Source organism: Helianthus annuus, chromosome 12, assembly GCF_002127325.2.
Source record: "Helianthus annuus cultivar XRQ/B chromosome 12, HanXRQr2.0-SUNRISE, whole genome shotgun sequence".
In the NCBI taxonomy this organism is placed as follows: domain Eukaryota; kingdom Viridiplantae; phylum Streptophyta; class Magnoliopsida; order Asterales; family Asteraceae; genus Helianthus; species Helianthus annuus.
In genome coordinates this window covers 159,078,922-159,151,010 of record NC_035444.2, presented here as the reverse complement: position 1 = coordinate 159,151,010, position 72,089 = coordinate 159,078,922, and the positions used below count along the sequence as shown (strand labels likewise).

Below are 72,089 nucleotides of genomic sequence, written 5' to 3'. Positions count from 1 at the left end.
AAAAGAATCAGGTGGCAAAATAAGTTTTAAGAAAACTTTCCTACAACGTGGGTTCGAGCGGAACTCGACTGCCGAACCCTCGTTCTCGGGAAGATTCCTGTCGGTCATTGCAAAGGTTTTTAAGAAAAGAATTGGACTTATGAAATTTTCATTGGGCACGGAGCCAAACTGATTCAATGTTTTCTCCATGTTGTAAGGAATTTCATTTGTCCAACGGTTTTAGTAAAAATTTTATAAAAATAGGTTTTCCTTAATACTATGGAAAAATAACTTACATCGGGCCCCACGTGGCACCTTCCCACAAAAGTTCGTTAATATGGTTAAAACACTTATATATAGGAAGTACCAGCGGCGTATCCACCATGCTTTACCCATATTAACTCTGTTTCATGAGGCAGTGTCATGCATGCCGATAAGACACAGATAGAATTTCGATTCCCTTGATCCTAGCGATGAGGTGCTAGACCGAGTTTTGAATAGAAATAAGTTGGATGCAAACCAAGCGTAGGCAGCGGGTGCGAGTAGTCCGGTCGCACAACGCTGATATGGTATGCTTGGTTGGGCAACGAATGACACGATTTTGATTCGGGTAAATGAGATTTCGATTTGATTCCACACGAAGTTCGCATGGCACGTTTCCACAAGACTTGCTAATATGACAAACACCATGTTTTCATATTAGTTTTATCTTGTGAAGCAATGTCATGCACCCTACATTACACCACCTGCGATGACTTCCAAGTAACATTCGAACATCGATAGACAATAGATTTCAACAGATTGATAAGCGACGATTGTTGCGTTGCGAGTGATAGACGATTGATTGAACTGATTACACCACGAATAGTACTAAGGCTAGCCCACACGGCCTTTTTCCACAAAGTCAACTAATATGGTCAAAACATCACCATGTTTCAACCTTGTTAGTTTCGTCTCGTGAAGCGAGGTCTTGTGCGCTAACATGACACGTAGAATGCGTGCATTGATAAGTAATAGCGAACCATGATAAGAGTATCGAGTTGGTGGATTAGGTGCGAGGCGCGTTAATAGTGGAAGGCGGCGAGTGATTGTCGATACTCGTCTAGCGAATCCACAATAGACGATCCACACCAGCTGATAGAAGTTCACACAATTGACAACAACTAGCGTTAGAGATTTCTAGACAAACACATGATGCGATTGCGATTTCGAGCCACTTATCGAATGATTTGATTGCGAGATTGATCCGGCAAAACTGCGATTAAGTTGCGTTCTAGACTTTACGACCAGTCTCGCGTTGCTCCAATTGCTCTTCGGGGTGAACTTACCTAAGTTCATCGATGTGGCAATTTGTGTACGCGGACTTACGAGAAGCCTCGCAGTGATGCGGTTTAGTTTTGTTACGCCTTGTGATTGATGGTAGAGTGTCAAATTAACCATAATAGTATAATAGGTCTAATAACGTCCAACTCCACATGGCACTTTCTTCACGAAGTTTCGGTAGTATGGTAAAGCGTACCCCCGCGTCACCCCTACTACTTATGCCCCGTGCTTTGGTGTCACACTTTGTTGACACGGCCTTGACCGTGCTTTTAAACGTTATGGCACCATTAGAACTTCACTACGATCTCCGTGCACTGACCAAGATAATCCCGTGTGCACCCGTGATTAGTTGTCCCTTGCACGTATACCGTACCTCGTTCTAAGAGTGTTATAGGGATAAAATACATGATATAGTACATAGTGCTAGCGTCTAGATAGTGCTCGATTGTAAGAGAAATAGAATCCACACACGATGATATATGAAATAAGTTCCAGAAATGATAGCGATAAGTCGGATTATTACAACAACATTAGGATCAAAATAACGTTGTTGTGGATACTTGCGGAGACGGCGGTTGCTGATGACTTCCTTCCAGGTCACGGTCCTGTACGACACTGCGACGTATAATGCCCATACCAGTTGCAATTTGCGCAGTAGCGACATTTTGCTTCTAGCGGGTGATGATACGTGCATGTGAAACACAGGGGATGAGATCCATTGTAAGCACGCTTAGACTGAACTGGAACTGATCGGAGAGGTTCGGGTTGCGGCAGTCCAGTTGTTGAAGAGTCTGGGCTCACGGTCCTTCGTTTGCGGCTCGGTTGGGCTTCTTGAGTTGATGCAGTGTCGTCCTCGGATTTGCCTGATGATTTAACGGAGGCATTGTCGGAGCGATTCTTGGAAGAATCCTCCGAGGCGCGGTCAGATGAACCATCGACCGATTCTCCAAAGGAATCGTCGGATGAGTTGATGATGATTGCTTGATGAGCTCGTGTGACAGGCTTCTTGGAGAAGGATCCGTCCACGACTCGTTTGCTGTTGAGCTCTGCGGCTAGACGGTAGGCTTCTTCGATGGTAGTAGGTTTTGCAGCTTCGACAAAATCACCCACACACTTTGGTAAGCCACGAATATACTTCGCGATAGCTTTCTTTGGAGTATCGACTTGACTTGGGCAGATTATGCTAAGCTGTTTGAACCTTGCTGTATAGCTCGCATTGTCACCTTCGGTTTGCTTGATTTCCCAAAATTCGTTCTCTAGCTTCTGGACTTCGTGAGGGGGACAATATTCTTCCTTCATGAGTTCCTTCAGCTCACCCCATGAGAGGGCGTAAGCTGCGGAGATCCCACGTTTGTTGCGTTCGGCGGTCCACCAATCGAGTGCTCGGGATTGGAATACTCCGGTGGCGCAAGTAGTTTGAAGGTCCTCGGGGCACCCACTCTGACGAAGGGTAACCTCGATGGCATCGAACCACTGGAGTAATTGAGAAACATCTCCTTCACCCGTAAAAGGCATCGGATCACAGGCTTTGAAGTGTTTGTAGAGGAATGCAGATTCCGTCTTGACGTCTTCCGGGGCTCGAGGGTGGCTCTGAGAGTGCACTTGCGCGACAATTTGAGGAATGAGCTTGACCACTTCTTTGGTCACAATCGAGGCAATCCTCTTATCGGCGCGTCGTTGGGCTCTTCTCCTAGCTACTCGTCTCGAGATCGAGTTGTTGGAAGGCATCTAGACAGAAGGATTCGGAATGAGATTCGATCATAATGATTTTTAAACTTTTGATGCGATTCGATTCGATCAAAACTTGGTATAGAATTTAATTAAACACATAGGAGCCACATAGGAAAATTCTAGGTTCCTAAACTCTCACATAATTGATTCGTTTTGTATTTAATACATATATAGATATAGTTGTAGGTTATACATAGATATTGATTCAGAATTTGTGAGGACGTGACAAGAGAAATAGCGTAAGCGAATTCGAGTACTTAGACGTTTGTTTTGTTGCGATCATTCGGTCTTTGTTTTAGATTGCGATGGCTGTGCAGGTTGTGCGCTTTGTAAATCGAGGTTCGTAAATTCGATAAATCGAGAAATCGGTAAATCGTAAAGCTTAAATTTGAAAACTCACAGACGTAAACCATACACGTAAAATTTAGGTGGAGTGCCTTGGGTGTTTAGGCGTTGACTACCCAAGTAACCCGACTATAACCAACAGGTTCGGGCATACGCGTTGACCTAGAGGACTCACGCTTCCACTGGGATGCAGCTCCTAACATTCGTCTCTCTAGTCTTCGCGCAGCCTGAGTCGTTGTTATGGTCGTGTCCTTGGTGAGAGCTTTTGTAAACCATTTTATAGAGTGGAACAGTTGATTAAGGTATGGGTTTCACCCCTGGCTTAACAACTTCGTTCCCATTTGTGGTTGTGCTCATCGAATAAATCCGAGAGTTCCACCAGAATTTCGAAATGGAGACCTTTTGTCGAGATGTGGATGTCACTCCTAGCTCAACAAAGAGTTCTCGTGCTAGAAAAATACGCTGAGTGAGTGATCCTATCGAGAGTTATTGGTTTTCACACCTGGTCTCGACTAGATCACTCGGTTTTGTTATGCGAGTAGTTTTGAAAACATGTGTATTGTGTCAGCCTTAGGAAAGGCTAAGTAACATTCTAGCCTTAGGAAAGGCTCTTTGTGTGAAGCTGTAGTATGCGGTGTTCACACAATAGTTGTAACTTTCAACAAATTGGATCGAGGGTAGCAAGTTGGCCCAAACAAACCCTAACGAGTTCGTAAGAGTCGGCCTGTAGGTACTTAGACTATAGACTAGGTCAATTTTTTCTAAGACATCGACCCGGACTAGGTCGAGTCTCAAACTTTGCCTAATTCCCTATAGTTATGGCTCTGATACCAATCTGTCACACCCCAACCGATGGCGGAATCATCGGGGCGCGGCACTAGGCGAATCAGATTGCTCAAGAGAATCCATAACAACTATATTGCGATAATATTTATTACATTTGTCATCCCATACTAACAAACAATAAAATCACGTAAGTCATCACAGATTTCTTGTCCTCTCGAACAATTCAAATCCGACAACCTAGATTTTAGATGAGTTTCTAGACTCCCTAGCTTGATTTGATGTAAACTTCGGCTAAACCTGCAACATACGTTAAAACTTTGTCAATACAAAAGTATTGGCGAGTATACAGGTTTGATATGCGTAGTGTGATAGATTGAAAGTGCTGCGAATTTCCACATGCATAAACGTAATACACAACATATATACTCACAAAACTGATACTACCAGCTAAGTCCTCGATGCTCGACTCTTGATGGCATAACTAGACCCCGTCGGGCGAAATAGTACTATACTAGTCTTGGTGGGACGTCACGAGTATAAGTCCTAGCATACATGTACTAGCATCACGTATATCTATGCATACAGTTATTCGCAAGTGATAAATAGTCCAATTAAATCATTCGTTTGATAAGTTTGGTTTTTATGGAACGTATGTTACACCCAAAATTCGATAAAAGGGGTCAAGTATACTCACAGTGCGTATTCGATTAGGTTAGCGGAACCGGTGCCGGAGAATATCCTGATTTCAGATAATTTACGTGAGTGATAGGTTACTATGCGTTAAACGGTATCGATTTGCGTGAAATCGGGCGAAATTGGGTTAAAATTGGACAAAATGGTGAAATTGGGCTGGCCCAGTCGAACAGGCCACTCGATCGAGTGGGCCTGGTCGATCGGTTGGACTTGGTCCTGATCGATCGGACAGCCTGATCGATCGAATGGCTGTTCGATCGACTAGCTGTTCGATCGACTAGCTGTTCGATCGACTAGCTGTTCGATCGACTAGCTGTTCGATCGACTAGCTGTTCGATCGACTAGCTGCTCGATCGACTAGCTGCTCGATCGACTAGCTGTTCGATCGATTGGGCCACTCGATTGGCCATCCTGTTCGGCTGTTTTCGATGATTTTTCGAGCGTTTTTCGGCGTTTTGGGTTAGGACGTTACGATGAGGTGTTAAGCAACTGAAATCCCGTCAATTCCAACTTGTTTCATCGGCCGGGAATCACCCCGTTCGTCGGAACTGGTCGTTTTTGTCGGTTTTTCCGTGTTTAACTCGAAATCGATCATTTTATCACTAGATCTGATGTAAAAACCTTGATTTTACTTAGGAAAAGCCCTAGATCTGAGTTGTTCTTGATGATATGAGGTCAACACTTGAAGTTCATAAGAACTTTGTGATGAAATCTATCCGAACATCCCAAATCCGTGGCCTTTTGATTAGAAAAACATTGATTTGGTTGAGATTCGTGAAGAATCGTACGTAAATCATCCGAATCTGAGTTGTTCTTCATGGGATGACATCACCTTTGAAGAACTTTATGGTGACATCACCTTAGAACACCCCAAATCCGTTGATTTCACGGTTAAAAATTGAGATTTGAAAGGTAGAAAGATGAAGGATCGCATTTGGATCAAGAAAGTACAAGATTCGGGTTGAAAACTTACAAGAATCGGAAGAAATCGAGAGATTTGAGGGCTGGAGCGTCTTGGTCGGTTAGGAGCAGCAACACAAGTGTTTGGGAGTGAATGGAGGGGTATTTATAGGCAAGGAAGGGGAAAGGAAGGCAAAACAGTGACTGGATCGGCTGGCCCAGTCGATCGGTTGGCCCAGTCGATCGGCTGGCCCAGTCGATCGGCTGGCCCAGTCGATCGGCTGGCCCAGTCGATCGGTTGGCCCAGTCGATCGGTTGGTCCAGTCGATCGGCTGGCCCAGTCGATCGGCTGGCCCAGTCGATCGGCTGGCCCATCCGATCGGCTGGTCCATCCGATCGGATTGGCCTATCTGATTGGGCCGGTCTGACCAATTGGACTAGTCTGATCGAATTGATCCGTTCGGAAGCCTTTTGATCCCGTTTTTGGTGCGATTTCGACGGTTTAAGCCATATTTTTATATATTTATATAATTATTAATATATTTATTATAATTAATCACAAAAGGGCCGTATATACGTATTTATGTATCCAATTCTCAGTGCGGTGATCGAGTTACGCGTGCCTTCGAGTGCGTTCTTCGATGTGATGTGCCACAATGATTACCGGGGCACTACTTACTCGTATTGCTATCATCGTCATGACGGCTGGAGTCATAGCACTCACCCGATAGTCCTTGTTAGCGTTGATTACTTACGTTTTGACACCTCACGCTTATCGAGAAGGGTAGATTAGGCCTTTACTCGACATCATCGTGAGTGTTATGCAAAATAGGTTTGTACTAATGATAGAATATGCGTAATGATTCGATTGTACTTCGATTTAGCGATAAAATTGGTATGATTACATTATGATCCGAATCTCCGGTGCTAGGCGTAACGAGTGTATCGAGTAGTAACAACGCACGAAGGTGCGGGTTGTTACACCCGACCAGTGTTTAGCCATGGCCAGCTATATGTCGCACTTTCACGGGTTACAACACCTGCAGGTCTAAAGATTGTCATCGTCGGAGATGGCAATGGTGGCATGACAAACCATACCAGAAACATCGTTTACAAAGAAACATTTAACAATTTGACTACCTCAGATTGGCGACAATAAACAATACCTAGACCTACCGTGTATTTTTGGGCTGCAAAAAAAATCTTCCGCCTCCACCACCGTTAAACCAACATAGTGACTGATACATGCCCTAAACTCTATTCTTCCCACCCGTTCCAACCACAACAACTATATACGAGACACGTTAAGTATTATGCGTCTAGCCTCCAAGGCCCAACTATTCATGTAGCGTGTCAATAAGGACGCCGCAACAGCTATATATACGCCCCATGCAGTACGAATGTAAGTCTGATCAGATTCCACTAAATTCCAAAAACTGATGTTCTTTTTATTTCTTAGCTTTAATGTGTGTGGAATTAACTCAGATACATGGTCTGCTTGGTTTATTTGTCTGTTTTAGTAAACAATGGTAACGATGGTTCGAAGCCTACTAATTATTACTGGTATAAACACATTGTCAGGCACACATTTTTGGGTCACGGGTGCCACCTGTCATTAGGAGGGTGGAGGTCATATACTTCCGTACGAACTGTTGTTTCAAACATTTTAACCTGTCATTATAGCCCCATCGTGGATCCTCATGAGCTGGTTACACACTTACACATCAACGGTTTATGAACCTTATACTATTTTGTTTACTGTCATATCCAACTCACTATAACATTCACTCTAACATGTTCATGGTTATATAGAAATGTGAGCCGACTATGAGGGGGACTCAAGGAACTCTTATTATTACTTCAACTCCTCAAATTGTCGGTTTTTTTACTGGACTTTGGCATAATATCAAACGGTGAATTCTGAAACATGTTCAGCCCTGGTAAGTCATTATTATTAAACATTATTTTACAGTGGTGTCTTCCGTTGGGTGTTTTGTGGTTTTATTTTCTTTACATTCGTACTTGATAATGGAACTTATGTTAATGCTATGCGTTATTCTGGCCAGGTAATCATTATTTTGTTTCGAAACTGATATGGGCATCCAATATTACATCCGGAGATAAACTGACCGAAGTTCTACCGTATTTAACGCAACCATCAGTGACGGAGAAATCGGAACCTACCTACTGCTTATTCAGCCTACATAGTTCATATTACCATATGTTCTCAAAAAAGAAAATGGCTAAAATGTTTTTTGTTTGTTTCTTAAAACTGGTTTCTTTCCTCATTTCCAGGAATTATATATCAGCCATACAGACGAAAGCCCAATTGGTGCAGAAACCGATAAGCTGTGTAAAAGCCGCCGTTGAAACAATGGGACACGGGGGTCTACACCTCGAACTATTCAACACAGACAAACCCGGACTGCTGGGGCAAGTGAGACGATTGTTACAGCAAACGAGATGAAAGTAACACATGCAACGATGACTAACACAGTGGGTGCGTCTGTAACCATTTCCGGTGCAACGGCCACTGCTGGAAACCCGGTATTGCTTGGACATTGTTGCTTAATGATGGAACTGCTTTAAATTATACATCTTAATGTGCTTATGCTGCTTTCTTATTTGGGCGTATTGCGGTTTTAGCTTGCTATTCACTTCGAAGATATGCTAACCGAATTCCTGTCGTGTTTCACGCAACCATGCATATCGGAAAAGACGGAGCATAACTGGTACTTATACAACCTTCATAGTTCATATTATTATACATTACACATGTCATTCATTCAGACTATCTATTTTTCTATTAAATTAAATAATTTAAAATTTTAAGGATACATGTTAATTATCAATTCTTAATTAAAGGATAATATTAAATCAAATCTAATCCTTATTAGTATTCTTTGGGTAGGATCAGACAGAGTACCGTCTTTATCTTCATTGAAATGAGACATACGTAGTCCTGCATGAAGACATATTCATGATCCTATGATTAAACATTATATTCTGGTAAATAGCATCTGAACTTTATGTCTTTATCCTATAAATATAAAAATGCAACTTTTCGCCTTAACAATGAGCCTAAGTGATACAGGTAGTTCAGCCTTCAGAGGCTTTGAAACATGTTTCAATATGTCTTTACTTGACCGTGTAGAACTTTGCAAAGTCAAAGCTCGAGTTTTGACCTGAACATGGCTAAACTTAAACATGAGTACCGTGTATATCTGACGGTTTTGAATATTTAGGCCAACGACGGTCACGGTTTAGAGTTTGGTGAAATATATAATACACTATGTATTGTCAATAACGGTCACGGTTTATGGCGAGCTCTGTTGAACGGTTGAATAAAAGCGGTCCGTTTTTTGAGGCCTTTGCTAAACTCGGCTACTGATTTATTTGTTGTTGGAGTTGTTGTTTGCATCTGCTATAACTGATTACTATCAGGTACTCTAAAATAATGCCTAAGTTTATTTTCCGTATAATACAAAAGACAACCAAAGCTGATTGAAATACTGAGATATCTTGCTAACTCATCCATTTTATTTAACCCTATAGCTTTATGCATGTCTACACTTCTCATATTCAATTTGCATAACATGAAAATAACCTGTACCGATCAATTATTAACCCTTTACTACTCAAATGATTGCCATTTAAGACATACCGGTAATCAGTTGAGAGGTCACATAATAATTACTAACAAATCAAGGAACTATAGAAATAAAAGATATTAATTTCATGACATCGTTAACTATTCTGTAACGGTTTTGATTAAATTTTCATTCAAATGAAAACTGCCGCAGGTGATCCGAAGAGTCTACGATTCATGTGACTATAAATACATGGCTACATTCATCCATGAACCCTTTCATGCTGCAACCGGAGACTGCAAATCGCAAACCATCTGCCAAAATGAAGAAAAACACTGCTGTTGCTAACTGTTCAGAAAGTTTATCGAAGCTTGATGACATATTACGCCACGGCCGAGAAAATAAACACCACACGGTATCACCCCTTTCTATAATTTCAACCGTTTCCCCCGTACCCATTATTGTCCATACATAAAAGATTTTTCTTCTAATCCATGCAGAGTGCTGAGTTCAATTGTCGCGTGGTCATTAAAGGCGTACGTAATAGCGAGCAATGGTTTAGACTTATGTGTAGAGGCGGGAAATGCATGAAAGGTGTCTTTGCTGATCAAGGGGAGCTCTGGTGTGCTGGCTGTGAAAACCCAGTTATGTTCCCTCGGGCAAGGTTTGGTTTTGGTATTCTATTGTTATCTTCGTTGCCAAAAGCCTTTGTACACTTTGACATCAAAAAAAATTTTTTTTCACAGGTACCATCTTGAACTTGATGTCCTGGATTCCACGGCAAGTGTAGTCATTGTGTGTTTCGATGACATTGCACAGATACTAACCCACACCACTGCTCAGGATATACTCAATGTGGAATCGGGTCTCACGCGTATCAACACCGTTTATTCCGAAAACACCCCGGCTAGCTTTACTCCAGTCATAATACAGAACTCTAATGGTGGCATCTCAGCGCTCCCAAACTGCTTGCACTCACTGGTGGGCACCACCCGAACCATCCAAGTCGACACATCCACATATTACAATCATGGCACCTTTGAGAGCTTCAACTGCAAACGTGTACTCCCAGACGAAACAAGCTGGCAACCTGTTAGACCTACCAGTCCTGCTCCCATTACTAGGCTGGATAAAGGGGTGATGACAATACCAACACCAGTTAAGCTCAAAGAAACGAACAGAAAGTCCATGTAAGTTTCTGTATATCCTATTTACTTGATACAATCACTGAACCACAAAACTACATCTCCAACTGTGGTTTCTTTTTAGAAAACGTCTAAAATCAAATATTATATACTACAGACATCATATTTATTTCTTGAAGCCTCGCTATACAAATGTTACTTATTAAATGGAAACCATATGAAAACAATAACAATTATATTTCTATAGTAACATTGAAAAAAAAGGACAAACCTTATCTCATACAAAACCACAAAATGCAATGGTCGAAAATTGAACAGTCAATACACCATTTCCGCCCGAATGACCAACGTTAGTTTGGCCAGAAACATGATCCTTATAAGTGATCAGCCTATTGGACGCCCAGCTACAAACACAGTAACGAACTACAACATTGGACTTGATATAGGCTTCTTCAATTTAAGAATACATGCGAGCACACCCCTAACTTCCCACATTCCGTAAGGTTGCCTTTATTTACGTCTATTACGATTAAGTTTGTAGTGGTTTTATTTAAACTTCTCTGTTCTTTTGGATATTTAGGTTTAATCATTGGGTCATGTTTTTTCTCCTATTTATACACGCCAAATAACTGCATAACATTCCCTTTCCTTCTTCCACAGCCCTACTTATGCGGGTTTTGAATCAGATGGTTCTATGAATAACACTCCCTATGAAAGGTACGTTAATTAACCACCATTACACTCTATCAATTTTTGTACAACATAATGTCATAGGAGCTACTAATATATGTGTAATCCAAGTTAAACTTCTTCCTAATATTTCCCTTCTTTATAACACAGCCCCACTTATGAAGCTTCGTATTCAGATGGTTCCGTAGGGAGCGCACCAGGTGAAAGTGGACCGTCAACTACATAGCCATGCATGAACGCCTTAAGATTTCTTGAATTGTTGAATAAAACCGGGAACTCCGCAACCTACTTTTAAGCTTTTCCCCCTATAATGTATGTTTTAAAACTTGGCATACATGCTTACTCTTAAATGGATTACGCAACGAATTTTCCTACTCTATTCACGCCTTACTTTTTTGTGACAAGTCATGGTACATGGTATTAGCACATTTCGTATGCCTTTTCTTACATTGTCTTTCTACTAACTATCTTTAATCCATACATAAACATTTTCCCCACCTACACAACCAAAAATACACTAACTTTTGGTCATGCCGTGCATCGCACGGGCCTGCCCTCTAGTGATTAAAATTTCGAAGAAAAGAAAATGGTTAATTAATGGTGAATAAATACACTTCAAAGAAAAAAAAATGAAATAATGATTAAAATTTCAAAGAAAAGAAAATGGTTAATTAATGGTGAATATAATAACATATACACAAGGATATACGAATTTAGCATGAATTATATTTTAAGAACATATTATATTTTAAAATCAGATTATGATACTATTGCAGGTTTAATTGCTTTTAGAATTTAGAGGTAAGTATAACTATAACAAAATTGACTTAAGGGTGGAAGGGCCAGGGACACCTTCGGTGACCCAAGATTACCGCATGGGAAGGTGGCATTGGTCTTCAATCGGTGAGCGGGGAGTGGGTTTATCGGTGACTACTCACCGAAGTGGAGAAGAGAAGAGATAGAGGAGATAAATGGGGTTAATGGTGGGCCCTAACCCCTTCCAACCAATCACACATTTGTTTTTTTACCTTTTTTAAATAAATTGTTTACCACTCTCTCTGTGTTTGAGCACCCCTACTTTTTTTTGAACGGCGGAATTTTATTAGAAAACCAAAACTAGCAAGATGCTAGCAGAACAACACAAAAGACAAACAGATTACAAAAGATTGAAATTACACCAATTTAACCATTCTAACGTGTGCATCTTCGCTCGATGTTTGATCCAGAGAAAACTTGTGGTTTTTATATCCGCCAATAATCGTCTACTCTTTTACCTGAGAAAGTCAGGTCGTTACGTAGTTTCCATAAGCTCCAACATGTTGTTAAGATGATAGCGTGTACCATCTTCTTCGTAGTGGCCGGCCTGTTTACATGCTTATGAACCCGAAGAAGATCTGAGATTGTGAAAGCATAAATGGGCGAAATAGAGAGCCATCTATACACCAAATGCCATACCACAGAACTGATATAACATGATCTAAAAACGTGCTCAACTGTTTCGTCCCTATCACCGCACAGTGGGCAAGTGACCGAGGCTAAGGTGATGTTTCTTCTTGCTAACGCTGATTTCGTGGGCAAACGATCAAGATTCATCCTCCACCCGAAGATATTAACCTTGCGAGGAATCCATCGGTTCCACTCGAATTTATCCGCATCATTCTGTACATTATTGTTTTGAAGCATTTTTTTGATCTCCTTTACCGAGAATTCGTTTGAGTGTTCCAATGACCAACCCCATTTATCTATGGAATCAGAAATGGTGATTTGAGAGATGATGTTGTTGAGTTCCAACAGTTTCGCCATTTCTTGATGCGATGAGGGCTCTCGAGCACCCCTACTGATTGAGTGTAAAATGAGGAGTGAAGTGATGAGTTGACATGGCATGACATTATTGGTTAGAGAAAAAGTTTACCACTCCCCATTTAAGGAGCACTCATTCCACCCTAACTAGGTTAAAATCGTCTAAACTTTCATCAAATAGTTAGAATCTCTTCAATGATTAACCTAAACACTTTCATTAATGACTAACAAATATTTCATAATAATAAAAAACATGATTAAACATATTACACAATAAAAATTAAAAGTCGAGTTTCGTTGAAGTTTGTTTTGTATACAATTCAGTTACTAGTTTTATTATCTTCCTAAATGTCGATCTAAGCATGTGCCAAAGCGGCTTACGAGACGAAAAAGTATTTGACTTTGAATGCTACTAGCTTTTGTTAAGATTTTTAAGGGAATGTTGAAAGGAAAAAAAAACAAAGGCTTGATTTTAGTTTTTCTTCTTTTTAAATTAAAGAGCACAAGCTATTAGAGGAAAATCAAATTACATGTTAAATGATATATTAAAATAATGAGAAAAGGTATTAGTCGTTATGGTTTACTGGTTTTGGATCTTCACCAGTGGCAAATTCTTCCCAAGCGGGGAGCAATATTGCGGTGTTGCAATCACCGGCTCCCCACAACCACGTAGACGCTCTACCCTCACGGAATGGATATCGAATGACCCTAATGGAATTAGAAACATACATATGCGGTGCCAAAATAGCCAATGTTTTCATTGGATATAAAATTTTGATGAGTGATTACATGTCTCAATATATGGTGTATTAAAATTAAACGGATTTGACTTTTTGAATTCACATTCACAACATTTTCATATATTGTATTGATTTAACTTGCTATTTATAAAATACAACCCTACTCTACAATAAGACCGTGTGTAGTGGGGCGTGATTTATAAATTTTTTTCAAAAAAAAGGCCCTATAACGCCCCGGTAACCACTACACCCGGCGTTACCGGGCGTTATTTTTCAAAAAAAATGAATCAGGCGTGATTATTAAAACGCCATTTTGCATTGTTGGAGCTTTGACTTATGTTGACCCACCAATGAAAAATCACTTTGTGTTTTTTTTTTTTTTTTTTTTTTTTTTTTTTTTTTTTAAGGATTGAAAGGGGCATTATTTGGGCATTATTCCCACTACGTCAATTTTGCAATAACGCCCCATGCTGACTGGGTTGCCACGTATCGGATAATGCCCCATGGTGGGGGCATTATATTTCTTAACCACTACACATGGTCTAATATAATGCTATAACAAACTGAATCCAACTAACTCAACTAGTTTTTAACAAAGCTTGGTAGGATAACTAACTATACAAATGAAATAAACTTAGTTAATCTATACAAATTAATAGTTGACTATGAATTTCAAGGAATCTTTAATATGTACTTTTGAGATGTTTAGGGATGTAAACGAGTTGAGCTACTAGCGAGTTACTCGAGCTCGGCTTGAAAAAAAACTCGAAACAAGCCGAACTTAAAAACAACCTAAGTTCGATCTTAAGAATAAGTTGTTTAGTAATTCAGTCCGAACCCAAGCTTCACTTATCAAGCCGGCTCGTGAGCCTAATAAGCCTATTATTTATATAATTTTTAATTAATATATTCAATATATATTTTAAATAATAAAAACCAACATTTATAAAATTATGGAAAAATAACTAATACATATAATATTATGTTATGTATAAATTTATATAAAATGATAAATTATAATGTATTATAAGTAAGTCAATAAATAATAAATAAGCCGAGCTTGAGAAACAAAATTTGAATCAAGCTGAGCTCGAGCTTTCAAAAGTTAAACGAGCTCGATAGGCTCGACTTGTATGCACCCTTAGAAATGTCTATCTCCTTCAACAATGATGACCAACACGATGAATTAAGGCAACACCGGATAGCCTCGTCACATGAAGAGTGATACCTATGATTAAAGTAGTAAGTAAAATATCAGGTCCGGCTAAAAAAAATTAGACTCAAAGCGAATAACAAAACTGAGGTTTTTTTCGTAAAAAGAAAAAAAAAAGCTTTAGATCCTATTACTCGCATATCATCTAGCTAATTATCAAATTTGAACTATTTTATTGGACTAGCAACACAGATAAAGAAGTAAAGAACACATCTTGTTTATTTTTATCTTAAAGGCTTCTGCAATCTGGGCCCAATGTTTTAAGTTTGGGTGGATATGGGCAGCTCATTCTAATGGAGCGGGTCAGACTTAGCGGGCTATTTTGTTGATAATCTTTTGTACGGGTTGTCTTGGTGTATTAATTCTACCCAAATCAACGAAAACAGAGTTCGTAAACACGGCTTTAAGCAACCAAGATCTGCTTGACACGCCTGGACGCCCTGGAGTTGGGCTACGGAGCCGTGTGAGTCGGATCTAGCCCTTTGCGTTTCTCATTTAGAATTGCAACACAAATCCTGTTAGAAGGGGTAAAAAACCGGGTCTCGGGACCACCCTTCAATTAGAAATATATTTTATTATTAGTTTATTTTCATTAGATCAACTAAACCATTGTTACAACTTACATGTTCAAATTTAAAAGGCTGAATGAGAAAAAGACCGGGTGACAAATTCTGAAATCTCTATATCTACTCATTTTTTTTTTTTTTATAAAAAAAAAAATCAATATGATTAGGTAGACTTGGGGGCTGTTTGTTTAACTCTTAATGAGGCTCTTAATAGTTCAGAGCTCTTACTGGTCCAGCACTTAATGATTCAGACTGTTTGTTTTACGAGCAGATGTCTGAATGGTTCAGACATTTGCCTCTGAATGGTTAAGATTTATACAAAGTCTGAATGGTTAAGACCTTTAATCTGAATTGGTCAGACATTTGACTCTGAACAAGCATTATACAGGCTCTTAATGGTTCAGACATTTTACTGGTTTAGCACATAATGATTCAGAGCTCTTACTAGTTCAGCACTTAATCATTCAGATGTTGCCAAACAACCCCTATTATGATTAGGGACTTGAAAGTTCAAACCAATTGAAAACATATAATCGTATAGATGGATGTCAATTAACGAGAATGATGTTAGGTAGACTTATTTTGGTGAGAATGAAAGTAAAAGATTTATATTACTTTTAGTTAAAACAACATAGTTTTTTTTTTTTTTTTTTTTTTTTTTTTTTTTTTAATTAAATTCTCATCTAAGACTAAGACTATCGTCTAACATCAGTTTTTTTTTCCTCAACACTCATCTACAAATATATTAAAAACTAAAAGACTTTTATTTTAAACTAAAATAATAAAAGTTGATTATCATAAAAATAAACCCAAAAACGAGTTATCAAATGTTCATCTCAAATGATTTTGCGGGTCAACACATTTTAAAGTCGTCTAATCCATAAAATAATGAAACATATTAACAACTATTTGATTCGTGATCTAACCATTCACAACTCTCCTTGAAGGCAAGTTAAGGTTCAATTAGACAAAACAATGGGCTGTTTAAATAATCAAGCTTTGTCGTTTCCTACAATCACGTAGACTTTTGCAAATTTAGTGGTTTGTGCATGCATTCTAATAGAAAAGCTCAAATACACAGCTAGCTTAGAAAGAACATAACTCAACTTACGCTGTTAATAATAATAAGTAATGAACAAAAACATCTCAATTTTAGCAGTTATAGAAACATTTCTACAGATCATGACTATAGGGTGTGGGGGTCATGATTGGAACATGATTTGCCATCTAGGAACATGAATAGAATGCTACACCACCCCCTTGGTTGATCCACCATGGTTTGCATGGATTAAACCATGACAACCATGGTCCTCCTTTCCATTTTTTCAACAAATCATTTCCTTTTTCTTTAGATAAAGATAAATTAAAATAAATAAGGGGAAGTGGTTTGGGTCATGACCACATCCTTAGGATAGTAGTTTTGGATGATGAATTAAAGGTGGGTTACATGGCATTGACGTGGAGGATCATGGTGATCATTAGGGTCATAACCACACCCTATAGCCCGATAGATAAACGTGTAGACAGTTTTACTTTTACCAACTGGCAAGCTCAGATTTATCATTTAGAGCTCTAAATTCAAACTCAATAATTTTCTTTAGTTTTATCTTATTTAATTTGTTTCATTTTTATAATAAAGATTTATCAGGGTGAAGAAACAGTGATCTAATTAGGGAGTTAATTAGATTGGTCTATGTTCCTTTCATGATGGTTAATCTTCTTAAGGATATTTGAGCTCCGACTTGGTAAACAATCCTGCAAAACAAAACACCGTTACTCGTTAAGAGGGGAATGTGGGGGTTTCCCTCTTAATCAGGCTCCGGCGTGAGAATAAGCGACCGCTTTGAGAGTAATTAAGTGTAAAGAGTGAGAGTAGAGGGAATAGAATGTTTAACCTGTGGAATGAGGTCTCTATTTATAGCCGGAGAGGTGTAAGGGGTTATGGGCTGATGGGCCTTGGGCCAGAAGCGGACAACAAAACGGATATGCTCTTTGTCTCACTGGCGTCGACCGCTTAGTGGCTTCTAGACGTTCATCGGTGCTGGCGCACCTTGATTGGAGCCACGTGTCATTGTTGTCGGCCTTGTTGTCCTTCTGTCATCAGCAGACAAGTGGAGATCGTGGGACAGTTGTCTCCGTCCTCTGATTGGTGCCACGTAGGCGTCCTTGTGTACTTCTCGTCAGGCGATCGTGGCGCACGATTGTCCAGAGCCTGCTAGACGCTCATTGGCTCCTTTTACTGCCACTAGTACCTTTTGTACCACTGTGGGTAGCTGTGCGCTTCCCTACTGAGTGACTCTTGTTGGACAGCAAACTAATCCGCGCGGGGTTAGTATGCTCATTTGTTCCATTGTTTTATGCTAAGTGCTGATATGTGAGCCTCTTGTGGGCCTTGCCTCGCGCGGGATAAATTACAATGCGTGTAGGCCGCGCGTGGATAGTATTAATAAGCCTTCTGAAATGAGGAGTATGGTTCCACGCGCAACCTGGACGGAGGTTTGCGCGGCTTTTTGGGGCCATACCCCTTCAAGTCCCCCCAGTCCAGTGCTGCACCATGCGCAACGCAAGTGGTTGGAGCTCTGGACTTGATAAAAATAAGAGAAATAAGTGTAATAGGTGAAATGTTCTTTTGATCTTGATTGGTGTGGCGCATGTGGAAAATGTTGTTTTTAATTGCGCAGGTACCCATGCAGGTCTTTAGGAATTGTTGTTTGTCTGATCAGTCGCGCAGGGTTGTTGGAGGTGACATGTAGCTTGCGCGGCTCATGTAACTTTTGCATGAAGTTACTTGTAATTTTTATGGCGGGAAACTTCGAAATTTGAACTTCTGACAAGTTGGTGGGATAAGTCGTTGAGTGCGACGTTTGAGTTGACCTCTGGCACGGGTGTCATCATGCCGTCTGCGGCGGTTGCACTTCGTGTCAGGAGAGTGAGGCCCACGCGCGCGTGGTAACCGTCACCCCTGGTTTTCCGCTTGACGTGGCAGCCTCTCGTTGGTTAGCCTAGCGGCGAAAGCGGCACGGTTACCCATCGCATTAAATGTGATGGGTATATATATCCGAAGAGAGGTGAGAGGTTCTCACTTCTCTTCGTTACCTTATTCTCTCTCAACTTCCATCTTTGGATCTTCAAAATATCTTCAAGATTCCTTCAAATCTTCAAGTTTTTCTTCGAGCTTTTTCCAGATTTCTTTTCTGAGACGATGAGTGAAGAACATCAGGAAGTAGTTGCTGCTGAGGAAGGACCAGTTCCTGTCCTCAAGTGGGATCTAGGGCTCTTTGAACAGATCGTTCGGAGCTTTCGATTCCCACCGGAGTGGGATGCCCGGTATCCGGCTCAGGGCCAGACCGCGGCTGATGCACCACCTGGGTACATAACCCTATATGAAGATTTCTTTCTTCAGGGTAATTTCAGATTACCGGCTACAAATTTCTTGGGATCTATTCTCCATTACTACAACTTCCCTCTATCGCAGATGAGCCCACCCGGCATGGTTAGGGTACGACACTTCGAGTTTTTGTGCCATTCTCATGGCATTGAGCCATCTGTAGAGAAATTCCGGGCCTTCTATCAGTTGCAAAGGACGATGGGGTTCTTCTCCTTCGCAAGCCGTGGTGCGGCTAAGAAGATTCTGTTAAACCCACCGAAGAGTTTCCATGATTGGAAACCCAAGTTCTTCTTTATCCGGGAAGAGGTTTTGCCAATTGCCATGCCCTTTAGGGATTGGACTGAGGCTATACCGAAGGAAGACCTTCCGATTCCTAAGAAGGCCCAGTGGTATCAACAGCTGACCCCAACCCCAAATCGAGTGTTTGGGGAAAACGTTTTGGTCGTGGCTAAGATGAGTGACCAGTGGTCACCCAACAGCAGGGAGGTTCCGGTGTTGAAGATCGGTGATCAAGGTTTGTTATCTCTTTGTTCTTTTTTGAAGTAGCTTGATTTAATTGTTACTTACTTATGTTCATGTTTAGAGGCGCGACTCTATCAAGCTGCCTTCTCCACCTTTGGTGGTTCCATGGGCGTCCGCCCCTTGCGTGATGATGAAGAAAGCTGGTATGACCAGATTAAGGGCAACCTCATGTTTCCGGTTGAAGGTGCCTTTGCTTCGCCGCCAACCGCTACTGAAGGTGCGCAATATCCTAAACCTCGTCCTTTGCGCTCTGTGACTTCTGCTGGGAAAGAGATTCTCTATCTTTCCAGCGAGGAGTCAGTAGGGTCTTCCAACGGCGAGCTAAGTTCGTGGTCTAAAATCTTTGCAGGTGTGTTGCGCGACCTGGGGATTGACCCGGAGGAGAAGAAGAAGAAACCTCTGAAGAAGAAGAAGACCAAGGGTGATCCGGAAGTGACCAGCAAGGGTACTGGCCCGAGTCGCGCAACTACTGCTGCTGTCAAAGGTACTCTCCGCCTTCGTCAAAGTGACTTAGATGATTATGTGATAATCAGCGATTCATTTGAAGGCTTGTCGCGTACAGCTAAGGCAAAAACTGGTGCAGGTGGCTCAAAAAGCTCTGGGAGCGCGGGTTCTCGTAACCCTGATGCTGGCGCGACCCCTGAGGATGATGAAGCGGAAGAAGAAGATGTTGCTGCCCAATTGATTGGCAGGAAGAGAGGTAGGAGCGAAACCACAGCTGGTGTGGCTTCCGCGCCTACTGCTGTTGTGCTTCCCGTGGTCGGGAAAACGAGCAACTTGCGATCCTTGTATAAATTTTCTCCGGGTATGTTCTTTGCTTCCCTTCCTCAATACTTTTCTCTTTGATTAAATGTACTTGCATTATTTTTGCAGAGATCAAGAAGACCCCTGAGAAGGGTGTCACGTTCAGTGAGGCTGCGTCAAAGAGGCCGAAGATTACCATCAAATCTTCTGATGCTGCTGCTCAGGACACCGCGAAGGCTGCTGAGGCTCAGCGAAAGGCGCAGGAGAATCAGAAGAGAGAGGAAGAAAGGATGAAGAAGATTGAGGAGGAGAAGAGGAGGAAGGATGAGGAAGAGAGAAAGAGGAAGGAGGAGGAGAGGAAAAGGAAGGAGGAGGAGGAGAGGAAAAGGAAGGAGGAGGAGGAGAGGGTGGCCGAAGCGGCGAGGAAGAGGGCCCTGGAGGAGGCAGAAAAGAAGAAGGCTATGGAGCAGCCTATTAATGTTCAAGGGCCTGAGGTTACAAACCCTACCCACTCCGCGCATGTCGTTACTTCTAAGGGTGCGGGTCGATATGCTTCAAGCAGCGCGAGCTCTGGTGGTGCAGGGGGTTTTAACCCAAACGTGGTCGGGGCGAAGGATACCGTCGGCGATATCTACTATAAAACTTACAATGAAGAAGAACGCGGCGATGCTCCTCACCAAGCCCCTTGGAGCTTAAAGCAAAAAGATACATTTCATGAATTTGCCCCTTGCCGCGAGTGGTTTTTGAATTCGTTTACCCCTGCAGAAGTTAACCGGCAAAGGGCGAAACCCCACGAAATGTTATACCGCACCTTTATACTTGGAGAGGCCAACGCTCGTGCTGCCAATCACCAGATAGTTCGTGAATGGCGAACAATGGTTAGAGAGCGCGCCGACTGGGAGGCTTACCGTGAGCGCTCGTTAAAACGAATTGCTGAGTTTGAAAAGTCCAAGGCTGCTCTTGGTGAGGAGAGAGCCAAATTTGAAGCCGATAAGAAGGCCGAGGAATGGGGGCGCGAGGGTTTGCAAAAGAAACTCCACAATGTTGAGGAGCAACTGGCCAAAGAGAAGGCCGAGTTTAAACGTATTTGCGCCCAAGACAACGAGCGCGCCTACGCGGCTCGACAGAAGATAGTTGATCTTGAGGCTAAAGTTGCTGAATTGACATAGAAGGTGGAGCAGGCGCAAGGAGAGAAGGCTGCCAAACAGCAGATGGAGGTTAGTTTATTTGTTTTCCTTTATTCTTGCTATGTTGTTAACAAAACGGCCTAAGCTGTTTTATCGGCCTTCAGGTTGAGTTGTCTGCGGCCAAGGTGCAGCTGTCTAGCAAGGACAGAGATCTCCACGCCAAGGACGTTGAGATTGCGGAGCTCAAACGTCGCTTGAACGAGCAAATCGACAGATGTGAGTCGTTGGAGATCGACTTGGAGGCCGAGAGGGTTAAGGCTGCTACGGCTGAGGAGGCGCGTGCTGTCAGCACTGCCGCGCTTAACGTGGCTCAAACCAACTACTCCGAGGCCCAAGGAATCGTTGACACGCTTGTCTCGGAGGCTGAATGGATGCGCACTCGTGGAGTAGCGCTTGTAAGTTTGTACCTCTGTTTTTTATGATTCCATCTGGTTAAGGGTTGTTCTTAACGCTTTTCTTTTGTTGAAGGTTGCCAACTCCATCCTAAATGCTGGCGAGCTCGATCGCGCCGTTGCTGCTCTCACGGATGCGGCGCGTGTGGTGGGTCATCGAGGAGGTTACTTGGAATGTGCCAGTCACGTTGAGCAGATACTAGGGCAAGAATTTGATGTAAGCCACTGCTCGGTGACTGAACGTGCTGATGCTGCGCTTGCACATGCTGAAAACTCGTATGACAACCTTACGTTGCCCATCATGGATCTGGTTGTGGAATCTTTGAAAAAAGACGACTGGTGCCAACGTCTTAAAGCAGTCCTCGACCCACCAGTTACCGTCGAACTGTCCGATGAGGAACCAGCTGGTGATGACGGTGGAGATGGAGATGATGATGGCGACGATGACGATGGTGAGGATGACGGAGATGATGATGGTGGTCGACGCGATGAATAGAATAGGTTGTTAAATAGGTTGTTGATAGGCGTTTGTGCCTTATAATTGTCTTTTGCAACTTGATTGTAAATGCTGCGCTGTTGCGCAAGTTTATTATATGAATCGTTTTCGTTTTTTCCGTTGCAATTATTGCATTGCTGTCAAAACTTAGGTTAAATTAGCTCGAATAAATGGAAGTGTTTTTTAAGTAAAAAGTGGCCGCCCGGTATCGCGCTTTGTTCGCGGAGGACCTTGGAGGCGGTTCTTGTCAACAAATTTTTAAAATGCTGGAGTGTTTTCGCGCTAATCAAAAGTTTAGCGTGCATTTGTAACGAAAAAATGTAGTAGAAAAACATGTCGTATGTTTTCATTAAGTCTGGAATGGGCGCATAGGCCTTCATACATTGATTGTAATGGCGTTTAGCAGACATAGGAAAGTAAAAACAGGCACAAGGCCGAAGTAAGTTACATATAACATTTGCGCAGTTGTTGCGCGTTCCATGTTCGTGGTAAGATATGGCCATCTAGGGTGCGTAACTTGTAGGCCCCTTTGCCCAGGACCTCGTGGATCAGGTACGGGCCTTCCCACTTAGGTGCCAACTTTCCTGGACGTTCCGCATTTGACGCTTCATTGTCGCGGAAGACGTATTCCCCTGGGGAGAAGGTACAGATACGGACCCTTGTGTTGTAGTACCTTTCTAGCTGGGTCTTGTACTTGGCCTCTTTGATTCGCGCGATTTCGCGTCTTTCTTCTAACAAGTCCAAGTCAAGGCGTCTTTCCGCTTCATTGTCAACTGTGTTGACCGCTGTCATGCGTGGTGAGGGTAGGCCAATCTCCGCCGGGATAACCGCCTCTGAGCCATAAACCAAGCTGAAGGGGGTCTCGCCGGTACTTGTTTTTGGCATGGTTCGGTGAGCCCATAAGATGCTCGGGAGCTCATCAACCCATCCTCGTCGCCTTGTCCCCAATCTGGCCTTTATCCCCTCGACAATGCATTTGTTCACGCTTTCCACTTGTCCGTTGCCTTGGGGGTGCGCGACAGATGTGAAAGTGTGTTCAATTTTCATCTCCTTCATCCACTTCTTGAGATCTTCCGATGCAAAGTTGGTGCCATTGTCTGTTACAATCTTGAGCGGGAGGCCAAATCTGCATATGATGTGCTCCCAGATGAACTTGCGCACAATCATAGCTGTGGTGGATGCAAGGGCTTTGGCCTCCACCCACTTTGTGAAGTAATCAACAGCCACAATGATGAATTTTACGGCGCCAGGAGCATCCGGGAAGGGTCCCACCATGTCAATTCCCCACTGCTGGAAGGGCCATGCAGTGGATACGGGGATAAGATCGTTCTTTGGGCGCAGTGTTTTTGGAGAATGCCTCTGGCAAGAGTCACATTTGCGAATCTCCTTCAGCGCGTCTACATGCATACTAGGCCAGTAGTAACCGGCGCTCATGATCTTTGCGACAACCATCCGTGGCCCGGAGTGAATGCCGCAGATCCCCTCGTGGATCTCCCTTATCAGGTAGTTCGCATCCTGGGGGTCCACACAGCGCAGTAGTGGCCCCAGGAAGGACTTTCGATACAAAATACCGCCGTTCATTTCATATTGTAGGGCTTTGTTTTGGATCTTCCTCGCTTCCGCTCTGTTTTCAGGGAGTACCCCTTCTTGCAAGTATTGGATTATCGGAGTCATCCATGAAGGTTGGCCCGTTTCGATCACATTCACTTGTCGCAGCAGCACCGATGGATTCTTGAGTACCTCTATCCTTACATCCTTGGCAAGATGTTGAAAGGAAGTCGAGGCAAGCTTGCTCAAGGCATCAGCTGGCTTGTATTCGGAGCGATTGATGTGTATAACTTTGTGAGATTTGAATTGTTGGAGCAATTCTTTCGCTTGTTCCAGATACAAAGCCATGACTTCTCCCTTTGCGTCGTATATGCCATTTACTTGACTGGCTATTAGGAGTGAGTCAACATGTGCGCGCAAGCTTTTAGCTCCCATCTTGATGGCGAGGCGTAAGCCTGCCAGAAATGCTTCGTACTCAGCCTCATTGTTGGTGTTTTTGAAGTCCAACTTAATGGCGTAAGTAAACTCGTGATTCTCTGGGCTCACCAGGCGCAATCCTGCTCCCGCGCCATCTTCATTTGATGCCCCGTCGGTGTAAAGCATCCAAGTTTCATCTGTTGCATCTTTTTCGGGAGTCTCTATCAGCTCGCACTCCTTGATTTTATCGGCCGGCACTTCTGTGATGAAGTCGGCTAGGACCTGACCCTTAATGGCCGGGCGCGGCCTGTACAAGATGTTATGGCCTCCCAGTTCAATGGCCCATTTTGCCAACCTTCCTGATGTCTCAGGCTTCTGTAGTATAGTGCCAATGTGGAAGTTTGTAAGCACGGTTATCACATGGCCTGTGAAGTATCGGCGCAGCCTTCGGGAGGCGTGTAGTAGCGCAAGAACCAACTTTTCCATTGTGGAATATCTTGTTTCTGGGTCAGTGAGTACCCTGCTGACATAGTAGATCGGGGTTTGTACCCCGTTTCTGTCGACCAATAATACTGACCCTACTGCCTTATCCGAGGAGGACAAGTACAGTACGAGGGGCTCCTTCTCAAATGGTGCAGTCAGGGTAGGGAGTTCGATCAGACACGCTTTCATTTGTTGAAAAGCTGTTTCGGCTTCCGGGGTCCACTTGAACTCTTGTTTCTTCACACAATTGCACAACGTGCTAATGAAGGGATACGACTTTGCGGCGTGATTGGAGAGAAAACGATTAAGCGCGGCCAGCCGGCCGGCTAGTCGTTGCATTTCCTTGATGTTTCACGGTGAGGGCATTCGTTCTATAGCTTGTACTTTCTCTGGATTCACCTTGAAACCGCCGTTTGTGACAATGAAACCTAGAAACTTCCCTTCTTCCATGCCAAAGGAACACTTGGCTGGATTTAGCTTCATATTTACGCTGCGCAATGAGTTGAACGTTTTCTCGATGTCTTTCAACATTTGGTCCTCCTCAGGACTTTTAACCACTAGATCATCGATATAAACCTCAATATGCTTTCCGATGTCACTTGCAAAGGTCTTGTCCATCAAGCGTTGATATGTCGCGCCTGCATTCTTCAGGCCAAAAGGCATCTTTGTGTAGCAGAAGATTCCAAGATCCGTTCTGAACGCTGTCTTGTCTTCATCTTCTAGCTTCATCTGCACTTGATGGTATCCTTTGTAGCAATCCAAAAAGCACTTCCATCGGTATGGCGCGAGAGAATCTATTTTTTTATCGATCTCAGGCAAGGAATAGCAATCCTTTGGGCACGCCTTGTTGAGATCAGTGTAGTCTACGCACATGCGCCATCCGCCGTTTGATTTTTCGACCATCACGGGGTTCGCCACCCAACTCTGATATCTTACCTCTCGCAAGATCCCGGCTTTGAGCAGCTCACATACCTGCTCATTCATTGCTTTTGTCTTGTCTGCCCCTAGGTTGCGCCTTCTTTGGACCATTGGCTCGACAGATGGGTACGTGTTTAAGCAATGCTCGGTGATGTTGCGCGGGACACCGGTCATGTCTGCCGGTGTCCAGGCAAATATATCCATGTTTCGAAACAGCAGTTGCTTTAGACGTGTTCTGATTTCTGACGAAATGGCGTGGCCAATTGTCACAGTCTGCTCGGGGTATTTTCGGTTTAAAACCCATTTCTCTGGCTCGGTCGTGGAGACCTTCGCCGCCTTTGTTGGGCGCAGCTCTTCAGTTGACATTACTTCTTTCTTGGCATATATGATTGCTACTCCTGTCTTGGTTGGGAAACCTATCGCAGAATGAGGCGTTGAAGTCACCATGTTTAGCTCGCCTTGTGTTTCCCTCCCAATAAGCACATCATGCCTCGATTTCACTGGCATTACCATGAAGTTCACATTTGTTGTTCTTGAGTGTTTCCCGTCAGAGAGCGTGACGGGGAAACTGATCTGTCCGAGAGGAAAAACCATCTCGTTGCAAAATCCGGACAAAGGATAATCGACTGGCTCGAGTCGCGCTTTATCCTCCTCATCCAACTGATTGAAACACTGTTCGTAAATGATGTCGGCAGTACTTCCCGGGTCTATGAATATGTAGTCAGTTTCATAATGCCCGATTATACCGGTAATGACCACGAGACGTGTGGCGCGAGGTCCGCCGCGCACTACCGGAAATATAACTTGCTGCTCTTGCCAAGAAGGTTCATAAGGGCGTTTGCCTTTCTCTTTCGCGCTATACCTGGGTCCGTTGACCATGTGAGTCTCTAGTCGTCGGACCTTTTTGTGGTTCCCTTCATCGTGGCGCTGGAGTTGACGGGTTTCCTTGCGTACATTCTTCACTAAATGGCTTAGCTTACCGCTTTTGAGTGCTCTCTCGATTTCTTGGCGCAAGCTATAACAGTCGTCGGTCAGGTGCCCTGAATCTTTGTGAAAATCGCAGTACAAGTTGGGGTCTTGCCCTTTCTTGTTTGTCATTGGTCTGGGAGCCTTGAAATCGATATTCTCCGTCATCAATACCTCCTTAGGCGTTTTGGTGAGCGGAGTCCAGTGTTTGTCACGATTGTCGTCTCTGACCGCCTTCTTGTAACCGATTCGGTCAATCGTTTCTCGCGCATCTTCTCTGTAGCGTGGCCTGTCTTCACGGACTCTTGGTCTCTCAGACTTCCAGTCATGACTCTTGTATTTGTTACGCTTGTTGTTGTTGTCGCGCGTACTTCCTCTTGAAAATCGATCTTCTGGGTAGTAGCCCTTTCCACCAGCAAGGGACTCCTCAGTTTGCGCGACGATTTTTGCGGCTTCCATTAGTTTATCCCACTCCTTTGGCATTCCATCTTTGCCTGTGATGGTTCTAATGAGACTATCGCAGCGTATAGCCTTTTTGAAGTGACAGCGCATGAGTTGCTCACTGACGCCGCCTATTTCCAGACATTCTTTGTTAAAACGCGTGATGAAGTCCTCCAGACCTTCACCATCTCTTCGCCAAATATCTTCTACCTCGGCTGTGTCGCGTTGGTAGCGACGTTGTTGGCTAAAGTAGCTTAAGAATTGCGTCTTGAAATCTGTCCATGATTTAATCTTCCCAGGTGGAAGGCTGTCAAACCAGGCGCGAGCCGCTCCGGTAAGAGTTTGAATGAACAGGTGGCACCACATGGGCATGTTCCAACCTCCCATGCAGCCCACACTCGTGAAAGTTCTGACGTGATCGTCTGGGTCAGTCAACCCATTGAATTTCCCGACAGTTGGGGGTAGCTTCTCTCGTGAAAGCGGCGCGAGTGCAATTTTCGGGATAAACTTGGAGTGTTCTGCAGCTTCCGCTGGTCTGTATGCCAGGCGGAAATCTCTTTCAGCTTCTTCTGTGTAGCCAATGTGTTGTCTTGGCTTGTAATACTCATGGTTTTTTGGTAGACGATTAAAGACTGACGATTCCTCGTCACCTTCCCATGTGGGATCATACGGGTCCGTTTCTTCCCATTCGTTGTTCATGTTGCGCGGCGTGAGCCGGCTGTGAACAGGGCCTCGTTGAAGGTTCGACGGATAGTCGTAGTAACTATCTGTTTCCCCTCTTGTATCGCGCGTGTCTTGTACGCTTAAACGTCTTGTAGGGGGAGGCCTGTTGATTCTGCCTTGTAGATTGGCTGGCGGAGGCATTTGGCGCACCCCCTGACTCTGAGGGGTGACCAAGGACGGTTCTGCCGTCAAAACTGCTTGCTGCGCGATCAGCGATTGGTATGCTGCATTGATGGTGGCGATGTTCTTGGCATACCACGAGGCTGGGGTTTCGCCTTCTGGTAAGCCTAGTAATGCAGATACATTTTGAGGTGGCGCTGTGTTCGATGGTCCTTCACCGTTGTTCCCTGGGGTGACCACTTGGGTGATGCGATTAATGCTTCCGCGCGGACCCCCAGTATTGGTAATTTCAACTTCGCCGATTTCTTCGATTTGTTGGGCTTGGAAGTTTTGGATTCCTTCACCCAACGCCATGTTAGAGTTGGTTCCGAAACCGAACTCTGGAATGGTTCCTTGACCAGTCATAGTCGAAGGAAGAAAAAGATGTCAAAGGCTCAAATAAAAGAAGATGAGGTTGGTTATAGAAAAAATCGGTGGGCGCCAATGAAGAAACAGTGATCTAATTAGGGAGTTAATTAGATTGGTCTATGTTCCTTTCATGATGGTTAATCTTCTTAAGGATATTTGAGCTCCGACTTGGTAAACAATCCTGCAAAACAAAACACCGTTACTCGTTAAGAGGGGAATGTGGGGGTTTCCCTCTTAACCAGGCTCCGGCGTGAGAATAAGCGACCGCTTTGAGAGTAATTAAGTGTAAAGAGTGAGAGTAGAGGGAATAGAATGTTTAACCTGTGGAATGAGGTCTCTATTTATAGCCGGAGAGGTGTAAGGGGTTATGGGCTGATGGGCCTTGGGCCAGAAGCGGACAACAAAACGGATATGCTCTTTGTCTCACTGGCGTCGACCGCTTAGTGGCTTCTAGACGTTCATCGGTGCTGGCGCACCTTGATTGGAGCCACGTGTCATTGTTGTCGGCCTTGTTGTCCTTCTGTCATCAGCAGACAAGTGGAGATCGTGGGACAGTTGTCTCCGTCCTCTGATTGGTGCCACGTAGGCGTCCTTGTGTACTTCTCGTCAGGCGATCGTGGCGCACGATTGTCCAGAGCCTGCTAGACGCTCATTGGCTCCTTTTACTGCCACTAGTACCTTTTGTACCACTGTGGGTAGCTGTGCGCTTCCCTACTGAGTGGCTCTTGTTGGACAGCAAACTAATCCGCGCGGGGTTAGTATGCTCATTTGTTCCATTGTTTTATGCTAAGTGCTGATATGTGAGCCTCTTGTGGGCCTTGCCTCGCGCGGGATAAATTACAATGCGTGTAGGCCGCGCGTGGATAGTATTAATAAGCCTTCTGAAATGAGGAGTATGGTTCAACGCGCAACCTGGACGGAGGTTTGCGCGGCTTTTTGGGGCCATACCCCTTCACAGGGGCTGTTTGTTTACCTCTTAATGAGGCTCTTAATGGTTCAGACCTCTTACTGGTTCAGCACTTAATGATTCAGACTGTTTGTTTCATGAGCAGATGTCTGAGTGATTCAGAAATTTGCCTCTGAATGGTTAAGATTTATACAGAGTCTGAATGGTTAAGATCTCTAATCTGAATTGGTCAGATATTTGCCTCTGAACGGTTAAGCATTATAAAGGCTCTTAATGGTTCAGACCTCTTACTGGTTCAGCACTTAATGGTTCAGACCTCTTACTGGTTCAACACTTAATGGTTCAGAACTCCTCTTACTGGTTCAGCACTTAACCACTCAAATGTTACCAAACAACCCCTAAGTAATTTATGCGTTTATTTAAATGGTCAATCTAATTCCTAGACTGTCAATTTCAGGTTATCAAAAATATTACCCTTATTCATAAAGAGAAAGGTCGGTGCACCTGTCAAAAGACAATAATGCCCCTTCAACAGAAAAGTCGTACGCTTTAGACAAATGTGTGTCTAGGGTTTTCTTTCAGATCTTTCATCATTCTGCTCTCACTATATCGATCTTGCTTACTCTCGCCATCTTGCAACCATTACTGATGTCAATATCTCTCAACGGCTTCCTGTTTAGGTTAGTATCAAATTACTTTTCTTCTCTTTCGTCATCTATATTCATGCTTTGCAAAGACCAGTTTAGTGTAGCACCCACAAAAATGGAAGATATCATCAATTAATCATTAGATATCATCAATTAATCATTATATTTTCTTCATTTAAACTGTGAAGAATTTAAGCAAATTTTTTCGTTGTTTTTTCTGCATTTATCCGGTTTTACCATACTAGAATCACACTGATTCATACCTGAATCTGCGACATCAAACATGACTCCGGTTTGTGTAATCTAATCGAAGCGTTTCAGTTTCACTTACCTGCTTTATTTTGTTCCTAATTCGCTGTTGTTCACTGTCAAGTTGTATTATGGACCACCTTAGGTTGTCTATTCAGCCTTTGTGATCGGTTTTATATGGTTTTTAAGGTTTTGTACTTGGCAGTTATGATTTGTTAGTATTTTAAATTTTGATGTTTGCATTGATTCTTGGTTTAGTTTGATGATTAGAATCTGTAGGTTGTCTAATTTATTAATGTTATGAAATATAAAAAAGAATCTGCTAGAATTTGAGGAGTTTTTGGATTACATGTTTGTTTGTTTTTTTTGAACGTCTAACATAAGAATCGCGGGTACTCTGTACGCGGCACCCATTGGCCGAAAGGTAGCCCGTGGCAGCCCAACCTGCACGCACGGAGCCCCTAGCCCACCATGTCACCAGTTCCGGGGAAAACCCGACCCTGCACCCGCCCGAGGGCACCACAATGCAGAGCCGGTAAAACCCGGGTGGATCAGGAATCGAACTCGAGACCATTCGGCCAAGAGTCTTTCCCTTATTTCCATAACCACTGAGCTATAAGCCCAGGGTTAGATTACATGTTTGTTAATTGGGAAATTTATAAAGTTGAAGTGGATTTAAGGAGTTTTTCCACGTTTTTCATCATACATGGGGCGGATTTTTTCATATTTTACTGTAGAGCATTTGATTGCTTACTCAGGACAGAGTGTTTCTAAATTTTATCTTAAAGATAGATATGTAGTTGTTGCTAAAATTTTTATGTTAGGCCAAGGTGGAGAGTTAAACTTACCCTTGGGAAGGGCCAGGTTTCGTTAGATTTGTAGTTACAAAAATGCACCAAGGATGTATCTATATGTACTCTATTTGGCTTATATGCATATGAAGGACCAATTATTATATCATCTACATATCACCTCATATGTGACATGTCTGTGTGTGTATTGGTTGCAACAGGTTGTTTGTGTCCTGAAGTGTCTTGCTCTCTAATCTCAAGGGGTTTTCTTCCAGCTCTTTGCTTAATTACAACAATCCGAGTTACAGAATACAAGATTCAGGTTAGTTTTGCTTTGCGCATTCCTCTTAATTCAGAGCTTAGGGTTTCTTCTTTGTTTATTGTCTTTGGGTTTTTTTCACTGCTTCTTATTTGCAAATTGAAGTGTGTTTTCAGTTGTCGGATTTCATATGTGCAACTCTTATGTCAGTTTATAATTGAATGAACTTCATGCATGAATGGTTGCCTTCTGTATTTGAATGTCAGTTGTCTATCTATACAAGTTATGATATTTGAAGGCATTGTTTGTTAATTAGTTCCCATGTCAAAACTGTAAATATTTGCTTTTCATTTGATTATGAGAAATAATAAGATATCAACTAATGACGTGACGGGATTTAGGGTATATGGTTTAAGTAGATGTTAACTCGCTTCTTGATGTTAAAGTTAATATATTATTTAAGTAATCTACTACCAAGCGTATATTTTGTCATAAATCACCAAATCTTTTAAATTTCTTTAGATTAGTCTATAAAGAGAATTCAGATAATTTCATCACTTAACTATGTCTTCTATTAAGATAAAACTAACCTCAAAAAAGAAAAAAAAAACCCGCAAATTAGCAAAACTCCAAAGCTCATATTAGCAAGACACTTCTGTTTGGGGTTTGATGCGTGACCCGACTTTGATAGTGGAAAAAAAGGAGTTCGAAGACTGTTATATGTTGCTGAAGCGGCTTACGGGGCAGTTGGATACATGGTCGTCCTTGGGAGAGGTCTAGGGGGATTTCTCGGCCAGGTCGGTTAAGCAGGGGTTATTGAGTGATTAGGGATTTCAGCAATTTTGATATGATGCATTGATGATATTGGGTCCCAAGTAACGGACCGGCTCCCTACCCGAGAAGCTTTATATAAAAGGAACATCCAGCTGTAGCCTTTAAATTGTGTAACGTGTGGTCAAGATTCGGAATCAGCAGTTCATATTGTTAAGGCATGTGAACTTGCTACGGAAGTGTGGTACTTGGTTGGCTTATGGTGCAAGGTGCCCGCGATCTTTGCTTTTTTTTTTGTGCGGGATCTCCTTGAAGTTCATAATCATGTGGGTCTTGGAAAGGTGTAGCAAGAGGCGTTTCAAGGGATCATGGGCAAAGCTTTTGAAAGGCGGGAGCAAAACTTTCAACACCAATTGTAGAACCCAGAAATTAAAAATAGAGAATATGGCAAACTGAACAAACCAATAAAAGGCATTAAGTAAACACTAAACAGCATTACTGTTATTACAAAGAACTTGAAAAGTAAAACAACAAAAAACAATACTTGCTCATGAGTTAGTTCACAACAAACACCACACGAAACCCTTCTTTCGAATATTAAAATAAACCTAAACTACAACAAATGGTAGCAAAAAAGAAAAAAACACTGAACTCAATTCTCCCTGAAGTTTCTGAACAAACATTATTATTATTTTTTGTCAGAAACTCAAAATATTATCCGTTTTATCACATTTTGGATTAATGTTGGTGATTATTAAATAGATAAAATGTGGATACATATGTTGTCTTTGGTTGATAGCAGCATAATGAAATTCGCGAGTTTGTTATAATTTAAACACGTTTTGGTCAGTTTCGGGTTGAACCTGTGGACATGTTTAGCTAAACGGATGTGTACGAATCCGCTTATTTTTTTAATTTTTAATTTTTTTTTTTGTAAAAAAGGTTCGACTTATAAACCGAAGCGGGCTGGTGATCAAAAATATAAAAATGGGTTTGTAAAAAGGCACTTCGGCTTATTAACTGGTTTATGAGGGAAAATGTTTGAACCTATCAAATCAATTGGTGTCGGGTTTGTGATGTTTGCCTAAGATGAAATATAGTTTGATTTCGAGTGATTAAATGAGTTTTGCTCTACTTATACGCGTTAAGGAGTTTTCGCAACATTCTCAAATATAGCTTTTCTAATTAAGTTTAAAAAAGATCTTAAAAACCGATATCATTTTACATCAACAAACCAAAATCATGCCAAGTGGGCATGTGGCTCCTGCCACCATGGTAACGTATTTCATTAGACGAGACATTTGTTTGCCGGTAAAGACAGTGGAGGAAGTTAAAAATTGACTTCTTCAATTAAGTGAAATTCATAAATTTATCTATTAAACTATAAAAAAAAATTCACTAATTTATGATTCATGATGAAAACAATTCGTATAAGTTAAAGATTTCATATCATAAAAAAAATTTATCTATTGCTCACTATTGGTAATTCACTAATTTGGTTCAGTTTTAATAGTATGCGATAATATGTCTAAGGTGGAGGAAAATCTTCTTTATAGTATATTTGACTAGATGGTTGAATTGATTGGGTCAGGTAACATGTCAAAACGGTTCTAAACAAAAAAAGACAGCTATCTAATGTGGGTTTTCTAAACCAAAAAATTTGTAGTTTATAGTTTTCGAACGTACAAAAGTAACAAACTTTGTAGGTATAAAGTACGTTTTTTTTTTGGGGGGGGGGGGTTTACAAGATTAAATACTTTAGAAATTTTTACTAATGAGGTTGATTAAAGCGTTTAAAGTTATGTGTAGAAGATTAAAATTTTATCTGTACGCTTAAATTTTGTGTTAACTTTGTTGTTTTTTCCCAAACGTTTTTGTGAGTATAAAGTTTATAGCTTCTTTTTAATTTTAAGTTCTGAGGTTAGTTAAAGATTTTAGAGTGAATTTCAAGTTTTGTCCTTTATCTTTAGGCCACTTTGCAAGTTTTGTCCTTTATGTTTAAATTTGATGAGTTTTGTCCTTCATGTTTAAAAATCAAGCACGTTTTACCCTTTATGTTTAAAAATCAAACACGATTTGTCCTTTATGTTTAAAAAATCAAGCACGTTTTGTCCTTAAAAATCAAGCATAAAGGACAAAACGTGCTTGATTTTTAAACATAAAGGACAAAACTCGTCAAATTTAAACATAAAGGACAAAACTTGCAAAGTGGCCTAAAAATAAAGGACAAAACTTGAAATTCACTCAAGATTTTAGGTTTTTGGTTGAATTCCTACATTAGAAGATTGTTAAGTGTTTTAAGTTATCTACGAAAGATTAAAAACTTATGTACAACTGAACTTATATATCAAAATGAGTGTTTAGCTGCATAAGTTATGTAACTGGTTAAAAGATTTCTGTTCGCATTACTAACATGTTATTTTCTCTATTTCTTACACAGTTTGGAGGTTGGCTTTACAAGGACTCAAGTTGGTTCTACTATTTCTGATTCTGACTTCATCCGGATTTAGTACTTCAACAATGGATTTTGTACGTTATATACCCTATGCTTTTAAATAAGTGAAATTTAGAATCCTATATTCATATATGATGGACAACTTTTTAACCTTTTCTTTTTTTAGGTTGTTGGGATCGTTTGAAGATTGTCTAAAGTTCGTTACTTTACTTTTAAGGTAGGTGTTAAGGAAGTTATGTTTTATGCCTTATTGAAGTGTGGTTTACTAACATTTTTCTTAACTTTTCGTCTGGATATGCATACATGTTAGAGGCTAATACTATTATCGTGTTTATTATTATGATAATTTTAGTCGTATTCTAAAATGTCATGCGTACCAGGGTCTCTTCTTAGGCTGATACTTTTAATTCTGGTCATCCGTCTGGTTATGCATATATGTTAGAGGTTAATACTATTGTCGTGTTGGTTATGATACTTTTAGTTGTATTTTAAGATGTCATCATCACATAAGCGTACTAGGGTCTCTTCGCCAGTTGATGCTTCTTCTTCTTCTGGTCGTTCCTTATATTTGGACAATGGAGACTGTACTAATGTTTGTGAGCATTGCGGTGCTTTTTTTGGGGAAAATATGACACAAAGACGGCTTTTTGTAACAACTTTAACGCCGCCTAATGAATTTAATATAACCCCAGTATGTAGTTTTATAATTCTCTCACTTAAAATCATATAACTATATATAGTGTATGCATTAAGACCGTAAATGCATTAAGACCGTAAACAACCATAATTTTGCCGACTATAAACAACCTAGAGATTGCCGCCGCAACGCGCGGTATCTGGCACCATCCTAGTTTTCCTTATAAAATAAGTCATAATTCAATAATATGAACTTTTTATATCCATCTAGCTCACCAAGTGATATGTGACATTCAAGATTACTATATCCAATTTGTCCTAAAAGAAGATGGTGATAAGGTGTTTTCTCTTTATTCATGAGGTGAAGGGTTCAATAACGGCAAGGTGCACATATAAAAAAAAAGCATTTAAAAATATGTTAGTTTCCGGTTTAAAAAAAACTAGATCCCACTCGAGGTTCCCTCTTGTCACTATCAAGAACAACTGAACAAGTCGAATGTCGAAGATTCATGGCAAAGTTTATTAAGATGAGATGAAAAGTATTTAATTTATTACGTCAAATTAAACTTTATAGTAAGCTTTAAAAACGATAAGTAATCTAGCTAGGAATATGGGTCAGAATTCATATATCCTATAAAAGGACCACCCGAGAGGAAGACTTTAAATTAAGCTACCGCTATGAAGAAGACTTTTGACCGAAGAGGAGTTGCTCTATTATTGCTTGTGTTTAATCTAATCATTCATAATGTTTCTGCTTCAATCAAACCACATCAAGGTAAACTTAAGTTTAGTTTTGTTTTGTTTTATTCTGATGGTTTATATCAAATTGCAATGATGGTTAAGAAAATATATTCATTCTACATATATAGGAAGTGTATTTTCTGGTAGGAGTAGAATGCTTAGAAAGGTGTCGTCAGCGCCGCCGCCGCCAAAGCTAGGTAAAATTAAGAGTTATGTGTTTCTTCGTCCGCCTCCGCCGCCACTATCAACGCTACAAATCAGCGGCATAGATTCAAGTTTGCGTACGGTACGTAGGGGTTCACCCCCGGCACCAAAGCCAAGTCGACCACGGAATTTCTTTATATTTCCTTCACCGCCTCCCCCCTGCCGCCACCACCACCAGCACGGATGCATAAACGACCTTCAAAGTGCAACGTCCCACCACCACCACCACCACCGGAAAGTACTTAAAGATCATCAACATTGTAATCTCCTCTTGTATTTTGATTTTTCCATGCATTTGGACTTTTCTTAATATTTAATATAGAAGATGTGGTAAATTACCGAACCATGATTTACACTATTTTCTTTTCTGTCGTTTTTTTCTTAACATTCATTAGAAAATATTTTAGTATTCAAGACCTTTGAAAAAAATGTTTTCTGTCATCAAACCGTTAGATGCTAGATGTGTAGTGTATATACCAACTATCATTGTCATATAACTTGTAAAAATATTTATGTGCTACTAGGTTTTTGGTTTTATTTAAAAGGATTGTGATTTTGCATTTGAGTATAAAAGTTACCAGTTTAAGGGATTGTGATTTTGTATTTCAAAACCATGTCTAAGGTAACTTTATATTTTTAACAATTCATATATAATATGCTTTTTCTAATAATTTATTTAGAGCAAATTACGACTTTGGCCCCTGTGGTTATATCACTTTTACCCTATTAGCCCAAAATAGATTTTTTAATATCTGTGCCCCCAACGTCTCTGTAACTAACTATTTTGCCATTTTGGCCCCTGATTCTAACTCAACCCATTATCCTGGTTAATTAATTGTCACATGCATCTCACATGATGGACATATTAGTAAATTCACCTCTCCACTTTACCTCCTTTATAAACAAAACCCCATCCTTTTCTCTATCACTTCATCTTCTTCACCATTCCCTCTCAAACTCTAATTTCACACTGGTGATCTGCAGATGTGGGTTTGAAGTTGTCATTCGAACCTCCCATACTCAAGCCAATCCTGGAAGACGATTCCACTGCTGCCCAATTGAAGTTGCATTTTTTTTTCTTTTCCTATCCATGCTACCTAAGTATATCTTCTCGTCGAAATTAAAGGGTAGTTAAGGCTGTGGTTTTGTTGCTTGGGCTGCCCCCCCCCCCCCCCCCCCCCATATGTCCATATTGTTTAGAAGTCTTAGCAGAGCTAGAAAGGACTACACGTATGAACGAAGATGCTGGAAGGACTATTGCTGAAAATAAGAGGTTGAAAGTGCTAATTGTGATGAGTTGGATGTTGTTGTGATATATGTCTTGACCCACTAATTAGAATCTTGTAATTTACTGTTTTGGATGTGTAATGTATTTGACAGTTTTTGGATGCAATGTATATGAACTCTCTAAAAACAAACCACAATAAATACCACTAACCAACTACTGAATCAATTCAACTCTCAAAAAACATGCACTTGCACTAGATTATGACCAGACAATAAATAATTAAATACCACTCACCAACTACTTAATTAAATACCAACAACCATAACAGTTAACTTAACTGGTTAATCCATTTAAAACAACCAAAATTACTAGTGTTTAGTGTTCAAAATAAACTGAGAATACTAAAACTAACATAAAAATGTAGTATCTTGTTCAACAATAGCAATCAACAAAAGGACCATAACTTCAACTACCTAAAATTTAAACTCGTGATGCAGATGAGATTCTGGAACAAACTTTAAACCCCCCTTGTCCTTGCACCCTCTCTTGTTGTGCCCCTTTTGTTTGCAAGCTTTACATGTCACAGACTCACTCTTCCTAGGAAGCTTCCCCTGTTTTTCAGTGTTTGTGAAAGCACCTCAACAGTCTTTTGTTTCTTCTCATAAATTTCCTCAGCACTCTTCTTCCTAGCCTTTTTAGGCCTCCCTACTTGGTTATGGTTTTTTTGTGGTAGTAATGTTGTAGGGCAGTTTGTTGGTTCCCACATTATCTACTGATGACGGGGGTAACCCAAGACTAAATAAAATGACTAAATATGTAAATGTTCAAATGGTTAAACGGTTCAATGGTTGAAAAGCTGTGAGATGGGAAAAGCGAGGCGGAAACAGTGGCCAGTCACATCCGGAGATCGCTTCACCAACCCATAGCCGCAAAAGCAAAGCAGGTCTGCACAATGCACGCTATTATCCAGGGGTCAAAAGCCTTTAACCCCCAAAAGGGGAAACCCTCCACTGCAAGCAAGGTTACTAGTCTAACACATTCTACTTCGGGAGATGTCTTCTCTTATAAATTGACACTTCATTTACTTCAGAAAACATCTCCTGGCCAGCTCTGATTCTCTAATCTCTGGTCATTCGTGTGGAGTACTTGCTTACATACAAGTCACTCCTTTTCACATCCACCACACACATTCCATTTGCTCCCACTTCCGAATCTGAGTACATTTCAGAGAAGGAATCTTCAGCAAATAACAACAACAAACTAGTAAACCTCCTTCCACGTCTTGCAAACGTGGGGGGACCCTGCGACCTGCGTTAGGCAAAGTTGAACCCTTCAACCCTTTTGCCTAACCAACCCAGCTACTACCGTTGGTCTTGTATTTGTTGCATCAACAAGTTGGCGCCCACCGTGGGGCTACACCGCTATTTCTTCTCAAAAAAGACCTAGTAGTGTAGCTCTCTTCACTTAAAATCACCATGTCTGAAAGTGGATCTCCGGGAGAAGTAAATCAGATTCCAAACACTTCTACCCCGGGTAGTAGCCAAGCTCACATGGCTATACCAACATCTTTCTCAACTCCGGGGAGCACACCCGAGTTCCTCACCTTCAACACACCGACTCCGTCCAGATCCGGGGTCCCATCTCCCAATATCGGTGTCTCTGACACCCCAGCACATGTTGAACTTACCCCCGAGGGGGTTGCAAACAACTTCCTTGAATTAAGGTCACTTCTCAACCAGCATGTGAGTAAAGAAAGAGAAAAAGGAGTGAGGATTCGTTTAGACTATGATGAACCTGAACCAACACTGTCTCCCGGACCACCTCTACCTCCTTTTACTACAAGAAGTGAGGCTGGTCCCAGTAATCCTTCAAATCCTCACCCTTATCTGTCCACTATGACAAATCCTACGGTGCATCCTATCTTCTCTTCCCAACCGATTACTAGTGGTGCTCCTTTGGGACATGAGCTAACACTTGACCAGCTCCTACAGTCCCCAGTAACAAGCTATCCAGCGTCTGTAACAACCATGTGGGAGCAAGCTCTGTCCGTGCTCCCTTTAGCACGAAGCGCTGTTATGAGCACCCCTCTCGGAATAAACTGCTCGGTTGGTCCAGGAAGCCTTCAAGGCTTCAACCTCATGCCTAATATGATGACCCAGATGATGGCCAACTTCCCGTGGCAACACTTCATTAATCAAGTGCTAGCCACTCAGGGGAATTACGACAATGGCAACAATGTGGATGCAAGGGCTGAAGAAGACTTGGCTAAACCTTACAAGCCAAGTAACCTTTCATGCTTTTCAAGGCAGATAGCCGATTATGATTTCCAATCAAAGATTAAGATGCCGTCCCACATCAGAACGTATGATGGGACTGAAGATCCTGAGGACCATCTTCAGATCTTCACTGGTGCAGCCCGGATAGAGAAATGGTCAAACGCTGAATGCTGCCTGATGTTCATGCAAACTCTTGTTGGATCCGCCAGAATCTGGTTCAACGATCTACCTGCTCAAAGCATTCGAAGCTTTGACGACCTAAGCAAGGGTTTTCTGGCAAATTTCTCCCAACAAAGGCGATATGTCAAAGACGAAACAGTGATCTTTCAGATAAAACAACGAGATGATGAAAGTCTTCGTGCGTTCATTGAACGATACAAAAAGGAAGGTCTGACTTATGTAGGGGCGAACGAGAAAATGAGAGTGGCTGGTTTCATGAATGCCATCACCTCTAAATATCTCACAAGAGATTTCAACAAATCCCTGCCCAAGACCCTAGAAGAGGCTCTTGAAAGGGCCGAAGCTCACATCCGGGGAGAGGAGGCTGTAGACATTAAAGAACAAAGGAAGAGAGGATCCGGCTGGCGAAGCAATAGCCCAGCTAGAAAAAGGGGGAACTTCAACTCCTATGACAGGCGGCCAAAGGGTTCAGACCCTCGAAGGTCTGAAGGCCGTAACCCTTCAAGCAGGGAGAAAGGCATAAGTTTCACACCCCTCACAAAGACCCCTCAAGAAATCCTTGCAACAGAAGAAGTTAAACAAAACTTTCGGCCTCCTAGGCCTCTCCCCAAAAGCAGAAAAAACGAGAACTCCACCCAATACTGTGAGTTTCACGAAGAAAAAGGTCACCACACCAATGATTGCTTCCAACTCAAGAAAAGAATAGAAGAGGCTGTTAAGTCCGGAGAACTCGCTCATTTGGTAAAGGGAGTCCGGGACAAAATGGCTGAAGGAAAGGGTAAGGAAGTCCATATGGTGAATTTTGATGGAAGGGTTCCTCATAAAAGACAGCGGTTGGAAGCTTGGGAGCTTCAGTGTGTCTGCTTCCCCCCTACGGAGAAAGACCCTCTTTCTAGCCCTCTTGTGGTAGAAGCTACCGTGGGAACGCTGCAAACATGTAAGGCACACATAGATACTGGGGCAGCCACTGAGATCATGTTCGAAAAATTCTTCAACCGTTTGAGCAATGAAGAACGTTCAAGGCTTCAACCTCCTGGAACCTCTATAAAAGGTATCGCTGACATACCCCTCAAGCCCTTAGGGCAGCTGACCCTTAATGTTCGTTTCAGCGAAGGTTTAAAAGAAAGAACCCAACCATTAACCTTTGTGGTTATCAACATCCCCTCAAGCTATGACGTGATCATCGGAAGACCAGGACAATGTGCATTTTACATGGCAGTGTCTGTTGGCCATGGCACGGTTAAATTTCCTACCGAGAGGGGCATAGTAACCCTTCAACCCTCTCAGGAAGCTTACATGATTGAAGGTGAAAACTCAAACAGCGAAGAAGACAGGCAAAGGTTGGTCATAAACCCTAGGTACCCTGAACAACGAATAAGGGTCAATCCAAACCTTTCTCAAGAGACCCTTTCGTACCTTGAAAAATTGCTAACACATTACAGCGATGTATTCGCTTGGTGTCCAGAAGATATGACCGGGATCCCTCGGAACATTGCCGAGCATGAATTAAGAATACCACCGGATGTCAAGCTGGTGGTCCAAAAGAAAAGAAGCCTGGCACCCGAGAGAAGTCTGGCAGCCTGCCAAGAGGTTGAAAAGCTTGTGTCGGCCGGTATTCTCCGAGAAGTCAAGTACCAATCATGGGTTGCAAACCCGGTTATGGTCAAGAAACTTGACAACTCCTAGAGGATGTGCATAGATTTCAAGGATCTTAACAAGGCTTGTCCTAAAGATTGTTACCCACTACCGGAAATTGATATCAAGGTTGACTCCCTCACAGGTTACTCGTTCAAATGCTTTCTTGATGCATACAAGGGTTATCACCAAATCCTCATGAAGAAAGAGGATGAGGAAAAAACAGCCTTTCACACGGACAAAGGGATCTTTTGTTATCAAAAGATGCCTTTCGGCCTCAAAAATGCAGGAGCTACCTATCAACGACTCGTTGACAAAGCCTTCGAAAGCCAAATCGGCAAAAACATGGAGGCATATGTTGACGACTTGGTGATTAAAAGCAAGACGGAACATCAAATGCTTGACGATATTCAAGAAACTTTCAAGAACCTCAGGAAGGTTAACATGAAGCTTAATCCGGAAAAATGCTCATTTGGATTTGAGGAGGGAAAATTCTTGGGTCACATTGTTGGAAAGCAAAGCATCAAAGCCAACCCTAACAAAGTGAAAGCCGTCCTCGAAGCCAAACCACCAAAAACTAAGAAGGAGGTTGAAAGCTTAAACGGAAAGCTTGCAGCCTTGAAGCGTTTTACCTCAAAGTTGGTCGAAAGATCTCTGCCCTTCTACAAAACGCTCAAGAACTGCTCAGACAAGAAGGATTTCAAATGGACTGAAGAAGCTGAAGAAGCTTTCAACCAGATGAAGCAACATTTAGCTTCCCTACCAGATATCGCGGCACCAAAAACCAGGGAGTTAATATCGGTGTACCTCTCAATTGCTGACGAGGCCATCAGTGCAGTCCTCACCATTGAGCGAGACAAGGCCCAGGTACCCGTTTATTTTTTCAGCAAAACTTTAAAATTAGTTGAAACAAAATACCCTCCCCTTGAAAAACTTGCCCTAGCCCTAGTTCAAACAGCTAGAAGGCTTCGAAGGTATTTCCAAGCACACCCTATACAAGTGGTCACCGACCAACCTATTAAGAGTGTGCTTGAAAAACCTGAAAACTCGGGGCGATTAGCCAAATGGGCCATAGAACTGGGTGAGCATAACATCACCTATGTCCCAAGAAAAGCTATCAAGGCACAAGCCTTGGCCGATTTCATTGTGGAAGTTCCAAACCAGGCAATCACTGAAGTAAACGCTACCACTACTGAACCCTCCAACCCTGAAGCCTGGAAGCTTTTTACCGACGGGGCTTCAAGCGTTGAAGGGTCAGGGGCTGGGCTAATTTTGATCAACCCAGAAGGGCTGGAATTCACATATGCTCTCCGTTTTAATTTTCAGACCACCAATAACGAAGCTGAATACGAGGCACTAATAGCTGGCTTAAGGCTAGCTAAAGAGATGAAGATCGAAAAGCTTGAAGTGTTCACAGATTCGTTGCTGGTCTCAAGCCAAGTGAATGATAGCTACATAGCTAAGGAACCCAACATGAAAAAATACAGAGAAAAATCCAAGGAACTGATGAGTACCTTCCAGGCATGCAACATCAAACAGATCCCCAGATCTCAAAACAAAAAGGCTGATGCCCTAAGTAAGCTTGCATCTCTCACTTTCGCCCACCTTACCAAGAAGGTGCTGGTAGAAGTGTTGAAGGCCCCATCAATCGATGAATTGGAAATTCAAGATGTAGTTACCGAAGAAGATCCAAACTGGATGACTCCCATCAAAAAGTTCCTTAAAAATGGTAAATTGCCAAATGATCAAGTAGAAGCTAAAAGGGTTGAGATCAAGGCAAGGCAATACATACTACAAGGAGAAACCCTTTACAAAAAGGGTTACCTTGCTCCCTTGTTAAGATGTGTCGGCCCAGAGCAAAGCAAGTACTTGATCAAAGAAATTCATGAAGGTGTGTGCGGAGCTCACTTTGGAGCTAGGTCGGTGGTTGCAAAGCTCATGAACCTTGGATATTTCTGGCCATCAATGCACCGTGATACAACCGAAGAATTGAAAAAATGCGATGCTTGTCAAATTCATGCACCAATTCCAAGAAGTCCCAAGCATGACTTAGTCCCAATAACCTCGGCATGGCCATTCCACAAATGGGGGATGGACATTGTTGGTCCATTTCCCCCAAGCAAAGGGGGAGTAAAATTCTTACTGGTGGCAGTAGATTATTTCACCAAATGGCCTGAAGTCAAACCACTTGCCAAAATCACGGGAAAACAGGTCATTGACTTTGTTTGGGAAAACATCATTTGCCGTTATGGATTGCCGGGAGTACTTGTCACTGACAACGGAAGACAATTTGCTGAGAAGCCTTTCAGCACTTGGTGCAAGGAATACAAAATCGATCAGGTTTTTAGCTCAGTGGCTTATCCGCAATCAAACGGTCAGGTGGAAAGAACAAATAGAAGCATAGTAGAAGGCATCAAGACAAGATTGGGAAGATACGAAAACAACTGGCTTGAAGAATTGCCTAGTGTACTATGGGCAATTAGAACAACCGAAAAAACAAGCCATAAGAAAACACCTTATAGCTTGGTATTCGGATCCGAAGCTGTGATCCCCGCTGAGATAGGATTTGTAACCCAAAGACTTGTCAACATGAATCCCGAAACAAAACAAAAAGAGATCATGTTGAATTTACAACTCCTAGAGGAAGCAAGAGATCAAGCCGCAATTCAAAAGGCCAAATACAAGCAACAGATGGAAGCTTACTACAACAAAAAAGTCAAGAACGAACGTTTCAAGCCAGGGGACCTGGTCCTCAGAAACAACGAAGCCAGCAAGAAAGAAAATCAAGGAAAGCTTGGCCCAAAATGGGAAGGCCCATACACCATCCTTGAAGCACACAAAGGTGGATCCTACAAGCTGGCTGACTCAAAAGGCAAAAGGCTTCCAAGGCATTGGAACGGCGAAACCCTGAAAAGGTTCATGTTTAAACAGGAAAGTTTGGTTTGTATCAAAATGTATTCCAAGCAGAATTATGAATATCTTTTGTAAAAAGCAAGTATTGCTGAAATGAATGAAGTTGCTTTATCAAGCTTGTCTTTCTATCCTAAGATCAGGTTGAGAACCTAGCAAAAAACTCCATGGCAAGGGCCATGTAAGGGGATGAGCTCCCAGGCCACATCGCTCAATAGGTTCAAGGGTTGAATGAACCTATATAAGGGGTGAGTTCCTAAATCAATACAACTCCATGAGACTTGTTAAGAAAACCTAAAATTGTCTCATAGACGGGTGTGAACAGCCTACACCAAATGTTCCCTAAGCCTTAAAATATAATCAACAAAAAGGCTTGAAAAATTCAAGTGAAAACCAAAGAAATAATAAAAAGGATAGGTGCTAGATCTTCTTGTTAAAAATACCAAGGCTAAGTGTCTGCAGCACTGAACCCTTTTTGGTATGACAAACATAAGGGCAGCACAAACTGGACAAAGACAAAGTTACAAAGAGAATTTGAAAGAACAAAATCACTTGGACAAAAAACACAAAGATACAAACCAAGTCAGGCCACAAGTCTAAGAAGCCTTCAAGGCTTCAAGCCACTCGAGCAACAACTCGAAACCCTAAAGGCTTCAACCTACTAACAGACAGCCAAAAGGCTTGGAAGGTTAAAGCCAAACAGACTGCCTTAACAAAAACAGACACAAGTCTAAAAACATAACATAAATAAGAAAGTTAAGACATCATACCATATCAAAGAAAGCCCTAAAGGACTTCCAAACATAAGTTAAGGCAAGTCCTAGTAACTTGCAAACCTAACAATTGTTCAAACGGCCACACAGGCCTTCAACACAACCAACAGGAACCTTAAGGGTCCCTGAAAACCTAATATTGTTTAAGGGTCACAAACCATAAATTGTTTTTAGTGCTAAGAAAGCTACGAATTAAGAATCAACAGACTTGGAAACTCTAGAACCTTCGCCCTTGGTCTTCTTTGTTTTCTTCAGCTTCTTAGTCTTTAAATGTTGGGATTGAACCCTATCAGAGGAACAGATAATTAAAGCTAAAACTGGATCAGAACAGTGGATTCTGAATAAGCAGATTCTGATATACAAATCTCTCCCCTTGAAAGTGATTACAACTACTGATGACCTCCTATCCGCTGATCTTGCTAAACTGCTGACCCATAACCGCTGCTCAACTAAAGATCTGATGGAAGACTAAAGTCCTGCTGATTCAATCTACTGCCTTGAGTCAAGCACTGCTGATCCGGACAAGTGCTGCTGGGTTCACAGCAGTAGAAGGTTGCAGCAGCTGTTCTAAAGTCTGTTTTGTAATAGAATGTATTAGCAGTAGTTAACACAAGCAGTGTCTGTATAGATCAGAGGTTAGAGTTTGTTAGGAGGTTAGATGTCACTTTCATGGTGACGTCAGCTAAGATGCTCATTAGTTTGCAAGTGCCTATAAATAGTTCAGTACTTGGTACTGTTCTATTAGCTCTTTGCATCATTCGTCTTCTTTGCACGAACAAACTACTGAGCTCTGGCTGAGGGGGAGTTTGCATTCTTACATCAATCATTGTAATCGTAGTTGAAATAAATTCAATCTTTCGGTTCTTTGTGTAAAGATGTTTGATGAAAGTATTACTCTCGTTTGATTGTATGCAAAGTTTGTTTTCATTATAATTTCCGCTGCACACTCATCCATCTTCGTCTTATTTTCAAACATAAAATACAATAAAAAACAAACTCAGATCCAACATTTGGTATCAGAGCTTGGACAGTCAAATTTGATTTAACAATCATTTTGACGTAAATAGTTCAGCTCAAAACAGTTGATACTGATCGTTTATTCGTCGTTGAAAAATAGAGTAAGGATTAATCACCATTAAAGTTGATTTCTCAGTACCTGTAAAACAACAAGAATGACGTCACAATCTCAGGATGATAAAAACAACATTGGTTCTCTTTTTAAACCACCTATGCTAAAAGGAAATGAGTACAACATCTGGCAGAGGAGGATGGGTCACATCCTCGCTCAACAAAGCACAGGTTGTTGGAAGTCTGTCATCTTTGGTCCTCATGTTCCTACAGTGCCAAGCGCTGAAGATGCTAAAAAACAACTTCCAAAACCTGTTGAAAATTATACTGAAATGGATTATCAAAAATTTGAACTAGATGCTAAAGCGTTTAGTATCATAGCATCAGCGCTGCCCAACGAAATATATGCTGGATTGTTACATTGTGACAATGCCAAAGAGTTGTGGGACGCGCTTAAGGAACAGTTTGGAGGTACCGAAGAAGTTATAGAAAACAATAGGGAAATCCTGAACCAACAGTATGAAACATTTTGTCATGTTAAAGGTGAATCACTGACGCAACAATTTGAGCGTTTCAGTTGTCTCATCAGTGAACTGAGGCTTGTTAAAACCACTTTTACAAACTCAACTCAAAACAGCAGGTTCCTCAGGTCACTGCCAGACAAATGGGACACAATAGCTTTTGTCACCCGAAATTCACCTGAGTTCAAGGATCTGACCTTGACCCAACTCCATGGTCGACTCCTGACCTACGAAAGGGAGTTGATCCAGAAAAGGAAGTTGCAAGAGTCAGGGAAAACCGTTGATGATTATTCATTCGGTAACACTGCTCTTCTGGGTCAAGAAGAATCTGGTGGTAGTGGTAAGGATCAGGGTTATGATCACTTCATTGACATAACTGCTGGTGCAAATTTAACAACCCTGATCCTCACTCTACAGGTTATGCATTCACTGCAAATGAAAACCAGATGTCAGACAATTTAAGCTTTGAACTCAATGATCTACAGCATTTTGACCCCACTGATCTAGAGGAAATGGACACCCTGCACCAACTGGCCTTGCTAAGTGTTAGAACTAGCAAGTTTTATAAAAGAACAGGGCGAAAATTCCCAGGGTTGCATGGGAATCTAAGGGTTGGGTTGGATAAATCGAAAATCAAGTGTTATAAGTGTAACAGGTTAGGACATTTTGCTAGAGAGTGTAGGAGTCAAACAACTGGTCCCATAATCACTCACCCTAGTTCAAATCCTAGACCTCAAAATCAAAACACTGTGCACTATGCCCAATATGCCCCAGCAGCACATGTGAACACTGCTCACTATGCTGTTGCTCCTGTGCCAGTGCATTATGTCCAAACAGCTGCTCCACAGATCCAATATGTTCAAACCCCTGCTCCCCAGGCACAAGTGCAACCTGCACCACAAACCACTGCTCCAGTAGCAAAACAACCAGATCAACAAAGTTTCTTTACTCAAGAATTTGTTGACTGGAGCAGTATGCCTGAAGACCTCAGTGATGAAAATTTTGCACTCTATGCTTCTAATGTTTCTTCCCATGATGAATTTTGTTTGATGGCATTAGAGTCAATACAAGAGGGGGTTGAATCTGAAGAGGAACAGCTGGCCTCTGAAACAGTGGATGAGGTGATTGAAGAAGTGGTTACTGCTGTGGCAAATGAAGTACTGTTGGAAGAAAGTTCAGGCACCCTGATTGAACCACTGACAGATCCATGGTCAGAAGAAGAAAAGACAGGTGAGATAGAAGAGAGAGCTGAAGATGAGGAAAATCCTAAGTGTGATTGTGCAATGATGGCTGCTGCAAAGGTATCACCTCAAGTTCTTGAAAAACTGTGTTCTGACAATTGCATTATTGCTTTTGCTAACATCAAAGAGGTGAATGAAAACCTTCGTGATAAAATCTTATCTGATGAAGTCATATTTGAAAGGTCTCTAAAAGAACTTAAAAACAAATTGGCTGAAAAAGAGAAAGAGATTTGCAGCATGAAAGAAGAGCAAAGCATAACCAAAACCCAACTTCAAACCTTGATTGAAAAATACCAAGGTTGCAAAAAGGAGTTAGAGTCCACCCAAATCACATGTGAGAGATGGGTGGAATCATGCAAAGGGTATGAGGTTATGCTTGAGAAACAGATAAAAAGCAATGTGAAATTTGGGGTTGGTTATAGAAAACATGATGATGAAAACACTGCTTTTGAAAAATCTGTTTCAACCACTGATGTAACTACTGAGTTCATCCCCACAAACAAGAATGGCCAACAAGTGAAAATCACTGACAAACTTGGTGACAAAATCACACTTGACAGACCAATGGGTCCCTCTGCTTTTGAGGAGATTGAAAATCATCAATTTAAACCAAAATGGTCTGATAAGTGTGATATTCTTGAAAATTTCAAGCCAATGGACTTTACATCAACTGATGGTGTTAAAGCTCCAAAAGCTAAAGTCATTCCTCTTAAGGACATCCCAGCAGTGGTTAAAACCTCTGCTGCAAAGGAGTCTGAAAAGAGGAAGAAGAAAGAAAAAATTGATAACTTGTTTTGTGAATTCTGTGAGAAAAGGAACCATCTAACAAAAGATTGTTTCCACTTAAAAGCTTATGATATAAACAAAACAAGTGTCATAGTTTCAGCTGAAAGCTGCATTGTTTGTGGTAAAACAAACCACAAAACTCAAGCATGTGTGTATCTCAAAAACTTTGATATCAAAAAGAATGAGTACCTTGCTAAAACATCCTTGAGTCCATCAGCATCACCATCGGTCAAATTCACAAAGAAACAACCACTGTTTGTGCCAGTTCAAACAGCTGTCACAAAACAGCTGAACCAAACATCTGTCAAAAGAGATGTTTAGGTTACTGATGCACCTCCTGCCAATCAGTTCAGAAAAGGCAAGGAAAAACAGTCTTACCAAAGGATTCCACACGTTTATGAGGTCTACAAAAAGCCCTCTAAACCCAGAGTGAATAGGCATCCTTTTGGGTATCAGCAGGTGATTGGGCAAGACCCTCAACAGTGGTTAGCAAGAAACAGTACTAAAACTGTCCAAACCCCTGACTTAACCACTGCTCATCACACTGCATCCATACCAGACACTGCTGAATCCCCATCCAAAGCCCTGTTGGCTTTGGAGTCCTTAATGAACTAATCCTTTTACTTCATGTGCAGGGAGCTTCTGCATGCTTTGATAGTCTGTGGTATGTAGATAGTGGAGGCTCCAGGCACATGACAGGATGTAAAGCCCTCCTCAAAGACTTTAAAATCCATGGAGGGGGTGATATATCCTTTGGAAATAATAGTAAAGGGAAAGTTCTGGGGTCTGGAACAGTGCAATCTGGTAATGTAAAATTTGAAAATGTCAATCTAATAGACAATCTGAAATTCAACCTTCTGAGTGTATCTCAAATGAGTGACAAAGGGTTTGGGTCATTCTTCACAAAAGATTGTTGTAGGATTGTTGGACCAGAAATGGTCAAAAAGATTGAAGCAATAATCAAAAATGGTCAAACTAAACTTGTTGCTCAAAGAAGTGGCAATGTTTATGTTGTTGACATGTCAAAAGAGTGTCCCAGAGCTGATGCCTGTCTGTTCTCAGCTGCCTCTAACAAAGAGACAGAACTTTGGCACAGAAGATTGGGGCACACAAATCTTAAGACAATAACTGAAATTTCAAAAAATGGTTTGGTGAGAGGCCTACCACAAAAATTGTTTTCATGTCCTGAACATTGCATTTCCTGTTTAAAAGGAAAACAACATAAAAGTTCTTACAAGTCCATTGAAGAGTCCAAAACAACCCAGTGTTTGCAAATGCTACACATGGATTTGTTTGGCCCAGTTCAAGTCATGAGCCTCAAAAAGAAAAGATATTGTTTGGTTATAGTTGATGACTTTTCTAGGTTTACATGGACTTTCTTTTTGCACTCTAAAGATGAAACTGCAGGCATTTTGCAAGACTTTGTGACACAGGTTGAAAAGCAATTTGACCTTCCAGTGAAAAGATTTAGGAGTGACAATGGCACATAATTTAAAAATAAGGAGTTGGATACCTTCTGTGTGAAGAAAGCGATTGTAAGGCAGTACAGCATCCCTAGAACACCAGAGCAAAATGGGGTGGTTGAAAGAAAGAACAGAACCTTGATTGAAGCTGCCAGAACTATGCTTGCAGATTCAGGTTTGCCATTAGCTTTCTGGGCAGAGGCAGTAAACACTGCTTGTTATGTCCAGAACAGAGTTTTAATAAACCCCAGGCACAAAAAGACTGCCTATGAAATTCTGTATAAAATCAAACCACTGATCTCATACTTCAAAGTGTTTGGCTGCCCATGCTTTATTTTGAACTTAAAAGATTCCATTTCAAAATTTGCAGCCAAAATTGATTGTGGTTATTTTCTGGGATACTCAACCACTGCCAAGGCCTACAAAGTGTTCAATGCATGGACCAAGGTAGTGGAGGAGACTTTAGATGTAAAGTTCAATGAACTTTCATCAATGAAAATCCCAGCAAATCCTGCTGATCTGTTTGATCTTGAAAAATTCACCTTTGAAAATACTGCTATCAAGACTAACAGTGCAGGTCCATCAGAGGATACATCACCAGACTATGGGTATGAAATCATCATCCCTCAAAGGTCTGCCACAAAGGGAAAAGCACCAGTTGTTCAAAACAGCTGCCAAAGCTCAACCACTGCTACCTCAACAGTTGTTGACCAAAGTAGCCATCTACCACTGCTTCCACATCCTCAAACACTGCTGACAAAAGTCCTCAAACAGTGGATAAAAGTCAGCAGTGGTCCACTCCATTACCACCCATTCCACCACCTTTTGAAGCCACTGCTGGGTCATCAAAGTCACCAGCAGTGGTTAGCTCAGATGATACACATTTGCAGCCTTCACCAATGATGTGCGTGAAGTGTGTTATATTTTTGATGAGTATTTAAGCCCTTTTTACACTTTTAGCCAAGTTTTAAATTTATAAAACACGATATTTACTAACACTAAACACACATATGGGCAAGTGCACCCATCGTGGACGTAGTATAGTGTTGGTAAGATACCGAGGTCGTCCAAGGACACAAGAGCTTTTAGTACCGGTTTATCCTCAACGTCTAACCAAATCAAAAAGTGAGAAAAATGTTTTAAACTAAGAAAAATAAAAACTAACTAAATGCTGAAAAATAAAATAAAATAAAAACAGATAGACAAGATGAATCACTTGGATCCGACACGTGTATTAGTATAACCTTTGATTATTTTCGCACTTTTGCACTTGTTTAAGAGATTATCTTAGTTATTGTAGTAGGCCCCTCTTTTGAAGGCGACGTTACCCTCAACCCAGTAGTTTGAGTCAGCAAGGATACAATCCTAAAGGGTCGGATTATTGAAAGATAATGAATTAAGTTATTAATGCAAATTGTGGTAGGCCCCGCTTTTGGCGGTGACGTTACCCTCGGCTAAGTAGTCTGAGTCAGCAGGGATACAGTCCTAAATAGCCGGGTTATAGTATTAATAGTAGTTAACTTATGAGGGGGTCAAAGAGTTTGGATCCCCGCCATCCAATACCTATGGGCATTGAAGGAGATCCTACTAAAATTGACCCAGGTCCCAAGCAGGACCTCTAAACGCTGAACAAGGGCAAGACCCTTACCAAACCGTTCCCTTAACCCCCGACCAGGTAGCCAACATACCTCCATATAGACCGTGGAGATACGAATGGTGAAAATCTTTTATTTTATATAGACAGTAAAATAATGCCAAGACACCACGGACAAACGATAAGGAGAGATCACCTTCAACATAAGTAACTAGTTATTAAAGTCATTAATACAAAACCAAATAAAAAGTGCAAAAGATTAAAAATAAAAAGTATTATACTAAACACTTGTCTTCACCAAGTGATGTAAGAGACTTAGGTAAACATGGCCCTGATTGTCAAGAACTCTTACGATCAATCTTGGATCCCGAGACGACTCACACACTCTACGATGGACAATGGATGATGGTGGTGGATGATGGTGTTATGGTGGTGGTGGGTGGTGGATGAAGTGTGAGAGAGGTGGTGTGCCAAGGGATGAGAGAGAATGAAACCAAGCTCCTCTATTTATAGGCTGAACAGAAGGCTGGACACGGCCCCGTGTCCGCTGGACACGGCCCCGTGCCCGTCTGACATTCTCTCTCTTCATTAATTGTAATTCGCAATTACAATTAATGCGCCTGCTGTACTTTCACCACGCCCCCGTGCCCGCTGGACACGGCCCCGTGGTGGGCAATGGAAGCTTCTACTGGTTTGTCTTTTCTGCTGCTTCCTGGGCACGCCCCCGTGTTCGCTGGACACGGGGCGTGTTCAGACTCTGTTTCTTCTCCTTTGCCTTCGGAGGTGCCGTTGAGGGTCCGGGCAGTCTACTTTTGTTCCTTTTCTTGTATTTATGGTAGAATTAGTTGTCTTTTTGCTTCTTTTGTGATTTTGAGCTCATTTCATCCTGAAAATACAAAAGGAAGACAAAAACACTCTTTTCCCAACATTAGTACTTAAAAAGGGTTAGTTTTATGCCTTTATTGATGTGATTTATATGTTGCATTTTACACACATCAAATACCCCCACACTTGAACTTTTGCTTGTCCTCAAGCAAAACTCTTTAAATGTGGCTTACACTCCCAAATGGAATAGGTAGAAGAGAAGTTTTTAGCTTGTCCTAGAGTGTCGGGAATCCAAGGTCTTTATAAGTTTTTTTTTATTTATTTACAATCCTATTCGTTATGATTTATTTTGAACGTTTCATAAGACAAATTACTTATTTGGGCATAGCATGCCTCATTAAAATTCCATTTATATACAAGTTCACATACCTCACGGGAGATCACTCAACACTCGGCCGAAGGTGTATATTTTAGTGAATCACTCGAGAGCGGCACGGAACTTACGCCTTCCATAGGCTAGCCAAGCAATCAATCCTCCTCCTTTTTAACTTTTTACCTTTGTAAATATCAAGAGGACTTTTGGGTGAAGGGTTAGGCTTGGGTTAAAGGTGGGTGGTTGGGTTAGTAGTTAGTAAAAAGGGCTAAAATCGTAAAAAGCGTCGGTTTTCGTAAAATACCTTGTTTTTAGTGATTTTTTTTTTGTTTTGAAGTATTTCTCGAAACAAGCTTTTTATATAGTTTTTGTTTGTTTTTGACTTCATCATATTTTTTTTTCACATAAAAAGGCGAGTTTATGAAAAAACCGAGCTTGTTTCTAAAATAAAGGGTGAAAAATAAAAAGGTTTTTGGTGGGTAAAAAGGGTTTTTGGGGTAATGAAATGAAAGGTTTAGGCTCAAAGGGGCTATCTAGGGGGATTTTGGGTAGGTGATAAAAAAATGAAAAATAATGGTTTTGAAAGAAAATGGTTAGTCCTAATGCCTCGATCATTTACTTACTTGGGTTTAAGTTGGTAAGGACCGGGAATGTATCGTCGTGGCAAGTTCTAGATTTGTAAGAACCAAGCGGCTATTCACACAAGAAACGAAAAATGAGCATTTAGTCTAAATATGTATATTTTTATGCTCAATAAAGGCTCAAAACTCACTTTTGTGGGAATGGGTTTTTAATGTGATCAAGTATATATAATCGAATTTTTAACTAGACTTGTTATGCCGTTTCATAATTTTCTTATGTTGGGTTTTTTTTTATCACGACGCTATCGGTTGTAAACTTGTAAAAATATAACCTTTTTAGAACTTGTTATTCCCAACTTAAACTAAGACAAGTAAATAAAAAAAATGAAAAAGTTTTTGAAAAAAAAATTTGGGGTGTTTAGCGGTTCCAATAGAGTTTTGTGTAAGGCTTGTGTTTAGGATTTTGCAAAATTTCAAGGTTTTAGCATCCCCCCCACACTTAAATTACACATTGTCCTCAATGTGTCGAAAAATAATGTTTTTGGTTGATTAGAATGTGTAAAAGTGGGTTTAAAAACAAAGATTTGTGTTACTGGCATCCTGGACACGGCCCCGTGTTGACCGGGCACGGCCCCGTGGTCAAGTGCCAGTAACAAAAATTAGAGAATTGAAACAGAAGCCTGGACACGGGGGCGTGTCCGCTGAACACGGCCCGTGTCCAGTTACCTGAACTGGGTGATTTTCTGCAGGGGGCTCAGCACGGGGCCGTGTTGGTTGGGCACGGCCCGTGTTGAGCCTTCTGTGATGGAGATTTTTGTCGGGTTGCTCTGTTCTTTTTGCATGGTTCCATTTTTCTCGTTCCCTTTTTCATCCATTACCACCATGAGTGTGTCTTATTTGTTAAAGCAACCATCAATCTTAAAAACCATCTTAGCATTGCAAATCATAGAGAGACATTACATAAAGATAAAAGTACATAAATATTAAACTTATGGAGTTCTAGCCCTATGTTTTATTTTAATTTAGCAAAATTTCCAAGAAGCTACTAATCTTGGTTAGATAAGGCTTTTTAGAACTCCTTCTTCCGGGTGTGGTTCTCCTCATATGTCGGCAAGCCACTCCTCTACCTCCCTTGGAAGGAGAAAAGAGGGCTCATTTGCATTAGTTTGAGGAGTTTCAACTTCCGCTGGAACTTCTTGTGGGTTTTCCATGGGAGGTTCTGCGGGAAAGTCTCCCCACCCAGTAGGGTTGTTAACCCCGAGTGCTAAGTTCCAGTCTTGTTGTGGAAGGACTGGTTCCATAGGAGGTGCTACCAAAATGTTTAACCTTTGGTGCAAAAGGTTAATCTCTTGGAAGCTGCTTTCAAGTCCCATTGTAAGATCGTTAATACGGTCAATGAGGACCTCCTCTACTGACGTCATTTCATCGAGAGCTTCCCTTAGTGCTATCACGTAGTGTACAAGTGTAGCTTCAACGGAGGGCCTCCTTCCCCTTCGGCTGTTTGAGGAATGAACGGATGATGTTTCGCTGTTTTCACTCGCCATTCTACGAAAAATAAACCAAAAGCAGTTTATATGACGAAACAGTTTCTGGATACGGCCCCGTGCTCGCTGAGCACGGCCCCGTGTTCATCTTTCTGCAGAATTTTGGAGCAAGGAATCTTGGGTTTTTAAGTTATTTCCTGAATTTACGTAAACTTTTTGGCAGTAAATAACTTTAAACAATGTTACATAACATGTTTTTACCAAGATTCCATGATCAAAACTCATTGTTTCCTACCACAGAAGTTGAAAATTCAAACTTTTCATGGTAGTTCTTGAAGAAAGATGAAGAAGAAGGAAATGTCTAGAAGAGGAAAGGACAAGATGGGTTGTTGGAAACTTCTTTTAGACTTACCTAGGATTGTTTGAGAGAAGATTCCTTCAAATCTCTGTCCCAAGTTGGTCCAAATGTGCAGGATTTTTGGCTGCATTTATAGAAAACGACAGCCTGCTGGACACGGCCCCGTGTCCACTGGACACGGCCCCGTGTGCAGATGAAATTCTGACACAGTTTGTCCGTATTCTGACGTTCTGATCAGAAGGGAATCTTTGGTGGACACGGGGTCGTGTTGGCCGGGCACGGCCCCGTGTCGGAAAGCTGTTTTATGAAGTTTTGTCCTTACTAAGGAGCTAATTCCCATTGGGTGGCTCTTGACTTGTTGGAACAACCCCAAAGTGCCTAAGATACCTTAATTGTCCTATACTAAGGCGAGAACGCAAGAGGTTGTCGGTGAGGGTAATTCCTATTTTCATTCTAGGTGGACAAGTCCAACCCTTTTCCGGGCTCTCGTTAAAGAAGGTGTATGCCGAATCGCTCAGGTCTATGTATGCACCGAACGAAGTCGATGGGGAGTCCTTCATGGCACAATCGGCACAGGGACGACTATCGTCCACGTCTTTTCTAGGTAAGAAGGTATTTTCGGGAGCAACGAGGTTGTTGGAATGCGGTTCCAACATTTCCTCATGGTCATCATCTTGGGATGGATCTAAAAAATCCTTCCTAAGTTCTTTTGACCAATTGAGAAGTAGTTCTTCTAGTTGAAATAACTCGTCAAGGAGCATTTCTCCTAGAATATCTGGCTGGGCGCATTCGAGGGAGAAATAGTGCTTATTTTTACTTTCGCCCCTCTTAAGTTTACAAGGAATCGGTGGGTCTATATAGTGGGGCCTATATGTCACACCCCAACCAATGGCGGAAACATCGGGATGAGACGAAGTGTGAAGATTGCTCGAGACATCATAACGCTATTTGTGACAATAATTTAATAATCCAAATTTCATTTCCAAACTTCAAGTAGTCACTAATACAAGATCCAAATAACAACAAGTTTAATCAAAATAACAAATGAACATAACCAAAATTCGATACAACATATTAAACCTAACGTCTAAAGTGTGTATCTAGGCATCGTGCTACCTCTTTCATTTCATCATCATCAACCTGTAACATGTTTAAAATACAATTCAATGCAAAAGCAAAGGCGAGTATACAAGTTTGGTACATACATAGCATAAGATAAAAGTGTGAACAATTCCTCATAGCAAGCATGCGATTCAAGATAAACATTAAATATGGCATGTGTCTAACATATCAAACCAAGAAAACGCAACTTGCTCATGACATAACCAAAGTTTCAGTAGAGGCGGGTCGTTAATCCTATAGCGCTACATATGTCACGGTTTGGCTCGTACGAAGTTAATGATAAGTTCAACACAAGAATCACCCAAATTTAAAGTATCAAGCCATCACATATACAAGCATGTTATAGGAATGTTCATGTGTTTAGACAAAAGTTCATGTGTAAGTTTCAATAGGTAAACATGTTACACCCCAAAAGTGGTAAAAGTAAAAAGGGAAAAAATGCGAGTATACTCACAAAGTTTGCATATGTTTTCCGATTATCCAATGTGACGAAGTTGATGAGGTTAGAAGGTTGAATATGTTCGTGTAGAGGTTTAGGAAGTTAAAACACAAGAATATAGGTATTCGAAAGTAATCATCCTTTAACACCAAGTACTTGTTCTTGACACTATGAAACCTCAAGGGTTAATGTTTTCATGAGTAATATACTCATTAGAATCGTAACAAGTCTTATGTCTTAGGTGATGTTATTCTAATATCTTGACGAATGAACACGAGTCCATCATCAAGGGTTCGAATAGTATGTATATGTATAAATATTATATGTATTATTTAGTCCATTAGTCAAGCATGAGGTAGAAGATAAATCTTCATTTAGGTACCTCTATTGTGTCATAGAATTCATGTAGGAGGTAGGAAGAACAAGCTTCCATTTAGGTACCTCTTATGGTTCACCACTACACTTGATGTAAAAACATACAAGGAGGGTCATGAACTAATATCAATACAAAAATAAGAAACAACTATACTAAGAGAAATCATCAAGGGATGTGGGGATTTTATGTTGGACAACCCAAGTTAGTCCAAAATCACACCTTTATCAAGCTTGAAGCTTGAACACCACTTGTGGGTTAAAAACCCTAAACAAAACAGAAGGTATATGAGGATTAACCTCTGATTTTGAATGTCTCAACCTTGTTTTTAAGCCTAACTAACCATAGAAGTGGTTATAAGCATAAGGACATAGGTTTGAGATGAGTTAGACTCAAGTTGAACAAGTTTAGTAAAGATTTAGATGAAATCAGAAATGAACAGTGAACTTTGGAGCCTTTTTGCCGGAGTTCCAGGGACTTATTTACTGTGAAAAACCCATGGAATCGAAGCCAAGGTCAATCCAAGCACATAGGAAAAAGAATGGACTAAATCGGACAAGAAATGAACAAGTTATGCTCATTTTCGTGAAGGTGTATGCTTCTGTCCGAACTTCAAAATTTAGCTGCGATTTTGGATGATTTGAGAGTAAGATTTGAGTTTGTAAAGTGGTAAGGAGGCTGAGATTAAGTTGGTATTTATAGGGAATGATTTAGGGTTAGTGGTTGGATAATTAATGGAAGTAGGTGGTAGTTTAAAATAAAAATAAAAACTTGTTCTTTTGCCTTGTGACTTGCGGCCGAATTGGCTGTTAACAGTCATGTGATTTCCTTTTTCTTTTGTTTTGTGTTGAGACAATTAAGTTAGATAAAGTATTTAATATGCTATGTTTTTTTTAAATAAATCATATAACTAACAATTTTAATCAAGGCTAACATTAAGTGGTGGCTTTTAACATTCAAAAGGACAATTAAAACACCTCCCCCATGATCTGCGATTAGGAAGCTGTTCTTATTTTGTCAATTTGGTTCTTTTATGTTGATTTATTTTCGCATATTACATAATATATATTTGTAATACTAATGACAACATATAATTAAAAGTGTGTCAAATCTGAATTCATTCATGATAATATTAAATAGGAACATAAAATAATAAAAAAATATAAAATGGGCCAATGGCTATTTAGCCAAATTTCGGCTGTGGACACAGCCCCCCACATATGGCCACTTTATGCTTGATTTTGTTTTTCTTTTTTATATATATATATATATATATATATATATATATATATATATATATATATATAGTATACTACATATTATGTACTACTAATATATTTATTAAACATTAAACATATGAATACATCTTATATTTTAATGTTTAATTTATATATATAAAACAAAAGTAATAAGTTTGTAGGATAATAAGATAAGAAAATAGGTTGTGTATTGTGAACGTAGAATCAAGTGTTTGCACGTATATGATATTTAGAACCACGTATTGATTGTAAGTTACGCATGTGTTTACAAGGGTACGAGTATGAATCGAATGTATATAAGGATTAAATGTTTAACCATGAAAAAAAAAATAAAAAAAAAATAAACGAAGTATAATTCGTATGAAGTAATTAATTTTATTATGATCGAAGTTACGAATTACGAAAATGGAAGCGAAATATGAATACGATACGGATGTAAGTTTCCAAAAAGCGAGGCGTTACAGTCTCCCCTCCTTTAGTAAATTTCGTCCCGAAATTTAGTTAAAAGAAAGACTTGGAAAAATTTTTTATTTTTGCAAAGGCGATTGTTTTAAAATTGAGACTTAGAAGTTTGTGACGTTTTGAAAAGTATGAAACTTGTAGAACGAAGAGATAGGTTTGTAAAAAGAGTTCGTTTGACTGAACATTTGAGACATTAAGCATAAGTGAATCGTGTATGTGTGCGTGTAGGCAAGACAGTTTTAAGCAAGTTTGAGTAATTAAATGAAGAGATATTAAAACATGGTATCTAAACAGTAAAACTTCCGTATAAAATCGGTATGCATTTTGACGAAACGTATGGCGCACTATAGATTGTAAGAAGAATTCGTTGGTTTCAAAGAGGAATAATAAGTCATTTGTTTGTAAGAAATTATTTATTAACGAGAACATTAGGTATTTTAAGTAAAACGATTTTGGGAGGCGACGGCCAACTAAGTATGTTTGTATCTTGGTGAAGGATGGAAAATATAATTTTAAATAATAAGAAATTAGTTTAGAATTTGAACGCGTAATCAGATTTGATAGTAAACGAGGTTCGTATGAAAGGCGAAAATTAATGGAGTTACGAGAGTGAATGGTCGATCTAATGAATGAATATGAGTATAAGAATGGCGTGTGTATTAGACAAATGAAAACGATGTGTTAAGACTGAAGTCTCGTCGTAGATAATCGGATATAATGCGTTTGTGAGTTGTTTAAAGTTTGTATTAGGTCCAAAGGTCTGCAACACACTGAATTTCTCATGGCACGTTTTACGAAAGTTTGGTAACATGGTGAAAACACTTATATATAGGAAGTACCAGCGGCGTATCCACCATGTTTTAACCACATTACGTCCGTTTCGTTACTCGGGGTCATGTTACGTTCCGTGTCTTACCATACACAGTAGTACACTCTATGGTTCTCATACGCCTATCACTATAATCCCGTCTGCACCCGCGATTATAGTGATCGTCGCATGATCCACATAGCTTGTACTAGTTATGTATGAATCAAGGTATACATGAATTTGAAAATAAGAATGTGTACGTAGAAGAATGTCGTATGTAAGCATGTTTATGTTTAAGCATGTATGGGACCCACGTAAGCGAATCCCTCGGATTACGCTCGCGTATAGGTACGAATGTACGAATCATGAGTAAGGATGAAAGTATGAGCATAAGTTTAAGTATGAATACGCATGAATGTATGAGCATAAACATAAAACGTGTAAGTAGTATGTGTACAAGTAGAAGCGTAAAACGTATAAGTAGTATGTGTATGAGTACAAGCATAAAACGTATGAACATAGGTGTAGGTATGAAAAATAAATATTGCGTATATGGTGTACGTTGAGACATTGCGGAGAAAAAAAAAGGTTAAGTATGTAGATACGAACGATATAAATGATGTTATCGCGAGATATCGTCTAAAATGTGTATGATGATGTGCATGTATAGTTGTTTAAACAAAACGTTGAGTTTGTCGAATCGAAATTAGATTGAGCTTGGTTTGAAAGGTAGAATATAGTTTGTATATGTAAAGGAACATAAAGTACTCATTGGTTATGCATAACGTATTTTGTAACAAATAGAAATGCTAATTTTGTTTAAAAGGGTTTACGTAATCCGAAAAATGGTCGGTCCCTATGAAGTCTTCTTGCCCACGTGTTTTGTAAATTGGTGTAGGAAAAAGGTTTTCGTTAAAAAGTAAGTTCGTTTCATCAAAGAAGAAATTATGAATTTAGGAGGTTCTTGTGAAAACTAGGATCCTTAGAAGAGAAATTTAGCAAAAGGACTTAGTGATTAAAAAAATTAACAAATGATTTGTTGATGTTGAAAAGGGTATTTGGTAAAACAATCATATAACTTCTATAAGATTTTATAAGTATTTGAGAAAGGTTGGTTGGATTTTGATTAAAAGTAGAAGGTGAGCATGTTTTAGTGATTAAGTCGAATATGAAGTTCATGGGCAAAAGTTACATTGGACCGATTAGGTTGATAAGTAGCATTTCGTAAGGTTTTGAAATCCGGGTAATAAAACATTTTAAAATATGATTAAGAATCTCGTGTATATGAGTTGAGTGAAAATAGATTGTAGAATAAGAAGTACGTTTGATAAAACAATGTATTTTGAAATCGGTATGAGTAGGTATTTTGAATAATGATAAACAATTTGGGTATAAAATATGATCGAGTTTGCATAATAAGATATTTTGAAGAGGCGTTTTGGTAACGATCACCTAGGTAAGGGAATCACCCCTAACTCGTTGGTGATGTCGTTTTTTTTTTTTTAAGAAAAAGGGGAGTGGAGTTAGTCGTCAAGGTAAGGAAATCACTCCAATCTTAATGATATGTCTCCACTCGTCGTTACAAGGAATGTGAATTTAAATTATATGAAATCATGCATATATATAAATGTATGGAAAAGGTTCAATATGTTGTGTGCATGAAAAGAGAATATCGAAAGTATACTCAAGTTTGAAAGATTGCATCGTATAAAATAAATATTAGAAACACATGTTGATCAAAATTTGGATGGTTCCAAAACGGAACTTTGACTAACCAAAGTGGTCGAAAAGTCTTTCGAATTTGAGGAGCATGCTTTGGCCTAATAGGTAAAATACTCTCGCCGACAAGTCGGTTAACGGTATTTACCCTTCCGGTTACTACATGTCCCAAATCAATCGAAATTTCGAGACTTGGCGGGATTTATGAAAAACAAAATATCAAGGAGTGGAACTAGTCGACAAGGTGCGGGTTTCACCCCTAACTTGACGATTTCGTATCCTAAGTGTGGTTGGTACTCGTCGGGTCAAAATTTAATTTCGACATGTTGACGAGGGTCCACTAGAATTTGAAATTTGAGATTTACCATTAAGATGTGGATTTCACTCCTAGCTTAATGGCGATATCTCGTGTAAAAAGAAGAATAGGTAGATTGTGAGTCGTTCACCAAATTGTGGGTTTCACGCCTATTTTGGTGAATTCGTCTCGAGTGTTTACGGATTTAGAATAGTCGAGTAAAATACATGAGGGAAAGAGTATGTTAAAGGAATAAACAACAAATATAAACGCACAATGAAGCATATTAAGAATAGCACATAATGAGTGGGACAATAAAACATGTATTAACACATAATAAAGCAAGTATAACATGTCAAGTGTTAACACATAAGCGCCATATATGCTTAAAAGATCAAAAGAGAATGAATAAGAGCAAATAAGGTAACATGCAAGTAGTTTCAAGTAAAACATAAGAATAAGGCTCTGAAACTATAGACTAGGCTAAAGCATTCCTACTTTTCCTAATTCCCTATAGTTATGGCTCTGATACCAATCTGTCACACCCCAACCAATGGCGGAAACATCGGGATGAGACGAAGTGTGAAGATTGCTCGAGACATCATAACGCTATTTGTGACAATAATTTAATAATCCAAATTTCATTTCCAAACTTCAAGTAGTCATTAATACAAGATCCAAATAACAACAAGTTTAATCAAAATAACAAATGAACATAACCAAAATTCGATACAACATATTAAACCTAACGTCTAAAGTGTGTATCTAGGCATCGTGCTACCTCTTTCATTTCATCATCATCAACCTGTAACATGTTTAAAATACAATTCAATGCAAAAGCAAAGGCGAGTATACAAGTTTGGTACATACATAGCATAAGATAAAAGTGTGAACAATTCCTCATAGCAAGCATGCGATTCAAGATAAACATTAAATATGGCATGTGTCTAACATATCAAACCAAGAAAACGCAACTTGCTCATGACATAACCAAAGTTTCAGTAGAGGCGGGTCGTTAATCCTATAGCGCTACATATGTCACGGTTTGGCTCGTACGAAGTTAATGATAAGTTCAACACATAAGAATCACCCAAATTTAAAGTATCAAGCCATCACATATACAAGCATGTTATAGGAATGTTCATGTGTTTAGACAAAAGTTCATGTGTAAGTTTCAATAGGTAAACATGTTACACCCCAAAAGTGGTAAAAGTAAAAAGGGGAAAAATGCGAGTATACTCACAAAGTTTGCATATGTTTTCCGATTATCCAATGTGACGAAGTTGATGAGGTTAGAAGGTTGAATATGTTCGTGTAGAGGTTTAGGAAGTTAAAACACAAGAATATAGGTATTCGAAAGTAATCATCCTTTAACACCAAGTACTTGTTCTTGACACTATGAAACCTCAAGGGTTAATGTTTTCATGAGTAATATACTCATTAGAATCGTAACAAGTCTTATGTCTTAGGTGATGTTATTCTAATATCTTGACGAATGAACACGAGTCCATCATCAAGGGTTCGAATAGTATGTATATGTATAAATATTATATGTATTATTTAGTCCATTAGTCAAGCATGAGGTAGAAGATAAATCTTCATTTAGGTACCTCTATTGTGTCATAGAATTCATGTAGGAGGTAGGAAGAACAAGCTTCCATTTAGGTACCTCTTATGGTTCACCACTACACTTGATGTAAAAACATACAAGGAGGGTCATGAACTAATATCAATACAAAAATAAGAAACAACTATACTAAGAGAAATCATCAAGGGATGTGGGGATTTTATGTTGGACAACCCAAGTTAGTCCAAAATCACACCTTTATCAAGCTTGAAGCTTGAACACCACTTGTGGGTTAAAAACCCTAAACAAAACAGAAGGTATATGAGGATTAACCTCTGATTTTGAATGTCTCAACCTTGTTTTTAAGCCTAACTAACCATAGAAGTGGTTATAAGCATAAGGACATAGGTTTGAGATGAGTTAGACTCAAGTTGAACAAGTTTAGTAAAGATTTAGATGAAATCAGAAATGAACAGTGAACTTTGGAGCCTTTTTGCCGGAGTTCCAGGGACTTATTTACTGTGAAAAACCCATGGAATCGAAGCCAAGGTCAATCCAAGCACATAGGAAAAAGAATGGACTAAATCGGACAAGAAATGAACAAGTTATGCTCATTTTCGTGAAGGTGTATGCTTCTGTCCGAACTTCAAAATTTAGCTGCGATTTTGGATGATTTGAGAGTAAGATTTGAGTTTGTAAAGTGGTAAGGAGGCTGAGATTAAGTTGGTATTTATAGGGAATGATTTAGGGTTAGTGGTTGGATAATTAATGGAAGTAGGTGGTAGTTTAAAATAAAAATAAAAACTTGTTCTTTTGCCTTGTGACTTGCGGCCGAATTGGCTGTTAACAGTCATGTGATTTCCTTTTTCTTTTGTTTTGTGTTGAGACAATTAAGTTAGATAAAGTATTTAATATGCTATGTTTTTTTTAAATAAATCATATAACTAACAATTTTAATCAAGGCTAACATTAAGTGGTGGCTTTTAACATTCAAAAGGACAATTAAAACACCTCCCCCATGATCTGCGATTAGGAAGCTGTTCTTATTTTGTCAATTTGGTTCTTTTATGTTGATTTATTTTCGCATATTACATAATATATATTTGTAATACTAATGACAACATATAATTAAAAGTGTGTCAAATCTGAATTCATTCATGATAATATTAAATAGGAACATAAAATAATAAAAAAATATAAAATGGGCCAATGGCTATTTAGCCAAATTTCGGCTGTGGACACAGCCCCCCCACATATGGCCACTTTATGCTTGATTTTGTTTTTCTTTTATATATATATATATATATAGTATACTACATATTATGTACTACTAATATATTTATTAAACATTAAACATATGAATACATCTTATATTTTAATGTTTAATTTATATATATAAAACAAAAGTAATAAGTTTGTAGGATAATAAGATAAGAAAATAGGTTGTGTATTGTGAACGTAGAATCAAGTGTTTGCACGTATATGATATTTAGAACCACGTATTGATTGTAAGTTACGCATGTGTTTACAAGGGTACGAGTATGAATCGAATGTATATAAGGATTAAATGTTTAACCATGAAAAAAAAATAAAAAAAAAATAAACGAAGTATAATTCGTATGAAGTAATTAATTTTATTATGATCGAAGTTACGAGTTACGAAAATGGAAGCGAAATATGAATACGATACGGATGTAAGTTTCCAAAAAGCGAGGCGTTACACTATAAGTGAGAAAATAACATTTTAATTCCTCATGTTCGCCTCCACATATTCGACACCACAAACCATAAGAGTGCCGAAAGTAAAAAGAATTACTATCACTCATGTTTGTGTCAGAAATTACCAACCGCCGGGATCTAATGGTTCTGTTTTCAGCAACTGAATCTTGGGCACGGGGGCGTGTTGAGTGGACACGGCCCCGTGTTCAGCTTACTGTCTGACTTAAAACAAGATTGCCAGTTCCAATGATTGAGCACGGGGCGTGTTCAGCAGGCACGGCCCCGTGTTGAGCTCTGCAGAAGCTGAAAAACTAAGAAAATTCCTAAAAAATTAAAGAAAAATAAAAAAAATATGATTAGGCCGTTGATTCCTAACTTTCTTAAAATCCTTGTGTCCCCGGCAACGGCGCCAAAAACTTGATGTGCGTGAAGTGTGTTATATTTTTGATGAGTATTTAAGCCCTTTTTACACTTTTAGCCAAGTTTTAAATTTATAAAACACGATATTTACTAACACTAAACACACATATGGGCAAGTGCACCCATCGTGGACGTAGTATAGTGTTGGTAAGATACCGAGGTCGTCCAAGGACACAAGAGCTTTTAGTACCGGTTTATCCTCAACGTCTAACCAAATCAAAAAGTGAGAAAAATGTTTTAAACTAAGAAAAATAAAAACTAACTAAATGCTGAAAAATAAAATAAAATAAAAACAGATAGACAAGATGAATCACTTGGATCCGACACGTGTATTTGTATAACCTTTGATTATTTTCGCACTTTTGCACTTGTTTAAGAGATTATCTTAGTTATTGTAGTAGGCCCCTCTTTCGAAGGCGACGTTACCCTCAACCCAGTAGTTTGAGTCAGCAAGGATACAATCCTAAAGGGTCGGATTATTGAAAGATAATGAATTAAGTTATTAATGCAAATTGTGGTAGGCCCCGCTTTTGGCGGTGACGTTACCCTCGGCTAAGTAGTCTGAGTCAGCAGGGATACAGTCCTAAATAGCCGGGTTATAGTATTAATAGTAGTTAACTTATGAGGGGGTCAAAGAGTTTGGATCCCCGCCATCCAATACCTATGGGCATTGAAGGAGATCCTACTAAAATTGACCCAGGTCCCAAGCAGGACCTCTAAACGCTGAACAAGGGCAAGACCCTTACCAAACCGTTCCCTTAACCCCCGACCAGGTAGCCAACATACCTCCATATAGACCGTGGAGATACGAATGGTGAAAATCTTTTATTTTATATAGACAGTAAAATAATGCCAAGACACCACGGACAAACGATAAGGAAAGATCACCTTCAACATAAGTAACTAGTTATTAAAGTCATTAATACAAAACCAAATAAAAAGTGCAAAAGATTAAAAATAAAAAGTATTATACTAAACACTTGTCTTCACCAAGTGATGTAAGAGACTTAGGCAAACATGGCCTTGATTGTCAAGAACTCTTACGATCAATCTTGGATCCCGAGACGACTCACACACTCTACGATGGACAATGGATGATGGTGGTGGATGATGGTGTTATGGTGGTGGTGGGTGGTGGATGAAGTGTGAGAGAGGTGGTGTGCCAAGGGATGAGAGAGAATGAAACCAAGCTCCTCTATTTATAGGCTGAACAGAAGGCTGGACACGGCCCCGTGTCCGCTGGACACGGCCCCGTGCCCGTCTGACATTCTCTCTCTTCATTAATTGTAATTCGCAATTACAATTAATGCGCCTGCTGTACTTTCACCACGCCCCCGTGCCCGCTGGACACGGCCCCGTGGTGGGCAATGGAAGCTTCTACTGGTTTGTCTTTTCTGCTGCTTCCTGGGCACGCCCCCGTGTTCGCTGGACACGGGGCGTGTTCAGACTCTGTTTCTTCTCCTTTGCCTTGGGAGGTGCCGTTGAGGGTCCGGGCAGTCTACTTTTGTTCCTTTTCTTGTATTTATGGTAGAATTAGTTGTCTTTTTGCTTCTTTTGTGATTTTGAGCTCATTTCATCCTGAAAATACAAAAGGAAGACAAAAACACTCTTTTCCCAACATTAGTACTTAAAAAGGGTTAGTTTTATGCCTTTATTGATGTGATTTATATGTTGCATTTTACACACATCAACCAACAAATGCCATCATACCATACCAAGGAGATTTAATCTTCTTGAGATCTCATCCATCTGATCAAATCATTGGCAACATCAATGAAGGGGTGCTCACAAGAAGCCAAACCCAAAACATGTCTTTTTGCTGGCTTTCTATCACTCCATCAGCTAGTTAAGTACCAAGAGGCACTAAAAGACAACAGCTGGGTAGAAGCCATGCAAGAGGGGCTCCAACGGTTTAAAAGACAACAAGTATGGGAGCTTGTACCACTGCCAAAAGAGGTTAGTCCCATTGGCACAAAGTGGGTCTTCAAGAACAAAACAGATGAAAGGGGCATTGTTGTCAAGAACAAAGCCAGGCTTGTGGTTCAAGGTTACAGACAGGAAGAGGGGATTGATTATGATGAAACATTCGCCCCTGTTGCAAGATTGGAAGCTATCAGACTGTTCCTGGCCTTTGCTGTCAACCACAACATGAAGGTGTTTCAGATGGATATCAAAAGTGCTTTCCTCTATGGTACATTGCAAGAAGAGGTGTATGTATGTCAACCTCCAGGCTTTGAGGATCCATTTTATCCTGATCATGTCTACAGGCTAAACAAAGCCTTGTATGGCCTGAAACAAGCACCAAGAGTCTGGTATGAAACTCTTTCCAACTTTCTACTCTCAAATGGTTTCAAAAGAGGTACCATTGATAAAACACTGTTTCTTAAATGGAGAGGGAAAGATTTAATGATTGTCCAAATTTATGTGGATGACATTATTTTTGGAAGCACATGTACCAAAATGTGTGAAGAGTTTAGAGAACTCATGATAGCTGAGTTTGAAATGAGTGCAATGGGTGAGCTGCAATGCTTTCTTGGTCTCCAAGTATAGCAATTGCAAAATGGAACCTTCATTCATCAAAGCAAATATGCTAAAGAACTTTTAACCAAATTTGATATGAATGATTGTAAACCATGCAGCACACCCATGGCCACAAATAAGCTGGTCATGTCTGATGAAAAGGATGGGCTGATTGACCAAACACTTTATAGAAGCATGATTGGGTCCTTATTGTACCTAACTGCATCTAGACCAGACATCATGTTTGCAACATGTGTCTGTGCAAGAAGTCAATCAGCTCCCAGAAAATCAAATCTCATTGCTGTAAAAAGGATTCTCAGATACATAAAAGGTGCTCCCACACTTGGTATCTGGTATCCAGCTAATGGGAATATCAAGCTTTCAGGTTTTTCAGACAGTGACTTTGCTGGATGTCACACCACAAGGAAGTCCACTTCAGGAGGGTGCCAGTTTCTAGGTGATTGCTTAGTCTCTTGGCAAAGCAAAAAGCAAGCAGCAGTTTCAACATCCACTGCTGAGGCTGAATACATTGCTGCTGCAAGCTGTACAGCCCAACTCCTGTGGCTTCAAAATCAGTTGCTGGATTTTGGTATCACTGCCTTAAAGACACCACTCATGTTGGACAGCCAGGCAGCAGAAAATATCATAAAAAATCCAGTTTCCCACTCTACCACAAAGCACATCGACATCAGACATCACTTTGTGAGGGATTGCTATGAAAAAGGTTTGATTTCTCTGCATCATGTCCCAACTAAAGACCAGCTGGCAGATGTGCTCACAAAAGCACTTGATACAGCCACTTTTGAAAGCTTGGTCTCTAGGATTGGGATGCTAAACATGGAATAACAAGCAACATCTTGTTTTTCTATGAATAAAAGCCAAAAAATGTTTTCAGAAAATCAAAAATCCATCCTTAAAAATAGCTAAAAATGAAAATTTCATTAAAATCCTTAAAAGTCTGCCATAACCACTGATTGTTCAAAAGTCTGCTCTACTTCAAAAGCCTGCCCACTGCCGAAAGGCAACCTCTGTTCTCTCATTTCTTGATAACCTCTGTTGTTCAAAAGCAGTGTCTTATCCACTGATATGCTATCCACTGATAGTAAAAGTCATCCACTGCCCCCTTTCCACTGCTTTCATCAGTTGCTTTCACCAAAAGTACTGTCCTTCATTTTCACCAGTGGTTGTCACGTGGGCAGTACATAGCGGTCAGACCTTTTGTAACGGCTGCCACGTCAGCATTCATTCTCTTTCCTATAAAATTCCCCACTCACCACAAAAACAGGGTTTTACTGTCGAATTGAATTCTTAAAAATTCTCTTCTCAAAGCAGTTTTTCTTCTCATCTCTCACAAAATTACTTCGATAGTTCGTTTCCGAAATGACAAAATCGAAGTCATCTGCAAAACCCACATCAAAGTCATCGAAAACAGCCTCTCAAAAGGCAACCTCCACTGAAATTCAATTCAAAAAATCTCACAATCTCCTGGGTCTTCTCACAAAACCAGGAACCACAGATGTTTTCGATTCCATTATTACCATCATGGCAAAGTCAAAGTACAAAACTTTGCTCACCGCCGATGCACCAATCTATTTGGCGACCCAAAGGGAGTTTTGGAAAAATGCAACCCTTGAAAAACAAGGAGACATTGCAACCACCATTCACTCTTCTATAAAGGGTAAAACTCTCCAAATCTCGCCACAATCCATCTCCGAAGTCTTTCAACTCGATGATCAGGCAGGTAAAACTTCCTTCACTAAAAACGAGTTGCACATTGACTTCATTGAAAGAGGGTATGAAGCCACCATGATGAAGAAACTGACCTTAGAAAAAGGTTATTTTCCTCCTGCACCCAGATTCCTATTTCATACCCTCCTACTGTGTGTTTCAAACAAAACCACTTCTTTTAATGAGATCCCTATAAAGATTCAAAATCTGGGATATGCAATTCTTCAAGAAGAAAATTATAACTATTCTCGGGAAATCTTTAAAGATTTGGTTAATAATGTTGAAACCAAATCATTCTTACTGTTTCCAAGGTTTTTAAGTTACTATTTTGAAAAGAAATTCAGTAAGGATGATTTAGCTTTAATAAACCAAGGTGAAATAACTGTAATAAACTGCCTAACATCTGAAACTTTTTCACGGATGTTAGCACCTTGCAAAACACAAGCAGGGGTACCTGAGCAGAATTTAGCAGCTACCACTGCTCCTTAGGTATCTGCTGCTGAGCCTACTGCTCTAGGTGATCAAAGCAGCAGACCAACTGTTTTGAAACCCACAGCTACAAAACCCAAAAAGCTTTACAAAAAGAAAAATAAAAAACCCCCCAAACCAATCAAAACGGCAACTCTGGAGGATGAGATACCAGAGTTAATGCCTGTGACAACACAAATGTCACAAGAAACCACTGCTGCTTCTTCCTCACAGCAGTTGGTACAAATATCTCAACCCATAACCATAACTCCTCCTGCTTCTTCACAAAAAGAACAGGTTGTACACAAAGGGCTACCACATTATGATGCTCTGGATACACTCGTTTCCATCATCCACAGCTCAATGCCCGGAGCAAATCCACCTTCTACACCCACCATCACATACTCAATTCCACCAAAAAAACAACTGCTGTTGGATGCATTTGATTTGAACCAGGCATTACTCAGTCCTTCTCAATCACCTGTCAATGAGAATATACCTCAACAAATGACTGAGCCTGCTGTATCATTCTTTGCTAACCCACCAACACAACCTGAGGAGGTTACACCCATTGAGTTACAAGTAACTCTTTGTGGTAATCCAAGTGAAGCAGCCACTACAACTGTTGAACCAACTGGTTTACAGTTGGACAGTGGTTACATCAATAAGACTTCCTTGGAGGCAATTCCTTTTATAGCACCTCTGCCAACCACCAGTGGATTTATTTATCCTACTGGCAACATCAAAAGGTTGTCAAGTGTTGAAGGAAGAAGACCCCAGTACCAAGAAAAAGGGGCATCAGTGGTTAATGTTTGGAGTAAACTCCCTACTTCAACCACTGATAAAACCACTGTTAGTGGGAAATCAGATGATCCCATTAAATTGGGTGATGATTTAAAGTACCAGAAATTGACGGCTCGTGTTGAAAAACTTGATAACTCTGTTGCAGAGCTCAAAGATATGCTCCAACAGTTGTTACAGGTACAAAAGGTACAATCCACTGCTGTTCCACCTCAAGCACCTGCTCTCCAACAGGCACCTGCTACAAATGAGCTCTGGAATCTATTTCAACCTTTTCTCCATCATCAAGCACAAATACCAGATCAGCAACATGAAATACATGTTCAAGAGCTGAGAAATGCTATGGAGTATAGGTTCAAAGACACTCAGGCTGATCTAAAGGCTCTCAAAACTCAGATCTTGCACAACTCTGGCACTGCTCCTCCACCAGTATTCTTCATTGATCAACTCCCTGAAGATAATGCCAAAAAGGGGGAGAAAATTCAGGAGTGGAGAAGGAAAGGAATAACAGATGGTCTCTATCTTGCACCAGAAAATTCAAATATGACCAAAAAGATTCCTTTGCCAGATGGGAGTAAGAAAATTGATGTGACCACAAATGCACTTGCAGAAGCACTTGCATGTGTGAAAAGGGATAGAGAGGCCAAAAAGAAAGCCAGGGTGGATTATCCGGATCAGGGTACTTCAGGGTCAAGAGATGATGAAAATCTTATTGATGAAAAGAAGAAGCCTACTAGAAAAGTAAGGCTACCCAAATCCATTCCGGTCAGACGTTCAAAGTCTGCTCTAAAACCACCACCTAAAACAGCTGTTGTAACTCCTGTTGTATCAGCAGCTGCTGGTACTACAGTAGTTTCAGCATCTGCTCCCACTTCAACACACACTACATTCACTGCTTTACCACCATCACCACCAAAATCAAAATCACCTCCTGTCAAAAGGCAGAAGACAGCAGTTGTTATAACTTCTGCTGTAAAGACAACAGTGGTTGGAACACCAGTTGTTTCAACAGCTGTTAGTCTATCACAAACCACTGCCACTACAACCACCTTTCCATCCAAAACATCATCAGTCCCTCCTCAAATAAAGAGGAGAAGGCTAATTCCTAAAGATGATGTCACTGCACCATCCCAAACATCTTCAAAACCTTTAGCTCTTGTCAATATACCAAAACCAGTT

The 72,089-nt window shown here is 40.5% G+C and overlaps 1 protein-coding gene and 2 long non-coding RNA genes across 3 annotated transcripts; all 3 read left to right on the top strand.

The window, feature by feature from the left end:
- The first annotated feature begins 9,732 nt into the window (after nucleotides 1-9,732).
- Nucleotides 9,733-10,154, top strand: LOC118484689. The gene is made up of 3 exons (XR_004873970.1): nucleotides 9,733-9,762; nucleotides 9,848-10,011; nucleotides 10,094-10,154. It is a non-coding gene; the product is annotated as an uncharacterized LOC118484689 (long non-coding RNA).
- A 19,520-nt stretch (nucleotides 10,155-29,674) lies between these two features.
- LOC118484688 lies at nucleotides 29,675-34,802 on the top strand. The gene is made up of 4 exons (XR_004873969.1): nucleotides 29,675-29,841; nucleotides 31,070-31,170; nucleotides 34,319-34,407; nucleotides 34,500-34,802. It is a non-coding gene; the product is annotated as an uncharacterized LOC118484688 (long non-coding RNA).
- A 481-nt stretch (nucleotides 34,803-35,283) lies between these two features.
- On the top strand, nucleotides 35,284-37,340 carry LOC110896080. Its single transcript, XM_022143519.2, has 3 exons — nucleotides 35,284-35,744; nucleotides 35,839-36,174; nucleotides 36,899-37,340. Exons 1-3 carry the CDS (start codon nucleotides 35,648-35,650, stop codon nucleotides 37,036-37,038), a joined length of 573 nt encoding a protein of 190 aa, XP_021999211.2. The 5' UTR covers nucleotides 35,284-35,647; the 3' UTR covers nucleotides 37,039-37,340.
- The last annotated feature ends 34,749 nt before the right edge of the window (nucleotides 37,341-72,089 follow it).

Excerpts from the sequence above, each read along its gene's own strand:
- LOC110896080 (XM_022143519.2), top strand. The coding sequence starts at position 35,648 with ATGAAGAAGACTTTTGACCGAAGAGGAGTTGCTCTATTATTGCTTGTG. Across the intron at positions 35,745-35,838 it reads TTCAATCAAACCACATCAAG|GAAGTGTATTTTCTGGTAGG; the intron begins GTAAACTTAAGT and ends CTACATATATAG. Across the intron at positions 36,175-36,898 it reads ACTTAAAGATCATCAACATT|ATGTGGGTTTGAAGTTGTCA; the intron begins GTAATCTCCTCT and ends GGTGATCTGCAG.